The 72089-nt window shown below is 44.5% G+C and overlaps 1 protein-coding gene, 1 long non-coding RNA gene and 2 pseudogenes across 5 annotated transcripts; 3 read left to right on the plus strand and 1 right to left on the minus strand.

The window, feature by feature from the left end:
* The first annotated feature begins 2188 nt into the window (after window positions 1-2188).
* Window positions 2189-8375, plus strand: LOC117853042 (E3 ubiquitin-protein ligase makorin). 2 transcript variants are annotated; one of them, XR_011898026.1, is made up of 8 exons: window positions 2189-2429; window positions 4700-4787; window positions 4886-5697; window positions 5955-6024; window positions 6996-7084; window positions 7170-7230; window positions 7573-7700; window positions 7829-8375. XR_011898026.1 is itself a non-coding variant. In XM_034735395.1 (7 exons), exons 1-6 carry the CDS (start codon window positions 2416-2418, stop codon window positions 7201-7203), a joined length of 1107 nt encoding a protein of 368 aa, XP_034591286.1. In that variant the 5' UTR covers window positions 2189-2415; the 3' UTR covers window positions 7204-7230; window positions 7829-8375. The 2 variants fall into 2 exon arrangements, 1 of the variants encoding a protein (XP_034591286.1); XM_034735395.1 differs by lacking the exon at window positions 7573-7700.
* An 11972-nt stretch (window positions 8376-20347) lies between these two features.
* LOC117853482 (4-hydroxybenzoate polyprenyltransferase, mitochondrial-like) lies at window positions 20348-23708 on the minus strand (annotated as a pseudogene).
* Window positions 23709-24478: 770 nt separating this feature from the next.
* LOC117851572 (uncharacterized) lies at window positions 24479-31055 on the plus strand. 3 transcript variants are annotated; one of them, XR_004639592.2, is made up of 6 exons: window positions 24479-24803; window positions 25428-25563; window positions 25644-25736; window positions 25830-26376; window positions 26750-26957; window positions 29480-31055. It is a non-coding gene; the product is annotated as an uncharacterized lncRNA (long non-coding RNA). The 3 variants fall into 3 exon arrangements; XR_004639595.2 differs by having other exon boundaries at window positions 26750-26945; XR_004639591.2 differs by lacking the exons at window positions 26750-26957; window positions 29480-31055 and having other exon boundaries at window positions 25830-26620.
* Window positions 31056-47523: 16468 nt separating this feature from the next.
* Window positions 47524-49778, plus strand: LOC117851863 (uncharacterized acetyltransferase At3g50280-like; annotated as a pseudogene).
* The last annotated feature ends 22311 nt before the right edge of the window (window positions 49779-72089 follow it).

Here is a 72089-nt window from a genome sequence, read left to right on the forward strand (position 1 = left end):
CTAAAGTGTGGAAGTTGGAAAGGCAAATGACAAGGGTAAAACTGATGGGATTAATTCCTCTGTTATTTATCACAGTGGCACGGTAACAAGGACACAAATGAATGAATTTTGATTTAAAGGATCCCGAAATTTCGAACACCTAATTGGCGGTTACCTTTATTTTAGGAGGAGATAAGATCTCCTTCCAGAGATGGTCACATTGATCAAAGGTTGACCCATATACCCACCAAACTAGTTAGCTAAACACTCGGGGGCTGTGTGCCACATGTCCATCGATAAAAAAAAATTCTCTACGTTTCAAGGGGAAAGTGATTCAAATTACAGATTGACCCTCAGCCTGATTCTTCGATTCAACCTAAGGCTTGGGGGCTACTCCATATGTAGTGCGACTTTCTTTGGACTTCCATATAAATTTCAATATTGAAGGATATGAGACTAAGTTAAATGAGGCTTGAGCACATTCTAGCCGTGTGGCAGTTTTTTGGTACCTTTGAAGATTTGACCAGATGAAGTACTTGAAGAGCACCAAAACTAGTCGGTGAAGTCTGCAAAAGTACTCGGAACTGCTGCATTTGACTAAAAACTACTCGGAGGCTTGTCGTACATACATATATGGGCCCACAAGAAGGTTTGGACAGTCCTAAATATGGGGCTGGACACTGAGACACATCTGACATGGAGACCATGGCGCAGAACGATATAGTCTACATGAAACAACAGGAACTGATTGAGGATTAGGAAAGTACTTGTTGTAATAAGAGTAGAACTCCTCTAGTCGTATGCACTTGTATTCTTGTAACCAACCGACCTGTAACCCTACCCCAATAATATAAGGCGAGACAAGGACCCCTTCAAAGCAATTCAATCCAACTAACACACAAGACGTTAGGTATTACGCAATCTAGTGGTCCGAATCTGTCTAAATCATGTGTCTCTGTTTATCTTCGAGTTCTTGATCTCGACAAGCCTCACTAGCCAAAACACTACCTCGGGTACCCCTCGGTAAGTTGCCAGGTTTAAACACCGATAGTGTCATTGTTGTAGCTTCGCCGGCTCGGTGTCATCCTCGTGGCTCATCGTCGCTGACAGCGCTTTGGCGTGCGGTAGCCGCAGACCACGCCGCCGCTGCTGGCCGCCTGCCTGCGCGCGCCCGTCGCGAGAGTATGCCACCATAGTCGCCCAAGGCCCTGTACCCTAACGCTGAGGCCCCAGGACCGTCACTACCGCAGGCCGTCCCACACGCGACTGACGCTGTGACCGCCGCTACGCGCGGGCCCGAGACGCCACCGTCGCTGTGCCCAACCCCGCAGCACAGAGCAGCAGCATCAACGCCCGCCGTTCGTTGCCACCTAGCTGGTGTAGGGGCGACACACCGCCCGCACGCAGCGTGCGTCGGAGTCCGACAGCAACGGCATGAGGTGCTGGGGAGCCGTGCCGCCGCCGCGGCGCGTGGCCACCCGCCGGGGTCAGTAGCCCGCAGATTCGGTTAGCCCACACCTGGATCCAGTCGCCCCCACCGTGGATCTAGCCGAACCCCAGCTCGCCGGCCATAGCCACCACATTGGAGCAAAAAGAGAAGAGGGTAAGAAGGAAGAGGTTGGCAGATGGGTAAAAAAGACAGGAATAGAGAAAGATGGCCCCGCCACCGCCCTCCTCGCTACTCGTCGAACTTCCGGCGTACAGCTCCAGTAGCGGCAGAGGCTGGGAGAGACGACGGTGGGTCCACACGAGTCGCTCAGATCGGGCGACACGGGCCCTGATCTGTAAAAGAATAAAATAAAAATTCTTCCATGATACTTTTCTTTTGTTCTAAAGGTCAATGAAGAAAAAAAGTTTCCAAAGGAATCGAAATATCAAACCATACAAAATGTTACTATAGTTTTTTTCTTTGATACAATCTTGGTATTAATATTCTTATTACCAACCATGAATAAATGGTTTCCAAACTAATCGTCCAAGTTACTCGTCCTATTTAAAAGCACCTACATAATATACGCGTGAAGCATAGCAAAAAGCCTAGCTAAACTTGGTCAAACAGTCTACGCAGGTCGACCCGTTTCCCAAAACCGCTCATCCAAATTACTCTCGTGCCCATTCCTCCTATCCTCCTCTAGATTCCACGTTAGGGGCAAACCAGTCATTTCCTGTCCTCCTGTTTCCCGGAATCATTCCCCGAATACGATACCGGCAAAGCCAACGCCCCCCCACAACAGGCGACGCGACGAGGCACGAGGGCGAGGGAGGGAGCGGAGGAAGGCGCCACCGGTTTCAAGCAAGTCCTAGCCCTAGGCGACCCCTCGGTGAAGGATTCGATCGGTGGTGAAGCCCGAGGTGCTTCCCCTGTTGCTCTCCTCGGCGGGCTGTGCCGCGCGGACCCGGGTTGATCCGATCGACTCGGCCCGGCTCGGCCCCGCCATGTCGACGAATAGGTAATTTGCTCTTTCGCTTTGGTTGAATTCGATTCCCTTTCTCAGCTGCGCGCGGGTCCAGGCTCGATCCATGTTTGCGTGCGTGAAGTCGCGTCGGGTGTTTCAATGAGGGCGGTGGTGAGAGCTAGATTGAGGCGGATTGGGCTTCGTCTGGACGTAGGAGGGTTGGATGTCGGAGCTGAGAAAAATTCGTGTCTACTGTCTAGTTAGGAATTTGGATTTGGGATTGAGTTGGAGGCCAGCTCAAGCTGACCCACTGCTTGTCTATGGTAGTATGCTCATATGTAGGTACCTGAGTGATGTAGTCTTGTTGCAATGCCAGATTTTAGCTGTTGGAGAGTCCTGTGCTTTGTGAATCAGATGGGAGTTCGATCTAGGTTGAATCGTCATGGACATTTGGTTGTGCGTGGATTGGTTTGGGCTTTCTGCGCTGACAATTGCCTTATAGGGAAAGACTCAAGGTGGTCTGCATATGTTCTGCGATCATTTTTTGTTTGTGAATCGAGTGTTGGTGTTCATTTGTGCCCTGTTGCCTATTCTTTGTACTAAATACATATGGTATGGGTGGTCCGAGACGTTATGGGTGGTTCCATAGATTGTTTTAGATTAATTATGGCACATGTGTTGTTTATTTGGCTAGCAACATGTGGGGCGAGTTATGTGGATCTCCCAATGATAAGTGAAAATTTGGTTAGCATGGCTGCATTCTAAACAAAACAAATGGAAAGTAAGGGTGTTTAATTGTTTATGTATCTGATGAAACAATGAACTTCTCATTTTGTGAATATTTTTAAAGTGGTTAGCAAGAGAAATAGCATTAAAACGAAATTCTGTTGGAACCAGTATTATGTTTGTATAAGTAGAACATACTGTGATGATAATTTAATCCTCTACCATGCATTCATACTCTGTATCTAGTTTGTAAGAGTATTCTCCCAAAACCGAGTCTGTTGTCCTGGTATAGCGAGAGCTTATTGCTGTTATCCATAGAAAATAATCATAAATATGTGAGGCGCTAAGTAAATATAGAATGTTTCACCTTGCCAGCATTCGTCATGACCAAAACTGGGGCATGACTGGAATCAGGGAGAATGAAGGTGTTTTTCTTACTGAACAGCAGGGGAGGCCCCTACTGGATTATATATATATATATATATATATATATATATATATATATATATATATTATCAGAGCAAATTCTTCTTTGAACACCATCTTCCATCTATCAAGAGAGGGATCCCCCATCAAAAACAATCCTATTTCTATGCAGCCAAGTACACCAGCAGGCAACAATAGTGATTTCTCTAAAGACTTTAGACCCAATCCAGACTTGGAACACCATCTTCCATCTATCGAGCATTGATGATCATATCAGATGTAAGTAGTGACAAGTCCCAGGTTATTCCAATCCAGCGCCAGCATTGCACACAGAAGGGACAGGTGAAGAAGATGTGAAATAAGGTCTCTTCCAATCCCATCGAGCACAAGACAGAGGAGCAATCATCCAGGACCATATGTTTACGGCACAAAAGGTTGCGAGTATTCAGACGGTCTCTAAGAAGCAGCCAAAAAAAGAATCTGTGCTTGCCTTGAACACAGTCTCCACATCCATTTGAAAAACGGTGAGACAGGGAAATTTCCCTTGAGCGCAGCATAGGCCATCTTAGAAGAGAATGTATCATTCCCTCAAATATATGTCCATGCATCCAAACCACCTTGGTGGACATTGATTTCCAGAACCCTAAGGCTAAGTTCCTGAAGCTGTACTGATGCTATGGCAGAGAGAGGTGTGTAGAAATTTTTATAAGCATCCTGAGAATGAAGGTGTTCGGTTTGTTACTGGTTTGGTACAAGAGTTAAGTAGTATTTTTTTTGAGGTCCTAGGTAATTTATCAATTATCTTGTTTTTGAATTTACATTATTTCTACTCCACTAGCAAAAGTAACATAATTTTGATCGAAATTTTTTTGCACCCTCAAATATGTACACGTGTTGGCAAGAAAGGAATGGAGGTGCCAAACTTTGTAGTATTCCAAACAATAGCCAAATTTCAAATGCATTAACAGAAAAAGTTAGCAAGGCTAGCCAGGATGTGAACCAAACACATCTGTACAATTCCTTCAGATTGTTTGCTTAAATTGTCTAAGTATGAATCCTTTAGAGACTTGCATTTTTCATCTTGTTTACTTGGTAAACGGTATTTTGCACTGATATCAGTGAAATTATTTCTGTCATAGATGAAACCAACAATATTTTGCTCATTGTTCCAGGGTTCTTTGCAAGTTCTTCATGCATGGAGCTTGCTTGAAAGGAGAGTACTGTGAGTTCTCCCACGACTGGAAAGACCAAGCGAATAACGTAATGCATTGACAGCTGTTACATGCATTTTTAGTCTTATATCTGGAGCTACAGTTCATATCCTTTGGGGTTTCTTACTGTGATAGTTTCGTACTCAGGTTTGCACATTCTACCAGAAAGGTGCATGCTCATATGGTAGCCGTTGCAGATATGACCATGTCAAAGTTTCTCGTAACCCTACAGTGCCGCCGCCACCACCATCGTCAAGTACTGCAAGACTTGCATCTACATCTCGTCAACTTTTAAGTTCCAGTCATCTTCCTCACACAGGACACCAAACAGATTCAAGCAACCAAAGAAATCAGATATCTGTGGATATGCTGGCACATTCTACCAGTAAGCCTGCATGGAGTAATGATTTTCAACATGTTGTTTCAGAGGATGAAATTGACTGGTCCTCTAACCAAACTTTGCAAAACCAGACAAAATTGAAACCTTCTGATCTGCCTATTTGTTCGTTTGCTGCTGCTGGTAATTGTCCTTATGGGGAAGGGTGCCCTCAAATGCATGGAGATCTTTGCACAACCTGTGGAAAGATGTGCTTGCATCCTTATCGTTCTGATGAGAGGGAGGAGCATATCAAGTTATGTGCGAAAAATCACAAACGCCTTGAAGCTCTGAAACGCAGCCAAGAGATAGAATGCAGTGTCTGTTTGGATCGTGTGCTATCAAAGCCTACTGCTGCTGAAAGAAAGTTTGGACTGCTATCTGAATGTGATCATCCTTTCTGTATCGCATGCATTAGAAATTGGCGTAGCAATTCTCCTGCCTCTGGTATGGATGTGAACTCAGCACTGAGGGCTTGTCCAATATGTCGCAAACTTTCGTACTATGTCATTCCAAGTGTTCTTTGGTACTTCTCGAAGGAAGAGAAAGAGGAAATCACTGAAAGCTACAAATCCAAGCTCAAGTAAGATTTATGTTCCCCATCTTTAGTCACTCTTGTGGCATGCCCCTAATTTTATCTGTGTCATATTAATCAAAACTAGAAAAATGTGTCAAATATTTCAAGTATTCATACCTTAACTCAGTTGATTGAGCTGTAGCTGTAAGATACTACAAGATAGTGTCCAACATATGTTTCGTGAGAAGCAATTTATGTGAATACTAGTTCACCTTATTACTTAACTTATTTCTTAGTATCTAATGTAGAATATAATGTTGCAGGTCTATTGATTGCAAGTACTTCGATTTTGGGACTGGCTCATGCCCCTTTGGTACAAGTTGTTTCTACAGGGTAAGGAATAGTATCTTTTACGTGCTATGAATGTTTGAACTGAATGCAGCTGATATGTAATCAAATTTCTTTGTGGCTATCCAGAGAGTTGTAGAGCTCAGTACCAGTCTACCAGAAAGATTCCTTGCTACCTATGTGCAGTAACTTAGTAATGTACAGAACTCTAGCTAAAGCTGGTGCCCAACTTTCATGTTTGCTATGATCTTCTGAACAGTTTTAACATTGTGATATAAGTAATTGTATGATCTATTATCCTCGAGTCCTTAAACCAGCTGGGTTTTGCATTTTTTTCCTGGTAGGAGGCACCTGACTTGGGGTGTCTGGAACCTTGGTTACTCCTTTTTATTGATTTCCTTCATTAAGCTACCTGAGCACCCTAGAATAGTGATGGGCAGACAAGGTATTGGATCAAATGAATTCATACACCTCTGACTTATATGGGTGGCTGAAATCACACTGGCTTGTCCAAAATGTAATGCGTTATCTACATTACAGCTTACTGAAGGTTTTTTTTTTCAATATATTATATCAGTGACCCTTGGATGGATTCTGACAACAGTGAGCCAAATTTTGGCTTAAGTTATCTGTTCATCATCATCATTTCTGTGAGATATTTTGAGTTATGACTCATGCATCATGTTCTCAACAATTGTAGTCTTAAAAATGGTCCAAGTTTACTGGCAATATAAAAAATTCTCATACATGGAGTGGTGAAACTTAAATAGTTCGCAGATAAAAGATTCATTTGTATGAGACAATTCTTAATTCTTTTTGGTGTGAATAGCGTGTATTGTGCTCCCTGATAGATTTTCTGGGCAGCTGTTTTAAGGTGCAGGGAACTTGAGTTTTTTATGATTATTTCCCTGTGTGACTCACCTTGATTTATGTTAAACTGTGATGTTACCTGCTCAGTAAAACCCATCATTTTCATTCAACGTTGAACTAACTCTTGTAGCCTCCATGTTTTGCAGCATGCCTACAGAGATGGACGCTTGGAAGAGGTTGTACTGCGGCATCTTGATGCTGATGACGGAAGTACAGTAATTGCAAAAAATATCAGGTATATGTTCTCTATCAAGTTTCTATGCACACTTGTATTTTTTGCCCTCATCTTAGCCTCTCTCACCTTCATGTTTGTCTTCCAGGTTGTCGGACTTCCTCAGTCGGATGCATCTTTAGGGACCACCAGCTGTATATATATCTAATGTAAGAATATGCAAAATCTGTGTTTAGTACCCAGTTCACATTAATATTCTAGTTCTAGACAAATAATCCATTATGCAATACATGCCTAGAAATGCCATTTTATCTTCTGATGTAGAAATTTTGCAGTAGTTATGTGTCACCATTGAACAATTCGAATTGGATATAGGTGTACAAGGGGACTTCTGCAATCATTTTCTTTTCTCTATTCATCAATATATGAATCGTCTTGCACTTATTTTCCTTTTTGTCTCGGTTTTTCATTCTTTTATTTCAGTGTTTTATTCTTGCAAAAATCATTTTCTTCATTATTTGACCAAGTGAACTGAAACATTTGCGAACCAGGCATTCTGGGATATCATTATCCACCAATTATTTGCAATATTTGAAGAGCAGTTTAACTTGAGGCATCTTCGGAAACCACAGCTTTCTCTCCATTTAGTGGTGGTTGCTTTGTCGCCAGTTGAACAAAGGCAATCCTTGCGCACTAAAGATTTGCTGTTCCTTTATCTTTTCAAGGCCATGCATAAATTCACTTTCTTAATCTTTTATGTTAGCCACGTGCCTGATATTGAAGTTTTGAACACTCACTTTAATGCAGAAATTTTGAAGTTCTCCTGGTCCGGCTAGACACCTGGATGACTTCTTGAAAGAAGCACAGTTGACCTAAGGGCAATGGGGAAAAAAGTCCCATAAGAATTGTGCTGGAATGTTGAAGTAAAATAATTTATAAAATTCACTGTATGCGGCTCATGTGTTGATTGCTGGTCTTCTGGGCTACCAATGATTCAGTAGAACATTTCCTGGCCGTCCAGTAACAGGGCAGGTTTGTAAAATACTTCGTTCTACCTTGGTGCTCTTATCTTGTTAAATGTCCTGCACCAACTAGTCAACTGAGGTCATTTGGTTGTAATACTTATTATACAAGGGGGAAAAAGAGCAAACGAAACACAGAATGGTCGTTGTCCTGCAGCAGGCTCGAAGGTGACTCGTACTTCCCAGCTGGAAGTGCCTTGCGACAGGTCAATTGAGGTTATTTGGACATACTTCTTAAAATGTATGAGAATAACAAATGAACACATGATCACTATACTGCACTGGTTGTGCAAAGTACTCCAGTAAACTGTAGACAAGCCGTTGACCGCTTATGCCTGAGAATAGCAACATCTCTGGAGCTCAAATGCTGTTTCTGATTTGCGGCAGCATCCGTTCGTAATTAAACAGCGCTCATGCGCTGCAATTGATTTGTGGTGTTGGCGCCCTATGCATAAACTTGCAAGCCATTCTTCAAGACATTTTGCTTTTATTTCTATTTCAACGGTCTTTTGCAATAATCAAGTTGATAGATGCTCGGTGCCTGGGTGGACTGAGAGGGTAGCTACTCAAACCCAGAGTAGAGAGGCATCCAAATTCACCCTACCAGCCCCTTCTACGGGTGACTAAGGAGACCCTTATTTTACATTTGTGGCCGTTTTCCCCTCCACGGCATGGCAGCATGCGCCACCACTTGGACTGATGCCTCCGCATCTTGTACTAGCTAGCGCCCGTCACCTCCCTACCCGTCCTTCCTCACCAGATCCCGAGCGGGAGGGCCACCTTCTAAACCGCTAGTGCCATCTTCCCAAGGTTCGAGCGCGAGGAGTGCCAGATGCTTATAATAAAACATATTGCAGAAATAAGGCATCGACGATTACGTACCGGAACATTGCCGTTCTTTTTAATAGGGTGTCGATTAATGAAAATGGGGCAATGTTTTGAAGATGGTGACCTTAACGTGTGGGTTTCTCATGCAAGTGCGCAACTAGGCAAATGCCTGGTGTTTTTAATTTAAAGTTATATATTAGCTAGCATAGCAAACGGAACAGTCACAAGAACTGAGTGTAGCTCAATTATTTAGATTTCTCGGCCTGTTTGTCTCATCGGAAATGGATGGAGTTTAAATGGATGGAATTAGAAACACATTCCGCTAAACTTATTTGGCAATTCATGGCAATTGGAAAAGGAGATTCTACACCTTTCCACCTCCTAAAATATTGGTCTAGGTCAAATTCACGGCCTGACGAGAGGAGCTACGTGTGGCTAGAACACAACGGTTAATAAAAAGGGATGAGATAAAGCTTTGTGCTTGTTTAGTGAGACCATGGATCCAAGGGACACGGGGTGCCTTGATCAAACCGGCTTTGAGCCAATGCTCCAGAAGGTACTTATGTGTGTTTCTTTGTGTGTGTGTGTGAAGTTGGGTTTGAACAGGGTCAGCTAGGTTTGGCGGGACCTTGGGGTGTCGGTTGAACCTGGGCCGATCCCATTTCTCCCCAGATTTGGTCCATTTGTTACTTGCATCGAATAGCCACCAAAACTCATGGAACTTTATTATTTTAGATAAAATATGCATGAATCATATTATATACTCCTTTCGTTAACAACCGGTGAATAATAGAGAAACTATCAATCCAGTTATGTAACCAAAAGGGGGGAATCATTAACGCTGCCCACCTGAATCAATATTGAGGTGTCAAAGATGGTCTTTGCAATTGATGTTGAAGTGGAACCCAACCCAAGTTGTTTGTGATCTGTTCGCACTAACCAGCAGCACCGCATTCTCAACACCAACCCTAAAATGTTGAGGTTGGATATACCAAGGCCCCCAAGATCAAGTTGCATTGACCCAAGCATGGTGTAGCGCCAGCGGAAGCTGCCTCAAAGCCACACCACAAGAAACCCTAAAAAATCGAGGTGTCACCTAGAGGGGGGCGGGGTGGTTTGTGAATAAGTGAATCCTACGATTAACAAAAACTTGAACCCACTACCAGTTCAAAATTGGTCAGGCTGGTTTTCTACAGGAAAGCTCAACAACTTGTGCACAAGCCTCTCTACAAAGTTCTAGGACAAACAAACTTGAAGATATTCTTCTACACATGATTTCTAGCAGGTTTAATGAGTCCCTAAACATAGAATAAGCACACCCAAGTAGAATGAAGTGGAAGTACAAATATATGCTAGAACTGAACAAGTGAGGCAAACTGAATCAGATATACCTTGTAGCATTTGACCCGTTGGTATTTGGGTATCGTTATTTATTTTATCCTAGAGGAAGGCGATAGTCAAAAGAGTTATTATATTCATAAATGTATCATAATTGAGCAACCAAGGTACAAACAGGGGTAAGAGATAATATGGAGGTAGTGTGACACACAAGAGAATCAAACTCAAATAAATAAGACTAGGGAGAAAGACACATGAGGAAACTCTAGGTTCATATGTACTTCCTATATACTACACAGATCATACACATACATATACAAGATACACATCTAGTACTTAGTTCTAAGCACCCAGGCACTACCGAGGGGCCGTCCCCTACTGGTCTGCCAGCAGTTATGGAAATTTAAGAACTCTTACACGTGGAGGATTATGAAGGATGAACATGGGTTGTCACCACCTGCTGCCTTCCTCTGCATTCCATGGGGCACACACGCATCCAAAGATACCCATTTAACCCCGTGCTTACATTCAAAGAATACTACAAACCAGCCCCCCATGGACTCCCACCCTTCGGATGGATGAGTTAAGGTTGGAGCAACCATAAAGATCATTAGAACCGATGTTGTGGCATAGATCGACTAGACTAAACATGCTTTTGCATACGAAATGAATACAAACTATGGTAAGGACCTATGACTATAAACACAGTATAAGAGCCAAGCATAACACTATATAAGAAAAATAATTTCATTGATAAGCATAAAGTCAAATAAGTTAGGAGATACAAAAGCCATACCCTTAGCTTCCAAGAGGACTTGGGAATCAAAGTAGAGCTACTCTAGCTAACTCTACTAGCTTAGAAACTAAATGAGGGAGAGAGTGATTCTTTATGGTGTGTGTTGGAATGGAGGTCACACCCCTCTATTTATAGGTGCTAGGAGGCGGTTCTGAGGCGACATCTATAGGGAATTAGTCACCACCAACATCTGGAAGGTGGTTGAGGGTGACACATGGTGGCTAGAGACATGCTGAGCCCGTGGCGGTTTGGCTGACCCCCTGTGCCCGCCCTCGTAACTGCCTTTGGAAGGATGGCTGCTAGGTGGGTCCCTAAGGTGGTGCCTGGTGTTCCCCATGAAGTTGAGGCAGCTTGGCCCTAGTTGTGGGTCCCTCAATCCATGTGCTTTCCTCTGATTGGTTGGAGTTGTGTTTCTTTGCCACCTATGGTGTGTTTTCTCCTCCTTTTGTGTATAACTTACCCGCAATCAAATAATCTCCAAGTACAAGTGGAACTACATTATTTAAAATAAATATGCATGTTAAGAAATGCTAGTTCTCCTTTATTTTCTAGCATAGTTGATGGTCATTTTTGGTACTTAACAACCATCAACGTACACAACTTAGGTAGTATACGATTCTCATCAATGTTGAAATGTAAGCTAGAGAGGAAAGCATGCATCTCTTGTTAGAATTTCTTAGCACGACTAGGCGTAACTGGCCCTTCACAATCTTGGGTGTGCATATCCGATACTTTTTTTTGTGTAACCAATATTGCACTTATTTCTTGAGATGTAATTGGTGACATAACGTTGCTGCAGGCATAATCAATGTAACCGATGCATGATATGAACCCGCTAGGGTTTGTTCTTGATCTTTCGATGAGAGAAGGTGGATAACTCAATTTGGGGATGGAGACGACATTCATGGCCCGACTACAACCATCCAAGGATGCTGCGCCTTAGCAAATGATACACCACCTCCAATGGTCGTCGCAATCTTGTGGTGCACGATCAACCAAACCACTAGGGTAATTCCTGCAAGCAATCGAGTAACAAGAAAGAACAAGAAACTCAATTGCAAATATAGAACTGAAAACCAATCTGAAATAACCAAGTTGGGGTTCTAAATCGAGTAGAATGGATGTTTAGTCGACACACGCTTCTATAAGGAAGTAGCAATGGCTAAACTTTTAAGAAAACAAAAATCAATCTGTTTGTGGTGGCTCTAATTCTTATTAATACCTAGGAGGATGACTGGGGGGTCCTTGTGTCATGCTCCAACCCTAGGACACTCCTTATTGGACCCGACTTGATACAAGGCCCATCGAGCCAAAATAAGGCGACGCAACACCATTGATAGAAAAACCTGTCAGTAGTAATTTGATCATTGCAGCCGTCTCAGGAAAGATATAGATATGAGTCTAGATCCATATGAAAATAGACTTCATAAGGATTCCAAAGAGTACTTGAACACCCAAAACAGAGTCCGGATGAGTTTGTGGCGGCCGTCGCAAGTTGGCAAAGTGCTACAGTTTGAATCCAGCCCCAAAACATGTTGGATTTGATTTCTTTCTTTCCTTGAGCCAAAAGTGATGTGGTGGCCTGGTGGAGGACGATTGGGAATACTTGGACTTAGCCTCCAATCAACTTCTTTGGTCCTACATGCCTTCCATGTATATTTAACACTCTTTTTGATCCACATATATATTTCTGAAAATGACAATGAGCACACATCATGGTGAAGCATCAATTCATCAAATGTATCAATTACAATCTTGATAAAGAATTGTTTCACCTTTGAATCAAAATCTACCAATATGGTTGTATCCGAGCAGGTGATGTCCTCATCATTCTACCTTTCTTGGCTGCAAGTCGTCCTCGACTTGCTCCAATGGCATTCAAAGGTACTTGCGTTGATGATGGAACATGGAGCGATGGCTATGCTGCATTGCCACAACCAGAAATACTTCCCTTCTTCAGGCTCACCTTGTTGCATATGGGAAAAGCTAGGAAAACTTTGCAAGACATTATTAGTGTTAGTGCAGCTCCCTATTTTATCATGGTATTGTAACCCAAAAGGATATTTTAGATTAGAGCAAATATAAACTTTATGCACCAAATATTCTCCTTTGCTTTCATATTTGTCAATTGCATGAAGCGAACAATAATTAAAACTTGGCAAGCTAGAATCAAATTTAAGTTTCTCTTGTAGACAATTTAGATTACACAGAATATCAAATTCAATGTAACCCAGAGTATTTAAAGAGGACAACAAATTGATGAAAAAGCTTATCTTCAGTACATTTGCATGGTTCTAGACCAAAAGTATTGCACTTATTCGCTACTTGTGACATAGGAGTAAAAGAATCATCAGCATACAAATTCTCTTTATCACAAGGAACAACAAGTAATTCATTTTGTGATAAAGGAAAATTAGCAATGGGTTCCCCTATTTGTTGCTCTTCATAAGCATGCAGAGTGTACAAATTTTGGATATAATGGGTCACATCATTGTTGCAGGTATTCATAGATAAAATAATCTCCTTTCCAACATTAAGAGCAAGATAAAACAATTGACCAATATGGCTATAAGAATTTCTAATTAACAAGGTTCAAATTTCAGAATTGAGCCTTCTCATGAACCTACTCATAACATCTTCCATGTATTCATGTAATTCACCATACATGATACAATTTTAAAATCGTGGAAGTATTCTTTCACAGTCCTACTACCTTGCTTCAAGTTGTCTAATTTTACAAGCAAATAATTAGCATAATATGCAGGAATGAATGCATCTCTAAAAAAAAATTTTGAAGCCTTCCCAAGATTCTGGAACTTTGTTGTGTCTACAAATGTGTTATCATTCTAGCAAAGCATATTCAGTTAAAACATTAGAGGCAATATAAATCTTTTGTTTCTCGAATAGGTCATGCTCATCAAATTCATTATCTACTTTTAGCGTCCAATCAATGTAATATTTAGGATTAAACTTACTATCATATAACAACAAGTGTTGAATGACATTTTGAATATGAGGGTCTAGTCTCAACAGCTCAAAAATTTCCGTATAACCTGCCATGATTAGTAGAAAATAAGAAACACAAAAATAATATGTATCCCCCTATCAACTACTAGGATGTGTCGGTTGTAATTCTCTCAAACTCAACTTGTTTAAAACAAGCCCTTACAAGTTCTTACCAAGCCAAACAAGAGGTGGCGGTAACCAACAAGTCTACAATCGTGGAGTGAAGTGTATCAGTGCCGTAGCAACAAAAATCTATCAAGCTGTAGTCGAATTGTAGAGAAGTAGATGGGAAACACCATACACCCAAATGAGGGGGTTGACCACTATATATATGGCCAATATGGCTTGGAGTACAAGGAATACATCAAGTGTACAAGGAAAGGATATATACATCGTAATATACAGATACTTCCAAATACGAATATGTGGAGCTGTAGGTGGGTTTAAGCAAGGGAAAATACTAGCACCACGTTAATCACAAAAGCAAGCTAAGTAATCTGTTCAACGGTGGTATTGTGCTGGCCCTAGGATAAACCATGCTAGAGATGTGAGCCTAGGCACAAAGGTAGTCATAAAAAAGAGCAACTAGCACAGCACAAAGAAAAACAACAGATTCACAGATTCAGCCCCTTCTTTCTTCTCCTTCTCTTGTCTTTTTTTCTTCTTCTTTCTTTTTGTTTTTTTTGTAGGAGCCTAAATCTTTTGTTTTGTACTATGACAACCCAAACAATAAGGCTATTGCACATAGCCCCATCGAATTCAGATTTAACAACTCTTGTTAATACAGTAGATGCGAAAATCTCTTGGAATATTGTGGAGCGCTCCAAATGAATTTTTCTGCAAGGTTAGATCCGCTAGAAACAAGACAACTTCATCTTTATAGATTGTATTTAAACTCTAAAATCGGACATCATATGGATCTGTGGTGGCAAAAATGCAGCAAAGATGTATATTGTGATGGTGGATCTCGTGGTGACCAAAACGTGATAGAACTCAAAACTCTAAAGGAATAGACACTAAGACCAGCAACTCGACACAACCGATGCAACCAAAAACTCAAAAAGCTCTAACTAAGCAGTACTAGTAAAAGGCTCAAAGGGTCTTTAGGAATAAGGGAAACTAATCTAGTAATTTTTTTTGGCTTTTCTAGACTATAGGAAAATTAAAACAGCAAAAAACTGAAAGTCTTTCACCACTGAACCTTGCTCTCATTACCAACTGATAGGAACCTACTAGGTTGATTCCCAAACTTTCGATGAGAGAAGGTGGATAACTCAATTTGGGGATAGAGACGACGTTCACGGCCCGACTACAACCATCCAAGGATGTTGCGCCTTAGCAATCGATACACCACCTCCAATGGTCTTCACAATCTTGTGGTGCACGATCAACCAAACCACTAGGGTAATTCCTGCAAGCAATCGAGTAACAAGCAAGAACAAGTAACTCAATTGCAAATATGGAGATGAAAACCAATCTGAAATCACCAAGTTGGGGTTCTGAATCGAATAGAATGGATGGTCTAGTCGACACACGCTTCTACAAGGAAGTAGCAATGGCTAAACTTTTAACAAAACAAAAACCAAGCTGTTTGTGGTGGCTCTAATCCTTATTAATACCTAGGAGGATGACCGGGGGGGTCCTAGTGTCGTGCTCCAACCCTAGGACATGTCCTTATTGGACCCGACTTGATACAAGGCCCATCGGGCCAAAATAAGGTGATCTAGCACCTTTGACAGAAAAATCTCTTGGTAGTAATTTGATCATTACATCCGCCTCAGGAAAGATATGGACATCAATCGAAATTCATATGAAAATAGACTTCATAAGGATTCCAAAGAGTAATTGAACATCCAAAAAGGAGTCCGGATGAGGTTGTGGCAGTCGTCGCAAGTTGGCACAGTGCTGCAGTCCGAATTCAGCCCCAAAACATGTTGGATTTGATCTCTTTCTTTCCTTGGGCCAAAAGTGACGTGATGGCCTGGTGAAGGACATTGGTAATTCTTGGCCCCCAATCAAATTCTTTGGTCCTCCATGCCTTTCATGTATGTTTAACACTTTTTTGATCCATGTATGTGTTTCTGAAAATGACAATGATCACACATCATGGTGCTGCATCGATTCATCAAATGTATCAAATGTATCAAATATAATCTTCATAAAGAATTATTTCACCTTTGAATCAAAATTTGTCAAATGTGGTTGTATCCGAGCAGGTGATGTCCTCATCAAGGCACCTGGGTTACGTGCGTGGCTATGATGTCCTCATCAGTTTCCTAAACCGATTAAACCAAATTAGGTAGGTTTAGCGCACTTTTGGGTTTTTACTCAAGGCTATCTCATATAGGACAACTTTGAACACTTTTGGTGTTGTCATTCTTTAACGTTGCGTCCCTCTTGATAGTATGGTATACATATACTCAAGATTTAAATATGAGCATCATTTCATCCACTTGAGCTTGTTTGTCTTCATCCATGACATACTTGATAATTGTCAACTTGAGAGGTTTTAACATTGCATAATAGCCAAGAAAATCTATCTTAAGCTAGTGACTTAGGATTTTCCATTATATATGATCAAAGTTATATTCTCTTATCCATAAGTCGGTCCATCATATGATCCAACAAATACTTGATTAATTGCATTGCTTCATCCTTGAAGACTTGATTTGATACCTTGAAATACGCCAAGTACTAACCCCTTCACCCTAGTAAAGATTCCATGGACCAAGCAATCACTTGTCCTATCTTCGCTTTGTACCTTGGTGCCAATCCCTTGCTTGACTTCTTCACCCGATCTTGCCAATTTTAAGTTTATATTTTCTTTTACATCAACAATGAATACCCACTTGAAATCCATGTCTTCAAATTAAATACTTGATCTTTGATTCACATTTGAATAATCCATTAACTTGTTCACAAGCTTTCAGTTAATGAGTCCAAAGATACCACATACAACCTTGTCTTCTTGATCGTTGATACTATCTTGTCCTTTCATCTTCATTTTAACTTCTACAAGTCAAAACCTTTGACTTAGAGATCAAAGCTAGCACATAAAACCATGTTTGTTGCTCTGCATACTAGCTTGCCATTTCTTTTACATAAGTCATTTCGATCAATTTTTGCATCCCATTTTGCCAACAAGCCTCCATATTGTTTAAAGGCCAACTCATGCATATATCAACACAATCTACTGATTTAATAAAAAATTTTATGAAGTCACAATATAGTCATAAGAATAAATTCCTACTCAAAGCTTTTAGCAAACAAGTTATTCCTTGTCATTTATAATGTTATTCCCATGTGAATAATATTAATGTGAATCTATTTAGCAAACAAATTAATCTATTTCTTAATGTGATTCAGATGGGAATAATATTATAAGAATATTTCTTAATGTTTACAAATAAATTAATAAATAGCTTTTGAATTTCTTAGATATATCATGAGCTTCCCTTTAATATGCATATCATGAGCTCCCACGTAATATGTGCTTTAAAGAAAATTTCAAAGATTTGGGATCACATGCCAAATGCACATATGCAAGAATCCATGATAGCTATCGCTCTCTCAGGTGCAAACCTTAGTGGGAGGCTGTGTATGCTGGGACTCGGTAGTCACCGGTAGAAAAAGGGGGTACTCTTACTCTCTCTGGTGCAAACCCCAATGTAAAGAAGAAGAAATTATCACCATGTGCACTGTACGCAACTATATGTATACAATTGACTTCTTATAGTCCCTAGAACTCAAATATTTCTTAATGTGATTCACATGGGAATAACATTATAAATGACATGGGATCAGTCTCGCGCCAGTTTTGTAGAAGTTTCTTCACCATCATGGAGATTTTATTGCACGTCGAGACTTCACACAGCCTACGGGGAAGTCCAACCATGAATCACAGGTGTATGGGTCTAAAATGAAGCCATGGTTCTAGGCATTATTATTGATAAGTTGTTTATATGAAGAACCCTTGAGGGATGACATGTCCTAGTTATTGAGAGATAATAAAGCCCTAGATCTTGATGGTTTTCGGCATAAAATCTGTCAAGTATTCAAATATGTTTTTAAGATAGATTTAATGATTGCATTTCAAGATCCACAATGAAGCTCAACAATTAATGTGGCATAGCCTTTTAACTTTGGATAATCACTCTCCTGCCAAAGATACATGCACAATGACTAAAAAATAAATTGAACGTTAGCTTGATATTCACAAAAGTTGTAACCAATATAATTAGCATTTAAGTTAGATTAAAATACAATGGAAGAACCACTCACGAGACCATATATGAACTGGATATGAAGAAACTTGATGGGGTTATTTTGAAATTTGGTTTTGAAAATATATGACAATGTCAAATTAAATGGTTATTTTTACAATAAACCTGAGGATGAATGGTTTCTCTGAGAAATGGTGTAGGTCAGTTTTGTAACATATGTGGGAAGGTTGGAATCAAGGCCAATGATACTACTCGTTACCTCCAAACCTACTCATAAGAGGTCTAATACAAGGCAACTCGTTATCACCAATCATGTTCAATATTATAACTAATTTTCTCAACATTATAACATTTGAAAAACAACTGTGCATAAATTTCACTGATAGTGCCTCATTAGATGATGCATTGTCAATTATATATACAATTTGCAAATGATACCACTCTCTTCACCAAACACAGTGTTGAGCAACTAATTAATATGAAGCTTTGTGCTTTTGAGAAACTCTTTGGTGTTAAAGATTAATTTCTACAAAATTGTGATTTTGTTTTTTATGAATTGGCCAAGGTTTTTTTTATGAACAGTTAATTATTTTATGTGATATTGGTGCATATCCTGTTATCCATTCAGATATCTTTGCATCCCTACATGTCAAACAGATGAGAAGTTAGAAAGGCAAACATTATCTGTTGGGTGATGAAAATCCTTAGAAAATACATTATTAAAATATTCTTCCTCAATAAGACATGTTATGAAGCTTCTAAGTTCTAAACATTTCCTTCTTCCATCAAATTCCACAATGTGTTCAAGTTAATTGTGAACACTTTTCTTTGAAGACATCTTTTATGGACGCACTTCACAGCCCCAACATTCTTCATGCAGTTGGATGTAGCTGCATATTTGTCTTACAACTTTGTATCAACAGGTCCCATACATTCTCGTTGAATACACACGTTTTACATTTTCGTTAGCGTTTCTCACCCTAACCTACTAGATCCCTTTGTTAGCACATACAATGCATTGTGAGTAATGCTACACCTGCAAATAAATTCTTAAGAAACTCCACTTACATGTAGATGTGGCATGTGGGCAACAACAGCATGTAATTAGAGTTTTTGTAGAACTTTCTGTATATATAGCATTAATCATGCAATGCTCTCTCATGTTCCTTGCTTGAACCCAAGGACTTAGTTGCTCGGGTGACTGTTACAACTTCAACGACCAATATTCAGATTCACATGTTCTTTAGTTTCATATATGGATTTACATTTAAAGTACATATGGACAACAATTTACCTAAGAAAAATTTGGATCCTTAAAAGAAAATTAAGACCCTCCTATCCATACATATATGTTCATATGTGGTTCTGTTAAGACTGATAATTTTCAAATAGAGGCTAGGTGCGGTTGGCTCCACCTTGTTGCATCTCTCTAACACAAAGCAAGAAGTCATCAAAGGCTGAGTGAACTTCACTTTGGCTCAGCAGTTTTATGAGATTTGTGCAACTCCAATTTGGGTAAACTGGCAGTAGTTTCTGATCAGTTTGATGACCACTAAATACGCAGGCAGGTTGACAAATCATTAATTCAAGGTTACTGTTTAATTAATTTGAATTGTACACCTCGATTTCAAATTGAATTTGGTTTATTACAAGCACAACGTAACATAAAATGCATATGATGACTTCCGTGGAACTTCTAAATTTATGTTTGACTGTTGTACAAAAAATGCAAAATATTGATTGTTCTTACTGGAATACACAAAATCACACAGTACAATATACAAAGCTGACTATCACTGTGCTGTATTTCAACTGAACGTTTCAAATATATTTATGGTTTTTGGCATTCTCTGCAATAAAGGTTTTCAACATTTCTAGGTTGTGGGTCCAAGTATATTCGTTTGCAAGCTGATCTCTCTACCTTCCACGTTCAATGAGCAGTTTAGATCTGGAAAAACAGAGGATCAAAACACAGGTTAGAAGAAAAGAGTTCTTTCTCAGAATAATGCATTTACTATGAGTGAAGTTTGTATGTATGCTTCAAAATATAACTACAAGCTTGTTTTTAGTTTCAACAGAGGTACTATTAGATTGCAGAGACATGCCTCATTTATCATGATGTAAGAATCCCACATAAAATTCAACCAAATACAAATGCCCCAAACCACTTATTCGACATGAACCTACAAAGTAGGAATTCAGAGAATAAGGTTTAAGCACCCCGCTGCAATCTGAATATAACTAAACAAGATTCAGTGTAAGGACATATACTTCCTGTTGCAATCTGATTCGTCAGATAAGTCGACAGTTGAAACCTGCCATGCTAAATGTCCAGCTGCAGCTGCCAGAAAAGGATAGTAGGGCGATGCTGTTCCACATGATTAAGGTAAGTATTCAATAATCTAATGTGAAATTATAAGGATTTTACTAAATATGATATAGCAATTGTGATGCTTAGCACCAACCAAGGTGAGCATTGTAGCCAGTTAATACTAAGCTGCTAATGCATGCAGCTCCAAAACCACTGAGCCAGTACTTGGTATTGTCTCCAAACGTTATGGCTGTGCTCTTAACTCCTGCTTTGAAGTCATCCTTTTGGTCCTGAAATGCATGCATGTACATTGTAAAAGAACCTAACAAGACGGTTTCCAATGGGAAAACTACAAATATAAAAATAGAACGATCAATAAATACCTGATGCGCGTATATTGTGTCATATACCAGTGCCCAACATACGACAGCAAAATACATTGGAAGGAGGACAGCATGATCGAAGCTTTCTTTAACAGCAGATGATCCTAGGAGAACGCCGTAGCTGACGGTGAAGCCAAGATAGGCTTGAGGCTGTTATAAGTGGATTAATGGGCAAGTATGTGAACTCTGCATAAACAATAATGCATTTAATTCAACCCTCATTGTGTTCCATGCGTACCCAGTTTGTGAGCCTCTTCATCAGGGGATAAGAGAAAGCCAGAATAAGCCAAGAAGCTCCCATAATAATGCTATAACAAGAACACAGCAAATAATTACAGGTGAATATATTAGTATACGTATATTATTAAAAATAATAAATATATGATACAACCACCATAGAGAGATTATTAAGGGAAATGATGTAGCAACTAAAATATAGATTAACACACATCTGGACTGTAAATATTCTTTTCAGTGTTCCACCCTGTCCACCAAATGGATTTTCGTACTGTGAATCATGCAACTCCATGTAGGGATTCCTGCCAGTTCGTAATGTTCGAATCTGGATAATTTTTAGTCAAATTTGATATTTTGTTATGTTATGGTCAACTTTTGCAAATTATTTTGTCATACGTCCAGTTTCATTTAAAAGGTCGGTAACTAGCCACCTGTTGTATCCATAGTGTTTTTCCTACTTCACCTCCTTCTTTCACTACATTCTCCCATAGTACTAAGCATACCGTTTGTTGTTTCGCCTCATCCATCATGCTTAATGTATCATCTACTACTGTGTATATTCTATTTTAGTGTTCAGTTTTTTCTCTCTTTTATTTCTTTCCTTATATACTTTTTTCCTTCTTCATACAGAAACACTAAATATTTACGGTTTTCAGTTATGACAAAATATATTTTAGTTTGTCCATGAATTACAAAACTACAAAAATTAGTTGGATGAATGCAATTTTGAGATCATATCACTTGTACACTAAACTTGTAGATTTAGGATATAAATTTCAGATATGTAGTTTTATGATACATTAACACATGAAATCGATATGTAGTTTTATGAAGTTTATTCTATTCATAATTTTTATGTAGCTTACATATTGGTATCCTGCTAGTCCTTTTTTAAGGTATAGCCTTATAGTCCCAATGGCACCCAAACATAGTAAAAAAAAATGCAGTTCAGTGACACTCTTGGAATGAAGGTTATGTCTAACATACCTACGGTTATTCAGTTGAAGAAGAAAACCGAGCCACAGTAGAACCTGAAATACAAGGAAGTAAAATCCTTGAGCAGGGGTTAGAGCACGTGATGCAAGAGGCCTGCTTTTTGTCCGCTCAACCTACAAGAGAAACATGCTCGTTAGATGCCATGCAGCTTCCTAGGAAAATTCATTGAGTAACAATAACTTTGTGCATTAGCTTTTTTTTTGGCTTAAATTAACTTCATGCATAAGCTTGATCTAAATGTTGGTGTTACTTGACAGGGGCAAAAACAACAATTAACCTAAGATCATTATTTGCACACCTTAGATTTATATGACAGAAGGTATATATATGCAAATATAACAATTTCTAGAGTACCTCTTAAATCTTATTTCAGTTTGATGGTTGCAAACAATCTTTTAGGCTCTTTTGACTCGTAGGTAAAGTAAGGAAACTTTTAAGTGACACCAACTAAAAACATCACTCTAAAATGAAATGAAAAGGAAAGAAAAATCACCTTCTTATCAATGTCCCTATCGAGAAGATCATTCGCTGCGCAAGCAGCACACCTCAAGAAAACCGAGCCAAGTCCAAAGAGTGCCAGCATTTTCATGTCTGGGAACTCCCCTTTTGTTCGATGCTATTGCAATTGACCTGTATAAAGCATAAGGATGCAGCCTCTCTTCATCACTAAGACAACATACGGTGGAACCTGTCCACCAGGATTTGAGTTCTCAACTCATCACATGTACTCATATTTTTCTGAATTTATTTCAAAATTTAATTGGCGTTGTTCTTTCAATGATAGGTGATGTACCCATGGACAATGAGGTGTTTGTGATGACTTGGGGAATCTTAAGATTTGCCGGCCCAGTTTCTCGGAAGTGCTTATTCCGGCAAGGTTGCGGGCGTGTATTCATGGAGTGAGTATGTATATGTGTATGTGGATATCTGCGTCTATAGATATTGTGATTCGAAATATATATATATATATATATATATATATATATATATATATATATATATATATATATATATATTTGGGTAGAGCATAGCAGGCAGGTGCGTAGAGCCAGGCGGTGATCTTCAACCCTAGGCCGATGAAATCGTGGGGGCACTGCCTGTGGCAAGCAGCTTTGCGACGACCCTAGTAACAAGTCCACTTGTGCTATGTTGATATAGCAGAACAAAAATACACACTAGTACGTACACTCAAAGGTTGAGAGTAGTTTGTGTAATTTGTATCATACTTATACATACATTTCATGATTAGGACGGAAGGCCACCTCGTAAAATAGGCTAAACAACGTATTGATATTTTTTTTTGAAACGAGTCAGCAGGAGAGCTGCTGCTATATTAATAAAGAGGAATGCCCGACGGGCAGAAACAATGACAGGTCAAAACACTCGGAACTCGGCTAGCACCCGGAAAAGAAAAAAGGTGCCCATATGTAAACTCAATTACACCACGTGGTATCAAGAAACCGCTCTAGGTGCTTAGCACCTACCGCCACCCATGCGGCTGCCTTATCTTTTATCTTGGTCACTAAGCGAAGGAGAGGTTGTTCCATCACCTGCCCACCTATGTCCTACGCGGCTACGCCCCTGCCGCCATCTCCGAGCCCCTACAAACGCCAGTGCTATATCTGCCCTCAAGGCAGGTATGTATCGTTTCAGTGAGCCCCTCCAAACGCCAATGCTAGCTGCTACAGTTGGTGGTTTTTTTTTATTCACGTGTGAATCTCATCTCCGAAATTTTCCTCAAGAACTGATTTAGATAATCATCGGTCAGATTTGATTTCATTTGAACCGGTTCTACATGTGCTAATTTTGCATTGACCACCGATCTTTATCCGACAAACCCCCCTAACCGACGGTGATGGGGGGTTTTGGGCCAGCTGTGATGAGACTCCCTGTAGTAGTGACAACTTTAATGACCATATTCAGATTCACGTGTTCTTTAGTTTCATATATGCACTTACATTTAAGTACATATGGAGAACAGTTCACCTAAGAAAATCTTGGATCCATAAAAGAAAGATAAGACCCTCCTATCCATACATATATGTTCATATGTGGTTCTATTAAGACTGATAACTTTCAAATAAACGCTGGTACGGTTGGCTCCACCCTTTTGTTTCATATCTCAAACACAAAGCAAGAAGTCATCAAAGACTAAGTCACTACTTAAAAAAAGATTTGTAGGGATGCTCCAATTTTTTTCTATGAGCGGCTGAAAAGATCACTCGCTCCTGCAAAATGAGAGGGGTTACTGTAGTATCTGATATGTCCCTGGAGAAGCATGTGCAGGGACGGGTCACAGGGGATAAGATAAAAATCTTATCCTCCCCGTGGCTGGCCACCCGCGGCCGCAAAAGGGATAGCAACACTAGGCCGCAGTGGCCGCCCACGGCCGCAGACACATGCGTGCGCGGGACAGCTAGCTAGCTAGCTCCGGCCGGCCGGCATGCGGCCGCTAGCAGCTTTCTAGCTAGCTAACTGGCCGCGCACGCGCGGCAGGCAGGCCTTGAGTTGCAAGCCGGCCACTGCAATGTATGGTGCGGCTACACTTGGCCATGGCTGGCCACGGCTGCTCACAAGGCAACGCCAGGCAGCGGCAGGACCTCTCAGCCTCGGCTGAGCGAGCGCACGTAGCACGTAGCAAGGTACAAATTTTGACAAATGATGTATTTGTTACCTTATGATAAGAAAAAATAGTGCAGGATTAAATTTTGGAGTATAAAGGATGTATTTGTTGCTTTACTTTGGAGTTGTTTTAATACAAAATAATTTTTGCAATATTTTATATAAATTTGATATACGTGCATATGATGATGAAGTGCGCCTATATTAACTTTAATGTAGGATTACACAACTATATTGGAAAGGTAGTAAAACAATGAATTAATCATTGCATCTGCTCTTCCAGTAGAGTTGTGTAATCTTGCAGAAATAGGCATTAATCTGATGCATGAACTAATTTTTAAGCAAAACATACTTGTATAAATTTCAAAAATGTGCAGATGATGATGAATTGGCCTACTATTCCTATTGCATGATGACACAGCTTGATTGGGAAGGTAGTAAAGCACTGAAATAATCATTGCATCTGCTCTCCCAATTGAGTTGTGTCATCTTGCAGGAGAAGGCATTATTCTGATGCATTCATCTTAGCATTGAAATTTAAATGAAATTATCCATATCCATATCCTTATCCATATATATGTCTCCCAAATACACTGTATGTTATGCTCCAATAACTTTATTATGTATTTGATAAAATTTTGAAGGACAAAATGCCGGTACGTCACCTACCATGAACGTATTATGTTTCCCCCGAATCCCCCAACGCGGCCTGCCTGCGCTTCCTTCCCCGACGGTCACATCCCCGATCCCATTACACAACCGCACTTATATCAGAATGTGGTACTTACACCCTTTGTATTCTAATACTGAAATTATTACTAATTATCCATACTAATGATTTTTTATAATTTGTAATGAAGTTTGTTTCACCAATCAAGTAGTTACGACAAGTAATAACTAACGTGACTAAAAAGCTCCTATGGTGGTACATAAACAAACGAGTCTGACACAAGGTAGATACGTGGTTTCTCTAGCCATTAATTCTGCAAGCATGCAAGAGCAAAAACTTGATCAAATAATTATTATCCATGTCCATTCTATTGCAGGCATGCAAGAGCAAGTGCTATGAGGCGGGCACTGAGCCAAATACAATGTTAGACAAATCACGTATTTCCATACTACATTTATTTCAAGATTAAAACTTACGAATACAATGAGTCAGACATCACACAAATGTCTAAATGCATATCACCATTGTATCAAAAGTCTGTTATATGTAACTAACAGATAGTCAGTATTTTTTAAATTTCTTTTGTAATGATTTGCCAATATGTCTACTAACACTTTTGTTAGTTGCCATTTGTCTCAAGGATGCACCCTATAATAGCTTCATGCACACTGACTTATGAGGATATCACCATGATGGATACGCACAAGCTTTCGTCTTCTCCAAGTTACAAGTCATCACCAACTTAGTCTTTGCGTTCAGTTCGGATTCAGCTGACCACCCTAGACGGAAACAGCGATATCTCCTTCATACAACATCGAACTGAAGAGTTCTTTGATGGTTGGAAAGAAGATGATGAAGGCTTTCATTTGGTTCTGGACCTAGCTTCAGAAATGTTGTGGATCATTCTGTGTGACTACGATAAGGTGTTGTGTCACCAGTTTTGGACCACGTTGGCTTTGTATCGTGTCGGGCCTTAAGCCCATGTTGTGGGTGCCCCCCTGGTTGCCCCCAACCCTAGCTCGCTCTTTTTGATATAAACTCAGTAGCTGCCGCTTTAGAAACTCGGGTTTTTTTAGTTCTAGTTTTTTATTGAGAAACTGAGATTTATTCATTGTAACTGTGCGACAAGTCCTTTTACTATGATCCAAGGCCCCTGTTCTTGTTCTCCTCGACCGTGTCGATTAGTCCTTTCAAATTGAGAGCTCAAACCTCTTACTTAGATCTTTTTCATATACATTTGCAATTTCAGATTGTGTGTTTATACTTTCTTGCTTGTGTTTTTCGATTTGCTTGCAGGGAAAAGCCTTCTTGGTGAGGTCAATCAAGTTGTGCTTGGTTGATAACCAACGGAGTAGCGCTATAGTGGTTGCAGGGGTTCAAATCGTATTTGATTGAAACCTGGATCGTCAACATCGAGTTCTCCACCAATCGAATTACCCATATCTATCGGAAGATCGGACCAGTGCTACATCAAGTGGTATCAAAATTTCAGGTTGTCTGTGAGGTATATTATCATGTGTATTTTAGATTCATCTTGTTTTCATCACCTATAGTCCAAAAAAAGCCCTAAAACACATACACTTTCTTCTATCCTCTCTCCTTTTTTAGCCTTTATAATTTCGTGTCAGATTTGCTTTGTTGAGTTTGTGTTCGTGGTTGAGTCTTCTTGCTGGTTTAGTGTGTTTGTTGTCGTAGTTCAATCGCCCGATGTTGTTTTGTTACCGCCGCTATCCCATCCACCTTTATCCATACAACAAGTTGATCCATTGCATTACTTGACTTGCCCCGGTACCCACCTTGTGTGAATTCTCACCGCGCAAGCCCTAGATAGGTTGCAAGCTGCCTTGTGCCTTTCACCTTGCATCGCAATCCTTCTGGATTCATTTGGCGACACCTATTGCTGCACATACCAGGGAAGCTTTGTGTAACGACCTAGATTAAATCAGCCGAGTTTTAATCTTAAGACAAGTTCCCTAATCTGATCGACTCAGACTCCTTCAGCCATTTTTGACTAAGTCTGGAAAATCAGCCCAACCTAGCGCCTTAGGGAAGGTTTATCTTTGGAAAGTTGTGCTGAACATCAAGAAATCCCTTTATAGAATTTGGAGAACAAAGTCCCTACAACAACTTTGTTAATTGGACCTTGGACCAATTCACCTTCGAAGCTTTCCAAATCTGCAGCTCAAATCAGCCCCGACCCCTGAACACCAGCCAATTCGCCGTTTTTCTCTAAGTCCCGAAAACCAGTGTTCCTCCAAACTTTGGAGCTTTGGATTTCTAAGTCCACCACGATTTTGGACTTGGTCCAATTACAAAAATTGGACTTTAGTCTGTGTGCTACAACTCTTGTTAAGGGAGTCAAAGTGGCGCATTTGACAATCGGGAGAACCAGAGGCTGGAAGATGGACCCGGTAGAGGATCTCGCGGATCCGTCAGCCAGATCCGCGCCAGAGCGCGCGTGCGCCGCGCCCAGAGCGCCGCCACCACATGGCGCAACCTCACCAGCGAGCGTCGCCTCGCCCAGTTGCCGGCCACGACAAGATGGATCAGCGCGCCTCTTTCCCAATCGCGCGCAGAAGCGCCCTGCAGACTTTTCCGCCCCGTCTCGTCTCACCCGAGACCTCACCGGCCGCGCCAGGCGCACTGCCCTCCGCCGCGACCGAAGATTGGCCGCTGCCGCGCCGGTATCGCCTCACCTCCCGCGCACATCCGTCTCACCTCAGTCGCGCTGCCCGCGCGCGCGCCCCGCAACGCTGCCGTCTTCACCAATAGCCGCGCAGGCAATGACAACTCCTTTCCCCCACCTCACCAGTAGTGTGCCCTAGCAGAGCCACTAGTTCTGCATATGCTCGCATCACACCGCTCGCCCTGTCACCTCACCTGCAGCGCCTTCGCCCGCTCGCCCAACCGGCGCCCGCGTCTTCCTTTCCCTCGCAAGCGACGCCAGTGCCACACACCGGCCGAGCTGCCGCACCCAATCTTGGGTTTGACGTGACCAGGCACGTGCTCAACCCTGCCAATCCTTCCGCCCGGCAAAACCACGCTTGCCTAGCACTGTCTTCCTTGCCCAATGACAGAAGAATCCTATCCCCGAAGCTCCACTTCTTCGGCCAATGGAGACGCCGGCCAATCGCCGCTGATACAGAGCACTCCTCTTCTCCCTCGATCTTATCCTCACGCCGCTCAAGCTCGTTTTCTTCTGCGCAGCTATAAAAAGGGTACTGCAACCTCTTACCAGAGTTCCCTCCACCACTACCGCCCTTGCCGCTTTGCTTGCTTGTTCTTCTCCATCGCACTCGCCGCTGTACACTCCTCTGCTTCGCGCGCTAGTGCCGCCGCCTGAGCTCTAGGAGGAGCTCCCCCTTCTACCCAACACCGCGCCTTGCCAACCCCGCCTGCCGCTTCGCCTTCTTCCGCGCAGCGCTAGAGCTTGTTTGTTGTCCACAGGAAGCACCACCGCCGCCGGAGCACCGCCGGATCTCGCCGCCGCCCGAAAGTTTAACGCCTTTCGTCGTTCCGCCTGAGCTTGCTTTTTCCTGACCCCAAGACTTCATCAGTAGGACCAAAGGTGAGTTGCCAACCCCTTCCAGCTCGCCTGACCCGTGTCCGTCTCGCCCGACCCTGTCTGTTTCGCCCGACCCCTGTCCGCCTCGCCTGAGGGTTTGGTTGTGCCTTTTTCTTTGGACCAAGGGTATCTGTGTAAAATTTCGAGAACTTCTCTGTGTTAAATCTGAGGACCCCAGCACAGTTATTCCTTAGATCTAAGGGTCAGATCGCAAGTTTTTCCCGACCCGACTCTTTTATCTTGTTCCAAATCAACGGAAGCTTGAGAAATTCATCTTAAATTGAGGAAAAATCAGAAAAATGTGAAATCACTTGGGATGGAATCCTCTTTCTGAGTAGAATCCAATAAAGTGGACTTCACACTTTTCTTGTAGGTTTGCTATAGTTTTTGGGCTAAATCTTGCAAGTGTTGTTGAAATAACCGTTTGAGTGTCTAACTCCTTGCATTTGCATTTCGTGTAGAGCTAAACCTTGCCAACGGAACGTACGAGCTGCATCCGGTGCCCAAGGATGGAGTTGTAGCTGAGCTGCTGCCTGCAGGAGCTGAAGCCGAGTACATCGAAGATCAGTTTGCTTCTGCCTCGCTCGAAGGCAAGCCCCGGAGCATAACGAGTTTTTCTAAACTTGCGCATGCCTTTTGTTGTATGACTGTGCATTTATGTTACAGGAGTTGTTTGAAACCATAGATGCATGACTTAGTTCCCTTTGATCTGAACACTAGTGTGATAGGCCGAGTAGCTGCAATGCTTAAACAAAACTCGGTAAAAGTCGAGTGATTTCCTGTCACTCGCGAGTTATAGGAGTTGTTTGTTCTCCTTTTTGCTACAACTATAAGGATGATGGACGGGGTAGGGCTCTGTGAACTATTTTGGTGGTCGGTGGATTGCCCCGTCTGTCTACTTGAAATTGGACTAAGGTCAAGATGTGATAGTGTTCATGATCAAGTGTTTGAAAGTACTAATCTCATACCTAGTATGGGATAGGGAAGCCTAGTACCTGATTGAACCAGGACGTGAGCGGTTCAATCCACTGTCTCTGGAATAGAGTTTCCCTTGCGGCCGCATGTGGTGACAAGTGCGGTCATAGAATGGCAGAGGCTGGGTCTGTGGAGCCTTATACCAAGAGAAGTGGGCCCGACACGGGTCATGGGATTGATGGGGACGGCCGACAAGGGAAGCGACCCTTTGTGGTGCGCGGATGTCGTGAGATTAGGTTCACCATGCATGGTTAAGAAATTCTAATCGATTCGTCTGTCTCTCACAGTTTGGGACTGCTTGATCACTATGCTACACTAAGCAAGAAGGGAACTTGATGGTGATGATCATATGAATGCTTGTCATAAATTGCTTGGAACTTTTGCTTGTTTAGTATAGCTGCTAACTTAGGTTGGTAACTGAACATAGAACTTGTGGCTAAAATATTAAAAGTAAGGACCTACTATAGTCGCTTTTGGCAAAACAAACCCCTCAGCCAGAAAGCTTGCATGTCTAGAAGTTGGTGGATCAGTACCACCGGTCAGTTAAGTCTTGTTGAGCGTAGTCGCTCAGCCTTGTTGTGGCAATCTTTTTAGGTGATGTTGAAGCCCCTGAGTTTGCTGCTTGTGGCACTTGGCCTCCCCAGCTCCCTCCTGGGTGGATGGTCGAGTGGGATCCCTCCTCGGACGGCGAGGACAGGGACTGGTGATGTCAGGGTTGGCCTCATGGTGACATCCGACCCTCGCGTTAGCTTCGATTTATTCTTTTTCCGCTGCTCAAGAACTCCGCAAGCTTGTTTGAATTTCGAACCTGAGTTGTAAGAACTAATGTACTGTTTAATGTTGGATGATCTGTTGTATTCTCTAGAACCAATCACCTTCATGTGAGCTCCGCTTTCTCAGTCCTATGTAGTGGTTTATCGGAGGAAATCCGACGGACTGCCTAGTTTACTTGATTAAAGCATAAGATCGCGTGTCAGGCGACTCAATTTTGCTTTAGCTAAGTTAATTAGGGCGGTTCCGCCACACTTTGCCCGTGGATACTTGCTGAGAAGCTTTTCTCAACCGTGATTGGTGTTGGAAGGATAGGGAAGCTTTGCCCTAGCCGCCGCCGATGTGTGTGCCTTGTTGTGCCTTCCAAAAACTCTGATTCGGAGCCCCTTTCTTAAAATAGGCATTACTTCTTGCTGGTAACTCAGATTGAGGCAATTTTTTTTAAATCAGCTGAAATTAAATTTTGCATCCGGATTTGCCATTCTCAGGTTTGCCAAATTCTTCTTGGAAGTGGGAGTACTTGTCGGGCATACATCCCATGCCCACGAGTAGGCCCTGTGCGGCCCACTAAGGGGTGTACTCGGACATAATCAATACTAGGGGGCTACGCGGCAAGAAGCTTATCCCACTCGGACTAGTTAAGTGTGCATATGGAAACTACTCGGTCTACATCGAGTAGAACTCTGTAATCGTACGCGACTAGAATTCAAATTTGTAACCCTGCCCTCCCGAGTATATAAGGGCGGGCAGGGACCCCCTCAAAGACAACTCTCTCAACACATCTAAGTTCAATACAATCAACTCACAGGACGTAGGGTATTACGCGATCTAGCGGTCCGAACCTATCTAAATCATGTCCCTTGCGTCACCATTGACTCCTTGATTCTTGACGACACCCATCGCACAAAAGACCACCTAGGGTACCCCCTAGGCAGTTTGCCGGTCTAAAACACCGACAGCTGGCGCGCCAGGTAAGGGTGGTCGCTGAGTTTTTCCGCGCGAGTTCAATGGCACCTATCATTATCAAGCCTGCTTTCACCTTCGACGCAGGCACAACTTTCGTTTTTGGATCCTGGCTCTGCATCACCGACGGCGCTGGATCGTTTCAGCGCCAAATCATCGACATCCAGGAGAAGAAACCTCTCGATGAAAGCTTTTCTCAGCCGAAAACAGAGGATTTGGTCAGGAAAAACCACAACATCAAAATCAGCAACACCGAGTTCGACTACGCTTCGGACTTGACCCGACTTTGGACTAGTCGATCCCAGTACAAGTTGACTTTGACTCCAAAACGGTTCCCATACGGACTCCGCTATACAACCGAAGTCTACCAAGGTCTTCTCACTCGAACTCAACTCGAACACGGGGAAGACAAGGACTGTGACTACAACTCGGACTATGCCCAAGAGATCCCGCTATCAGGACCAGCCCAAGGTCTGGTAATAACTTCAACACCACAAGGCAGATTCATTCACTGGCCAGAAATGAGACCATCTCTCCTCACCCACGACTACGAGTCACACCTCGTCGCTCACATAGACAACCTTCGGTACCAGGAAGGCGTCCCACTCACTTCAAGCCGCGAGGAAAGTTCCACAGAAATCGCAACATCAAGCTCTGGAAGCTACTACCCAGACAGAGAAGTCTTCGTCATTACTCAAAATAACAACATGGGTACTAGCCAACAGAGAACCCCTCGACGGATAGCACAACTCGACAACGTCTCAGAGGAGAAGTCATCAGCTGACGCCCCACAAGAGGAAACTTCCGATCAAAGAAACCAAAGAAGGATGCAAAATATTACTCGGGCTGAACGCCGACAAATGCTGGCTACAAACATTCCCATCACAAACCTGGAAAGAGCATTTGACGCAGTACAAGCTCAAGAGCACAACACTCCACTCGTAGCAATTGCCTCAATCAACCTTATATCAACTCTCATACCTCGAGATAGAGACAATGAAATGATAGCTCAACTTGCGCAGCGAGGCAATGGACTAATTGCACAACTTGCGGAACAAGCTTACAAGTTACTCGATAAAGAATCACCAATCCCATCTGTTCCTCGCAATTCAGCTCATCGAGAGGGTAGTAGGGGTGCTGCAGTCAACAATGGTTTCCACGAAGCACAATGAAATAACAATGAGGTAGTCAACCAACCAAGGCAACATAGCCAAGGACTGAGCAAACGCGAAGCCCTAGTATGACACAAGGACGTTGGAGAGGTCAGCTGCACCAATTCCGCAAAAAGTCCTCACCATATCAAGAAAAATCATGAAGTATCAAATTTCAGCGACCTATGGGAAATAATCAATAGTCGACGCGAGCGAGAAGTCGACAATTACAACCACTTTCCTACCTTCACAACTCGAGTAATGAGGACAAGACTAGCCGAAAAATTCAAGCCTACAGGAATCACTAAGTATGATGGCAAGCAAGACCCAATTCAATGACTCTGATGTTACTCGTTGGCAGTCCAGGCAGCGGGAGGCAATAACGACACCAAAGTCATCCATTTTCCCATATGCATGGAACCCGTGCCTCTAACATGGCTTGAGTCACTCAAGCCCAGAACAATTGACTCTTGGGAGGACTTGACAAAAGCTTTCACCAACAACTATGCCGGCTCCATGACTAGACCAGGCAACAAGATCGACCTAAGTTAAGTAAAACAAAAAGAAGGCGAAACACTACGCGACTACTTACGAAGATTCTTCGAAAAGAAGGCCACTATAGTCGACATTTCAGAAACAGACGTCATCGAGTGCTTCCAAAATGGCCTCTATGATCGATGAACATACCAAGACTTCGGCAGACGACGACCAACCACTATCAAAGATCTCAAAGTCATGGTGCAACAATGGGCAGATGAAGAAGATAAAGAGCGAGAACGGTTCAACTCTCATCACAACTGTGGCCGCGACAATAACAACCATGACCAGGATAGGAACCGACACAGCGATACTCGAAACAACTTTTCGAGTAACCAAAATCGCAAATGGAAACTTGACAACACCATTCCTTTCATGAATAACTCACAGAAGAAGGGATCCCGCAAAATTGATGACGGACCAAGCTTCACCGAACTACTCAAAAAACAGTGCCCATGGCACCCAACTAGCAAACACTCAGCAATAGACTGCTACAGCATGCGCCGAGTAATGCAAGATTTGTCCGCACCACCACCTCCCGAGGAGTACAACAAGAAAAAATATAAAGGCAAAAACAAAGTCCATAAAGATGAAGAAGGAGAAGGCGACTTGCAGACCGCCTCCAAAACAGTCAACGTCATCTTTGGCGGAATCCCGGGTACCACATCCAAGCGATCTAGTAAACTGGTACTCAGGGAAATCATGGCCATTGAACCAACAGATCCAACATTGATCAGCGGTACCCATAACCTTTAGCAAAAGGGACCAATGGACAAACTTTTCAGAACCAGGCCAATTTCCCCTAGTACTCGATCCTGTCGTTGCAGGCTCAAAACTGACAAAAGTACTCATCGATGGCGGAAGCGGACTCAACGTCATTTTCGCCAAAACACTAAGGAAAATGTGTCTTGACATCACGGACATGCTCCCTCCAACAGACTCACCCTTCTACAGAATCGTACCAGGAAACGCAGCCATACCACTAAGACAAGTCGTCCTGCCAGTTACTTTTGGAACCAAGGAACACTACCGAACCGAGTACATTATATTTGAAGTCACCAACTTCGAGACCTCTTACCACACCATACTCGAGAGACCAGCTCTGGCTAAGTTCATGGCGATACCACACTATGTTTACTTGGTACTCAAAATGCCAAGGCCCAAGGGGGAACTAACGGTACGAGGAGATTTACGGCGATCCTACGAGTGCGACACCGAAGCCATGGAGATTGCCGCAACCTCTCAAGCACCCAGCCCTATGCAACAAGTTTTCTCAGCTTCAAAGAAACTTCACCCAACAGAACTCGAAATACTAGAAAACAAGTTGGGTTCAGCAAAGGTGAAGCCAACAAATGAGAAAGACTTCAAAATAGTTGATCTCCAGACCAGCGACTCTTCTAAGACACCTCTGATTGGAACAGGGCTAGCCCTAAATAGGAAACTGCGCTCATAAGTTTTTTTCGGGCTAACCATGATATCTTCACCTGGAAACCAGCTGACATGCCTGGTGTGCCCAAGGAACTGATTGAGTACTCTCTAAATGTTGACCCCAAAGCTACCCCAAAGCGACAGCGCCTCTGCAGGTTTGCCCAAGATAGACGAGAAGCAATAAAAAAAGAGCTAGCCAAACTACTCGCAGCAGGGTTCATCAAAGAAGTCTTTCACTCTGACTGGCTAGCCAATCCTGTACTCGTTCGCAAGAAAAACAGCGAATGGAGAATGTGCGTCTATTACACGGACCTCAACAAACATTGTCCAAAGGACCCTTTTGGACTACCCAGGATCGACCAAGTAGTCGACTCTACTGCTGGGTGCGATTTGCTATGCTTTCTCGACTGTTACTCGGGTTACCATTAGCCTCAAAGAAGAAGATCAAGCTAAGACAGCCTTCATCACTCCATTTGGAGCCTTTTGCTACAAAACAGTGTCATTTGGATTAAAAAACGCGTGAGCAACTTACCAACGCGATATATAGATGTGCTTCGAAAAGCAATTGCATCGCAACATAGAAGCTTACGTGGATGACGTAATCGTCAAAACAAGAAATCAGGAGGATCTAATCGTCGATTTAGAGGAAATCTTTTTAGGCCTACGAGCTTTTCCGATGGAAGCTTAACCCTACCAAATGCGTTTTTGGAGTACCTTCCGGCAAACTACTCGAGTTCATCATTAGCCATCACGGCATTGAGGCCAACCCACAGAAAATATCTGCCATCACAAATATGCACGCACCAGCTAGCATCAAGGATGTGCAGAAACTCATAGGCTGCATGGCAGCCCTTAATTGATTCATCTCAAGACTTGGAGAACGAGTACTACCCTTCTTAAAGCTTCTCAAACGACAGGACAAGTTTAAATGGACAGAAGAGGCAGACAAAGCATTGACGCAACTCAAAGACTTTCTGTCAAAACCACCAATCCTCATTGCTCCATCTCCAAACGAGGACTTGCTCCTATACATAGCAGCTACTACTCACGTCATCAGCACCACAGTAGTAGTCAAACGGTCTAAACCAGGCCACGTTTATAAAGTCCAGAGACCCGTGTACTTCATCAGAGAAGTACTCTCCAACTCCAAAATTTGGTACCCGCCAATACAGAAGCTGCTCTACGCAATCCTGCTCACTTCACGGAAACTGCGACAGTCATCACCGACTTCCCGCTCGACGAAATCCTCCACAATAGAGATGCCACAGGTAGAATTTCCAAATGTGCAGTAGAGCTCGGAGCCCTATCCTTGGACTTCAAACCAAGGACAGCAATCAAATCTCAGACTTTGGTCGATTTCATGGCTGAATGGATAGAGAACCAAGTGCCAACACCAGTCGAGAGGCCAGAGCACTGGGTAATGTACTTCGACAGTTCCCTCAAACTCAAAGGAGCTGGCGCAGACGTACTCCTCATTTCCCCAAAAGGAGACCAACTCAAATACGTACTACAAATCTTTTGGGAAGTCTAAAACAACGAAGCTGAGTACGAAGCACTGCTACACGGCCTTCGTCTTGAAATCTCCCTCGGAATCAAAAGACTACTCGTATACGGCGAATCACTAGTCGTTATAAACCAAGTCAATGATGAATGGGATTGAAACAAGGACAACATGGACGCCTACTGCAAAGAAGTCCGTAAACTGGAAAACAAGTTCTCAAGCTTGGAATTTCATCATATCATCCACAACAACAACGTAGCCAATGACGTATTATCAAAAATGGGCTCGACTCGTGCAGAAGTTCCAGCAGGAATTTTTGTAAACGAACTCCATAAACCGTCCATACCAGAACAAGTTACACCATCAGTGGTTAAGACTACAGAAACTAATCAGGAAATCATGATGATAGAAGTCGACTAGAGGACACCCTTCATCGACTACATCTGACAGAAGTCAAGCTGAGCAAATCTCCCGACGAGAAAAAATTACATTCTAGTTGGAGACAAACTCTACAGAAAAAGCGCATCATCAGGGGTACTCATGAAATGTGTCACCCGAGAAGACGGTCAAGAAATCCTAGAAGAAATTCACAAAGGGATCTATGGCAACCATGCATCTTCACAAACAATCGTAGCCAAAGCTTTCCAAGCAGGCTTCTACTGGCCCATGCGTTGGCCGATGCAGAACAAATAGTCCAAAAATGGCAATCTGTCAATTCTTCACTAAACAGCAACACGTCCCTACCTACAAACTAGTCACAATCCCTCCAACATGGCCTTTCGCTTGCTGGGGGCTAGACATGATAGGACCACTGCCAACTACGCTAGGAGGTTTCAACCGAGTACTCGTGGCCATCGACAAATTCACCAAATGGATCGAGGTCAAACCAGTCACTTGCCCCAAGGCAGACCGAGTCCTCGACTTCTTAGACAAAATCGTACACCATTACGGTTTTCCAAACAGAATCATCACACACCTGGGATCCAACTTCAACAACCACGACTTCTGGGAATACTGCGAGAATAGCGGAATTGATGTCCGCTACGTCTCAGTTGCTCACCCACGAGCCAACGGACAAGTCGAGCGTGCCAACGGCATGATACTCGAAGCTCTCAAGAAAAGGCTACACAATATCGGCAATACAAAAGGAGGCAAATGGCTCAAAGAGCTAACTAATGCTCTGTGGCGACTACGAACCCAACCATGCAATACTACCGGGTTCTCCCCCTATTTTCTGGTATATGGCTCAGAAGCTATCTTACCCGCGGACGTCATGTGGCAGTCTCCTCCAGCCGAACAATACGACGAAGGAATGGTAGAAGAAACAAGACGCACGGATCTGAACAGTCTAGAAGAAATGAGATGCGCAACATTAGTTCAATCAGTCAAATACCTCGACGGGTTAAGACGATACCACGACTGCAATGTTAAGGAGCGATCCTTCAACCTAGGCGACATAGTCCTCAAAAGAATCCAGGACACATCAGGGCTACATAAACTCAATTCACCATGAGAAGGTCCCTACATCGTATCCAAGGTCATAGGACCCAGATCTTACAGACTACAAGAACTTTCAGAAGAACAAGTACCAAATTCCTAGAATATAGAACATCTCTGTCGCTACTACCCATAGTAGACAAATGTACTCGAGCCTTTGCCCCAAGCATCTCAAAACAAACTAATTTCAACTACTGGGAGCCGACAGCCCGACTACCGACTACAAATGCTCTACTCTTAACACAAGACATTATCAAAGGTTAGCAGGCACCCCAGCCTCAGTACGAGTTCCAAAACTTCAAAGGGCAAAGCAATTTTTTACTCGAGACTGATTCAAGCAGAAAATTTTGAAGTTACATGCGATTACTCATAATAGAGTATGGGTACTCAAAATACAACATAACAGCACAACAAAGACTACAAGCAATTGCTTACTGGCGGTCTGCATTTAAGCCTCAGGCTTTTACAATATTACAAGGCCACATAGGCCTATCGACTACTACAAAGGGAAGGGCCCACACGCAAGGAAGCTGCGCAAAACGCAGCCATATCCAGGTCCTCCTCCTATACAACACTAGGAACTCCTACACCGCCGCTACCTTGACAGTGGCAACGATGAATCCCGAGTGCTGCATAACGGAGAGAAAAAAAAGGCTGCTCTCTTGCTAGCCTTGGCGAGCCGTCCCACACTGCATACCACACCTCCACCTCTAAGAGAGCCAGATAAAGACCGCGGCACTCATCACCCATCACTCGCAAGTTCCAGCACGGACTTAGCTGGATCACGAGCTGCAAGATGAGGCATGCGACAAACCCTCCTACGAGGATTCTTCTAGCATCGCGGCTATCCCTACAAGCGCTAGAGTCTGTGGAGGGAAGGTGGCTCTAATCTACGAGGAATCTTCTAGCACCGGAGTACTCTTTGAAGGCTCTCTACAATCAAATAACAGCAACTGAAAGCAATCCATCACTACTCAAGCCTGATCCTGATCGACCTCCATGGCAGTCTATTTATAGCCGAACGTCACAACTACCAACCACTCGGGAGTTACTATTCGCTCATGACAACAAAAGTACTGATGAGTCAAGATGCTCTCTAACTCCATTCACGTGAAAGCATTCATGCCACAAAAGACAAAAGAGTACAGTACACCCGTGCACCCCTCCCCCCTCCAAGAATAAAGGGACAGAGTACTTGACAACCGCGTGACTACTCGACTAAGTACTCGGATTTGCTCCCAATGACAAGGATTGACAATCATTCATTTCAAACAAAATTCAAAACATTGTCTCAAGTACTCAGCAGATTACAAGGCTACACAAGCCTATGGCTCCTCCAAAGAAACAAACTCAGACATCTTCGAAGCAATTGGCTCAGCCTCCTCTAGATACTGCGCATAAGCATCCTCCGTACGGTTCCGAGCCACACCATCACCAGCCGTCATTAAATCTGCCCTCGGGTAATAAGACTTGACCACCACAAGGACTTGTTTACAAACAGCCTTACAGAGGCCAGCAACCTTACACGGAGAAGTCTTCAACCGCTCGACTAGTGAACGGGGCTCCGCATCATCCTCAAGAGGAGCAATGACATTTACCACATCCCACGCAGCATCAGTTAACTCTTGGAGCTCACCTCGAAGTCTTCCTATGGTCTGGCCATGATCTGTACAAGCCACCATGGCCATAGCGAGTATAGCTCCATTCTGATTCTTCCTGTCCCTCTGATGCTCACATGCAGCCTGAGCTTCAGCTAGCGATGCGCGGAGATGATCAGCTTCGTCAACTACTCGGTCATGGGCATTCCTCCAATCAAGAAGCTGACTACTCGCAACAGCCTCTTTCCTCTTGAGATCTGCAACAAGGCAATAGTTCAAAAAAAACCCTCGACTATAGTCGAAAATACTCAAAAATCATGAGTACTCACCTTGATACTTCTTATTCAAAGACTTATAGCGGCTCTCCAACTTCTCTTGCAATACCTCATGATCCCTCTGCTCAACGGCAAAAGACTTCGCAGCCTCCTCATGAACCTTCAAGGACTCAGGGAGACGGATGCACTCTTGCTCCAATTGCGCTAGCCGCTGCACAAAATCATTTCGCTCCTGGAGGGCCCGGGCATTCCTTTGAGCTCTATCATATAGATCCTGCAAATAAAAGCAAATCGTCAAGTTTTCAGCAAAAAACAGTCAGACAAAAGAGACAACACACTTGAAAGCTCTGGATAGCTCTCCGAAACTCCGACTCCGACGGAAGCTTGAGTACTAGACCTTCATCATTCTTTGCAACATCAGGCTCTGGAGCTGCACCCAAGGTTGTACCTGAAACGACACACATTAGTCATTTCAGGACACAATACAACGACTACAACACCTGTATCTTGACTACATACCTGGTGCACCTGCCTCATTGGCCTTAGCCACATCACCTAAAGCTAGAATACCACCAGTAGACATCGAGGAGGGTACACCACCAGAACCTAAAGGAACCGCAGGGTTCTCCACCGAGCGGAGTACTTCTTGAAGCATGGACATGGTGGCACCAAGACGACTAGTGCCAACCTCGGATACATCATCAACGGACAAATCAACCAAGGGAGTAGAAAGAGTAGTCGAAGGACAAGACTCCACTCCTGTGTCCACAGGGATAGTGTCCTCCGCATCCCTGCATCAAAATACAAAGTCATCACACGCCTTTCAGAGAATTTGAAGATACGTTACAAAGAAATATTCAAAAACTTACCGAGATGACCGTGGCGGTAATCGCACGTGCTTCTTCTCAGCAACGGGCGGTCGAGTACTCGGCACCCCAGGGTCAGCCGAGGGTACAACATTTTCGCCAAGTCTTGGAAAAATCAGAGATAAGACTACAATAATTTCGGACTAACAAAAATAGCTAGAAAAAACTCACCACTAGCGATAACATTGGACAACAAGGAGCTAGTGGTGATCACCGGCGATTCTACCTTCACAGCATCCGCCACCCCAACAGGCAAACCTAAAACTGCCTAGTCAGGGACCAGCAACTCGGTAGCCGATGGGGTCGGGACTGCTGGCTCGGGGGCTGCTCCAGAGTCTGCAAGTGGCACCCCCACCGGCAATTCTTCAACAGACGCAACACTAACATCATCCTTGGCGGTAGCAACTACCTCATCAGAAGTAGCCTCATCACCACCAAGGGTCACGTCGACAACCTTCTCAGTCAACTAAAATCATCAAAGGATTACAGGACAACTCTACCAAAAGTTACCAATGAATGCACGACTACGTACCTTGGTTCTCTACAACCTCTCAGGGGTCAGACTCGAGGTTGAAACAGACTTCGCAGCAGGCCTCTTCGGAACTACTCACCGTTTTTTCGCAGGAGGAGAAGGCTCATCTTCTGAGTCATCAACGACTAACTCCTGCTCAGAATGTGCCAGATAGCCGAAGAGAACTCAGGACTGCAAACGAGTTGTTACTCAAAGATGTCCCAACATCTCAAAAAATACAAGTCAAGCAAAAGAACATACCTCTTCTGGCCCATACCAACTGTCAAATTGGCGAAGGACTCCAGGAATAACCGGAACTCCCTGATAATTCCTAAAAAACTTTGTTAGCAGTGCCTCCACATCATCATCAGATATATCATCAGGAGACATACGCGATGGGTCATCAAAGCTCGAGTACTCTGAACCCAAGTGAGCCTGCTGCTGCAAAGGCTGAACTCTCCTCTTGAGAAAACTGGCAGCCACATTAATGCCAGTCAAACCCAACGACTTCAATTCAGCAATCTGGCTCAGTAGGTTGGAAATCTCAGGAGTATCCTTAGGCTCGCTCACCCAGTTCTCCGCATGCTTCAGGGCATGACCGGTGACTACCGGCAAACGAGGGTCATGATTCCCAATATAAAACCACCACCTCTTCCAGTCACCGTGCGAGTCAGACAAGTTGTAGTCAAGATAAGCACCCGAGTTCCTAAGTTGGAACCAAGCACCTCCAAAAACTTCTATCCTAATCGCACTAGGATGAGGCTTACAACGAAATAGTTTCCTAAAGAGCTCAAGACTAGGAGGAACACCCAGGTATACTTCGCACAGGTGTACAAAGATGGACATATGAAGCACACCATTGGGGTTCAAGTGAACCAACTGAAGCTTATAGTACTCGAGGATTTCTCTAAAGAAGTCGGAAGCAGGCACTGCCAATCCTCTCTCGACAAAGTGCGCAAGCATGACAGTCTCGTTTGGATGCTCCTCAAACTGCCACGCATTGCCAAAGGCAGGCCTCCACTCGAGTTGAAGCCTAGGTTGTAGAAGTTTAGCATCAACCAAAGCTTGAACAGCCGCCTCCCTCATCACAGAATTCTGCCAGGTGATCCCAGGCGGCAGCAGTGCAGTTTGGTTAGTCAGACCGCACTTCGGTGCTAGCAGCACTAGCTCCTTCCCCTACTTGGATTTAGACCTCAACTTACCCGCCGCCGTAGCCTGGCCTTGAGTCTTCTTGGGTTTCTTCCCCATCTTCTTGGTGCACATCAGACGATCTCGGAGACAGCAAAGAAGAGAGGAGTCAACCTCTGATCTCTCTCAAAAAGCAAAAATGGTGTTGGTGGCATTGGAAACTGCGACGGCACAACGAGGAACAGGAAAAAGGGGGGAAGGGACAAAACAGATCTGCTAAAAAAGAAACGTAACCCCAACCATAAGGGGGCTCTCCTGTTATATCTCCATCACCTCCGAATTTCAAGCGTCATTTACGCAACGGTCAGATATAAACTAGATTTATTGCCATAATATCCAACAGCTACTCAAATCAATGGGTTTGATCACTTCATTGACAACGAAGAAATCGCCTAAGTGCTCAGGGGTTGCGGATACTGTACCCGCTGGACAAAGTTTTCTTTTTCAGACTACTGAAAGAGAAACAGCCAGAATGCAGGATTGATCCTAAGCCTAACTCTTCGACTCAAACTAAGGCTCGGGGGCTACTCCATATGGAGTGCGATTGTCATCGCACTACCATATAATTTCTCAAGACAGAAGCAACTCGAAGGAAAAGAAGAGTACTTTCAAGCCATGTGACAGTACTCAAGTACTTAAAGACACTACAACCACTGTTGAGAACTACTTGGATGGTGGTCTCAAAGTACTCGGAACTATGACGCTCGACTACAAAGTACTCGAGGGCTTGTCGGGCATACATTCCAGGCCCACGAGTAGGCCCTGTGCGGCCCACTAAGGGGCGTACTCGAACATAATCAAGACTAGGGGGCTACGCAACAAAAAGTGTATCCCACTTGGACTAGTTAAGTGTGCATATGGAAACTACTCAGTCTACACCGAGTAGAACTCTATAATCGTACCCAACTAGGATTCAAACTTGTAACCCTACCCTCCCGAGTATATAAGGGTGGGTAGGGACCCCCTCAAAGACAACTCTCTCAACACATCTAAGTTCAATAGAATCAACTCACAGGACGTAGGGTATTACGCGATCTAGTGGCCCGAACCTTCTAAATCGTGTCCCTTGCATCACCATTGACTCCTTGATTCTCAACGACACTCACCGCACAAAAGACCACCTAGGATACCCCCTAGGCGGGTTGCCGATCTAAAACACCGACAGTACTCAAGCTCCAAAGTTGCAACACGCTTTTCAGAGAGCATGTCTGAATTTCTATGGAACACATCCTAACTCTATTTGAGCTGAAACTTTTTATGGTTCCATCTCATGTGATCCTGTTTGCATAAAAATATAAAAAATTAATTTAAAAAAATAAAATAAGTTGCAGAAAACAACAATTGGATGAAAAAACAAGGAAAAGATATGAATTATCAATGTATTATTGTAGCCGATGGAGATCCAGTCCGTGGGGGTGTGCTTGATGAGGCCAAGGTCTTCCTTTTCTTCTTGCTCAATGCTTAGATGGTAGCTTACGCTTACCCATTGAAGAACCTTTGGGCAAATCAGAGACTTGGGGTGTATCAGATCCTAGGACTGGGCGTGGTGTAGGAGGAGCATAGGCAATCGGATCGCCACTCAAACTCATGAGAGGAGCTTCAGCATCACCTTCCTGGAAGGATATGAAGTGTTATAACAGACTAAAAAGGGGGGATAAAAATTGTGTGTGAAGTGATTACCTCTCCATCGGATGGTGCATAGTCGGGAAAAAACCTTTTGCAGTAGTATGCTACTGCCCGGTTCATCAAGTGAATTTTCCATTCATTCCATCATCGATCATAAGATTCAGATGACACTTCAGTGCCAGTCCAATTTTGCAACTCAAAAGGAGGCAGTTATAAAGTTAAAGCAGTCAAGCGATCATATTTCGAACTGGTGGTTACTGTGTCCCTTGCCTTCACTTTATCGACAAAGAATAAGCTGATTGGGACTTGGCCAAATCCAAACTGGCAGGCAAAGGCCGAAGGGTGGTAAAACTCATAAGAAGGCTTATGAGATCGGCCATTGGCAAAACCGTCTGGGAGGATATAGGGAACCGCAGATGATTCAAAGACTGATTTGCTCGGCTCCTTTGTGTCAACCTTTGAAAAGATGAAATCCTTTGGGAATTCAAACCGATCCACATATACGTAAGCACACCAAGTTATGGCGTTCTCTCCAAAGCCGCAATAAAAAAGTTTGAAAAATTAGGATGTTTTTGGTGCTGATAGAGAGCAGTCGGCTACACTGGATGATGCTTCTCCATAAGATTTACATCAGCGTCTGGATTCTTCTTCTCCTTCAGCGTAGTCATTGGGGAAGGTTCATATAAGAAGATTTATTCCCTAGCCCTTGGCGATATGGATGGTGAGCTAGAGTTGGACAAACCACCATGGGCCTTCGGTGTCGATAGTTTCACCAGCTCACAGTTTGATTGATGTGTGATGCATCAAACGATATACATATCCAAGTAGAAATTTTCCAAGAGGAAGTTTATGGCTCTGGGATAACTGTTCCGCAACGACCAACATATTTGCTATAGGGCTTGCAGTGGATCCGTAGAATACAAACCGCTCCAGCCACATATTCAAGAAAAGAGCATGCTCTTCATCAATGATTATACCAACTATTTTACCTTATAAGAAGGTTTGGCCTTCAGAGTGAAGGGGTCGATTGAAGTGGTGATGTCCAGGCCCGTTAGCATAGAGACATCTAGTAGGCATAGGGACATTGGTCCATGACCAAACAAAAATGCATTCAAAGCATCGGATCAGAAGTATGAGCGGCAACTAAAAGGGGCTCATTTTTATCCATTTCGGCCAAAGAGAGTCTGATACAGTGGCCGATTCTAGAGTCCTCCCAATTAATTCCTTTTTCGTCTCACATATGAAGATACTAGGATCTCCAGCCAGAAATTTTACTTGGCCATGAGTGGAAGGTACCTTTCCAATCTGACAGATTCATTGTGGCATGCTTATAAGGAACTCTTTGGGTCTCGGTGTTTATGAACTCTATCAGATTGTTTCTACCCATGGCCCCCAAAAAGTATTGTGCTTGCGTATCGGCTATGGGAATCAAGAGATCATTTCTAAGCTCCCACAAGGGGGGGCTGGGATTGATTAAAAATGAGGGTTCGGTGTGCAATGGCTAGATCAGATCTAAGATTAGGAAAAGAAAAGAATGATGAATATACATGGTACCTGCGGAATGGAGGATAGTGTCACCATTGACAATTAGAAGACTGTTGACGGTCGGAGCTTGATGATGACGACGAGCAGTGGAATCGCCAGGCGTGTGAAGTGAATAGTTGGTTTTTTAACTATGGCGGTTACTGTTGGCTTAGTGAAAAAGACGATAGGGGTAGAACAGTTATATAACAATTTCCGGAGGGTGAATCTCAAAAAATGGGGAGGATACTATCACAAAATTTGGGGAAAGAGATCATGATTAAGGCAACGACTCCTTTTGCTTCGGGAGGATATCGCTTCAGAACCAATGAAGATGCTGATGAGAGAAGATAATTTTGGAACATAATATTATATTCCAAAACTAGGGGGCATGTGTTGATGCTGGTTTTTGACCAGAGTCAACCGATGAAGGTAAGGTTCTCACAACCGATGGATTTGCAGAAGAAAAGGTCTGTTGACGTTGATCAAAACTAGCTACGGACGATCGAATTCTAGAAGCCGTTAGAAGACCAAGAGGGGACCTGTCCGAAGCGAAATCGACTCCACCAAATAAGGAAAAGCGTGGAGATTTATCTTTAGTAGTTCTTAGGTTCATTGTAACGGTTCGCGTCGTAACTGGTTAGGACTTTAGCTTGCTCTAGGGTACAAATATAAATCCACGAGTATTGTACCAAAAATCACAATCAATCAATACAACCTTTTGGCACCACGCCGTCAAACACTAGGAGTAGGAGTAGAGTAGAAACCGATGAGTTTCTTCTTGCGTGCAGGGCTGCATCAGTTTTGATCTCGAGCGACCTTGTAAGTACTTTCACCCGGTTATTACGTTACCTGTATCAGAACTTTCTAGGTTTTGTACAATATTCTAATCTCTCAGCGTAAGGCTAGTTATCAAGTTACTTAGATGCAAATAGAACTTTCTAGGCTTTGTCCAATATTCTATTTATTTTCGAGGTTTCTTACAGTTATCGAGTTGTTTGGTTTGATTAAGTTGCATCGTATCGGCCTCTTAGTTTTATCAAACGCTCAAAGTTATCGAACGACTTAGATCTAATTAGGTTGTTTTCATCGGCTTCTTGATCTTGTTTAAGCGTTCATCAGTTATCTGATCATATTGGCTGGTTAGATCTTGCATGCTTTATTTGTTTTACATATACTAGGTCCGATAGATCTTTGCCTTTGGGCCTCGTATTGCTAGCCCTCAGATCTTTAATGTCAAAACTCTACCGCTGAGAGCCGATGCCTCGGTTGGGTATTATCCATCCCTCTTGGTAGCAGGATGATGTCATCGAGCCGATGGCCGTGTAATGTGAGGCCTTGCTGTCGCATACTAGTCTTTTGAATTAGCTCTCTCAGCCATACTATCTTGGTTAAGTCCAATCTATCGGCTCATGACATTGATCAGATCTGTTAGCTTTATCTTGTAAGTGGTAGGTAAGTCATCCTTGTTGCCATGTTCTAGTATTTTAGGTTAACAGATCAACGTTAATGCCCTCTCAGCTATACGTTTTGGTTAAGTCCAATCTATCAACTCATGATATTAATTAGATCTGTTAGTTTATTTGACATGCGTGTGGTGAACAAGGAATCTTTTAATGGTTGTTGTTTTATCTTGCATCTATCTTAGTCCGTCGGCTCATGTAGCCGATGGCATATGCCATAAATGTTTCTGTTTATTTACATCATATGATTACACTGAAAATCTAACTTTTATGTTGTTTATTCAAAATAACACCTAGCCATGAGCTCGAAGGTTTTGCTGCCTATCGGCTCAGGAATTTAACGTTTCCCTTATCAATTATAGGTCAAATTGATTGACACACCTTGCACCTTTCGCGTACCGATTTGGAGCATGTACTAGAGTTAAGCAGATCTCTCAGGTCCTTCGTGTTATTAACGCAGAAGCTTGAAGCTCAAATTTTACGTCAACGATTGCTTGCTAGGTACGCATGAGCTCACACACACAAAAAAAAGTTATACGTGGAATATTGAATCTCACCATGCCATACCATCTTTACTCGGCTTACAACAAAAGCTGAAACTTCCGGCCACCTCGAGGCGATCATCAATGGAATTATGGAAGGCTCAACCGGCGGGGTCCAGATCGTGTCCAGGCGTATCGTCCGGCCGGAGCCGGCAACCTCGCCATCGGCGCCCGAGGGTCATGCACCTGACGCCATGCGACCTCCGTGTAATCAATTTTGAGTACATCCTGAAGGGAGTCCTCCTGCCGAATCACCGGACGCGACCCGCAAGCGCCGTCGCGGACGGCCTCGCTTCGTCCCTGGCGCGTGCCCTGGCCCGCTCTACCCTCTTGCTGGCCGCCTCACCGCCGCGGAGGTCACCGGCAGTGTGTCCAGTGGCCTTGTCATCTCGCTCCGCTGCAACGGCGAGGGCGCCGAGTTCGTCCACGCTGTGGCGCCCGGGGTCTCCGTGAGTGACATCGCGACCCCGCTGTACGTGCCGCCGGTGGTGCGGTCGTTCTTCCCGTTCAACGGGGTGCGGGGCGTGGACGCGGTTCTGGAATCCCGGCCTCTTCTCGCCGGCGAAGACACCGAGCTCGCCGACGGCATCTTCATCGCCATGTCCCTCAACCACGGCGTCGCTGACGGGACCACGCTCTGGCACTTTTTCAACACCTGGTCGGAGATCAGCCGGAGCAGCAGCGGCGGCGGCGAAGGGTACAAGCTCTCCACGGCACCGCCGGTGCTCGACACATGGTTCCTCGACACTTGCCCCGCGCCTATCCCTCTACCCTTCGCCAAGGTGGAAGACATGGTCCAGCGGCCCGAGTACACGCCGGTCCAGGAGTGCTTCTTCCATTTCTCTGCGGAGAGTGTAAAGAAGCTCAAGGCAACGGCCAACTCGGAGATGGCCGGAACGGCGGCGACGGCGACCATCTCGTCGCTGCAGTCTCTTCTCGCGCACACGTGGCGAGCGGTGTGCCGCGCCCGAGGCCTCGCGCCACACCGGGGGACAACGTACTTCCTTGCCATCGGGCTCCGGGCACGGGTGAAGGAGCCACGAGATTACGCCGGCAACGCCGTGACGGGCGTGGTCGCGCGGTCCGCCGCCGGCGATGTCCTCGAGACCTCGACAGGGGCCTAGGATGGCCGGCGTGGCTCCTGAACCGCGCCGTGGCGTCGTTCGACGAGGCCAGGGAGGGGGATGATCTCGCCTCGTGGGCTCGGAACCCCAGCTTACTCTACCTGACGCCGCTCAGGGACCCGGCGAACGTCATGACCGGGAGCTCGCCGCGGTTCGACATGTACGGCAACGACTTCGGGTGGGGCAGGCCGGTCGCTGTCCGTAGCGGCGCCGAGAACAAGGTGGACGGGAAGGTGATAGTGTACGAGGGCCGCGACGGCGGCGGCATGGCGCTGGAGGTGTACCTGTCTCCCGAGGCGATGTCCAGGCTCGTCGCCGACGAGGAGTTCATGGAGGCTGTGAGCCTGTGAGCGTCGCGTGTAGTGGTGGTGCTTGTTTGTGGGCGATGGTTGGCAGCTGCCTGATGCTGATTAGGCTGCAATAGACAACGGGGCTGCCTACCAGGCACCCGAGCATTACCAAGTGCCTCAGCACTCGATTTTTTCGACGCTCGGACAGCCGACGCTTTCTCTTCCTCCTCCCGACGGGTTCATCTTCCTCGCGCCCACCCGCCCCCCCGCCGCCGCCCCACGCACCGCCGCCCTGCCTCGGCGGGCTAGGTTCTCGGCGGAGGATGGCTCCCACCTCCGCTTCCATCATCTCGTCGCCCCCGCCCGAGCCCTGCCCAACCGCCATCCTCCACTGCCCAGGCCAGCGGCGCCACCGCCGCCTCGCCTCGCCGCCCCTGCGCCCACCACCACTGCCGTGCCGGCCTGCCGCCGACGGCCTTCCCTCTAAGGCCGGCAATGGAGAGCTCGCCGGAGCCCAAACCCTCCAAACCCAAACCCCGAACCCTAATGTCGCCGGAGACCTCACCGGAGGCGGAGAAGAAGCTAGAGTTGTCTTGATTGGTAAGAGGAGGAGGAAGCAGAAAATTTGAGGAGGCTTGGAAATGCTCGGGTGTGTTTTAGCATTCCCTTAGACAATAGTGGGCCGTTTGCTCAGCCCGAGCACGAGCCAGGGAGGAGGGACGGCCCTGTGCGCTAAGGCCGTGGCAATATTGCTTTCGTCCTTGTCCAGTCGGAGCCATGTTTTAATTCTCTTATGATCTTCTTTTTCTATTTTCTATTTCCTTTTTGGCTGTGACTTCAGAATACTTGAAGTCCCTTGCCACCATTTTCTTCTCCTAATGCTGTTACGTTTTCTTTTCTATTGTACATGCGGCTGTGTGCCTGTGTCGCCATCTATCCCATCCTTCTTCCTTTTGTTTTTATGGAGTAAAAAAAATCCTTGAACAAGCAGAAGTAAGTAGAAAAAACTTCTGGACCGATGACAAGGTCATCCAACTTTATTCATATATATATGCATAAGGCACGGAGTATACATGCAAAGTACAAGCATACGTAAGTATATATGGTACAAAAAGAATAACGAATACGACTCGATGAAACCGCCGCTCAAATCTCCAAGAGAAAGCTACGCATATGCAGTATGTATAAGCATGGCACACATGCTTCTACTGCATAATCTTCGCCACGAGCAGGGATACCAGCGCGGACGACACCACGGCCACGGCGGACGCCGCCGGAGCGGAGGCCGCCCCGGCGATCGGAGAGGGCGCGGGCGCGGACGACGGCGCCGTGGTGAACTCCTGCGCCGACGCGGAGGCGACGAGCACGGCCGCGGCGAGGAGCAGCACGGAGGCGAAGCGTGAAGCCATCTCGGGACGATCGACTTGCTGGAAGGCTTTGAACTTGCTTGCTAGCTCTCGAAGACTCTGCTGCGGCGGTGGCGGTGGCGGTGGCGGTGTGCGTGTACTCTGCTGCGGATTGCGATGCTGCGATGGGGGGAGGAGGTTTATATAGGCCGCCCAAGCGGAGGGCTGCGCCGTGGGATCGGCGGGTCGCAGTCGTGGGTTTAATTTCTCTCCGTGTCCGCGCGCGTCTGCGTTCCTTCCGCGGGGGGCACGGCACGGCACGGCACCGAGAGACGCGTCTGCTGGTGTCGCGCGCGCGCGGCGTGGGAACGCGGGCGCGCGAAAGGCGGGCGGCTCGGCAACTTTCCGCGTGGGGACGGCCGGTTTGACGCGGGGGGCGCCCACGGCTCTCGCGCGCCGCCTGGACTCTGCGGGGTCCGGATCCCGTTCACGCGACGCGGTACGGCCGTTGGCCCGACGCCACCGACCCGGGCGACGTGCGGGGGAAAAGGCCGTGTCGTGTCCTACTCCTGAGCTCGTGGCTCGTGGGGATTCAGGCCTGTAGGGTCTGTGCTGGACTGGTGGTGGTGGCGGCTCGCCGAACTGCGTTGCATTATAACCGCACTAGCAACCTCACTTTCTTTGCGAAAGGGAGGGTTAAAAGTCTAAAGACGCTGAATCCACCAGAGAAAAAGGATAAAACAAGTCCAAAGAAGCTTACCTTGGGTGGAAAGAGGGCGCACTTCAGCACACGTCACTTGTCGTGAAAGTTAAGGCGCGTGCAATTGGTATGATCCGTGGAAGGTACGTGTACTGTGTGCAGAACAAAATATTCTCGCTAGTTCAGGTGCGTGATATTGGTTTGATCCGTGGAAGGGACGTGTACTGTCTACTGTGTGCGCAACAAAATATTCTCGTTAGCACGGCGCAAGTTTCAGGCTACGTTGCGGGTCATCATTATGAGCCAACTATCAATTTACCAGGACCAGGACCAGGAGTGTTTTACTCCATGACTTCCCTTTTTGTTTCCTTTTTTCTTTAGGAAGAACACACTCACCCTGTTGCGCACTCAACAGACAATGGTTTGGAAAGAGACGTCACGACTCGTGAGGTTTCAATTCTCAAGGAGCATACCACTGGTAGACAACTCATCTTCTATCCAACCTGGGACTAAAGCCACTCTAGTCCCATTGTGGGTTGAAAAAATGCACCAACAGGGGAAGCTTTTAACCTAGTTGGAAACACCTTCTTCCTCCCTAAATTGAGAGCTTCAGGCTCTTTCTCCATGGTGAGCAAGCAACTTTAGGGAGGTGCTGTCCGATTTTTTTTCTCATTTTTGTGGGGATTTCACTCATCCAAAGTGTTGTAAAGGTTAGCTACTTCATCCTCCTTTTGTTTATTGTTATTATGCTTTGTTTTATGCTTTAGAGACATAGAAAAATGAGTTTTTTAAATGAATGAGAATGGAGAGGATTTTTATTCATACATGTTTTTGAGCTAGAATTTGATGGATAGCTTGCTTGTTATATGTGATTCGTATTAGGTAAAGAACTTGATCAATATTAGGTATGGGAAAAAATAGAGTAAATGTGTTTTTAGTATTTAGTCATTATAATAAAGTTAAGATAAATAAATTGTAGGTGTAAGAAATAAAATTTGGTCATTGCTACAATTTTTCATATCATTGTAATTTAACAATAATTCTATTTCTTTGACCAATAATTTATTTATCTCATGTTTATTGTAAGGACTAAATATTATAAACATATTTACTCTATTTTCTCCCTACCTAATATTGACCAATAGTTCTTTATCTAATATGATGCCCTATGTTCATTTTTCACGTACGATGCAGATGGACCGACAATGGATGTACCACCTCCACTCCTCCAATCCCAAAGAACAGTGTCTGCACATGGTATGAATGTGCTTACACTATTCTCTAGTATTGGAGGAGCGGAGGTGGCTTTCCATAGATTTGGAGGAACATTCTAAAGAGTTGGTTCCTCTGCTCCTCCAATACCAGAGAACAGTGTCTGCACATGGCATGAATATGCTTACACTATTCTCTGGTACTGGAGGAGCGAAGGTGACTCCCCATACACTTCGTAGAAGATTGAGTCATGTGCAGAAATAGCTTGTAGGGCGAACATTCTGCTACGTTATACCATTATTTTAGGATAATTGACTACGTGAAGTCCACTATGGAGTGTCTATAATCTTTAATGTATATGTATCTTTATTATCTTGTTCTAGAATTCTAGCATTTTTTTGTCGACCTAGTGAATGTTATGAATGTTGATTGGTGTAATTTTCATGTGAATTGTTTTTATCTTTATGAAGGTTGATCGGTGTAAATTATCAATATTGGTCAAGTTCTTTATCTAATACAAAGACCTATGTCCATTTCTCACGTAATACAATGCAGATGAACTGGCAATGGATGTATAACACAGACAGACGGACCAAAGAGTTTGTTGATGGCTTGCATTATTTTCTCGAAGTGGCCAAAACCAACAAGTCAGAGAAGGGATTCATATGTCGTCCATGCTTCCAATGCAGTAACAAGAATGACTAATCTTGCTAAGGGACTGTTCACAGCCACTTGTTTAGATACGGGTTTATGTCTAACTATTTGGTTTGGACCAAGCACGGTGAAAGAGGGGTCATAATGGAAGACAACAAAGAAGAGGAGGAAGATAACAACATTCCGGATTGGGCTGTAGGCCAAGCTTTTGCAGATACTACAATGGGCGAGGCTGATGAAGAAGAGTTTGCAGAAGATGACCCTATTGATGATCTTGGTCAGGTGCTTCAGGATGCACAAACAAACTGCAAAACTGAGAAGGAATTAGAAATGTTGCAGCGCACGATAGATGATCACAAAAAATTGTTGTAGCCAGATTGCAAGCAAGGGTATAAAAAACTGGGTACCACACTGGAAATGCTGCATGGAAGGCAAAAAATGGTGTGTCCGATAAGGCGTTTCAGGGGATATTGAAAATTGTAAAGAACATGCTTCATGAGATAATGAATTGCCGTCCACAATATATGAAACTAAATAGGTTGTTTGCCCTCTGGGATTGGAGATTCAGAAGATTGGAGGCTTCCTGTGAAAATTTATCCTTCCTCATTAATGGGTCTCAAGTATCTCATGTGTATATTTCACAAGTTTCTTTTATACATTCTATGATTTCATGTTTATACATTAATTGTACTACTTGATACAATTTTTAATTTAATGTATCTATGATTACATGTGTGTTTAACTAATGTCATTATTAGTTGAGATGGAAGACGAAGAGGATGCAAGGTATACAATGGAGCAGATTATTGCTGGCAGTAGTGGTTCCAACGTTCCAAGAACCTACACCGAGGATGAGGGTAGCCAGGCAGACATGTTCCTCAACATGTCCGGTGATGGCAATGATGAGCCCGAGCATGGCGTTGATGACAATGCGGAACAAAACCTTACCGTGATCGAAGGTGCCGGCGAGGTATATATCATTTTTATTGTTTTACCCTATCTATAATTTTATATTCATTATTACTATGTACTAATTAACGAATCTTGAACTGTTACCCCTCTGGATTGATGAAGCGAAATAAGCCGCGAGGTCATACAAAGACAATGGAGGGAAGGCTTCACATCATCAAAGTGACAGAAGAGGGCAAGCCAATTGCTCCTGAAAATGTGGCTAGAAAGTTCATGAGTCAATGTAGGGCTATTGTAAGGGACAACGTGCCCATCAGCATTAGAGAATGGAAGGGTAAAAAAGATGATCCATACGTGCTTCCGCACATACAGAAGGATATGTTGTGGGCAGATGTCAAGAAACACTTCACACTTCTTGATAGTGTAGAAGAAAAAGTTGTGAAAGACTGGATGCTGAAGAAGATGGCAACCCAATTCTAGACATTCAAGAAGAATCTGGATGCCAATTTTATCAAGAAGGGTCGAACTTCAGATTTTAATGACTAGCCAAAGTTAAGGGATCACTTGAACTCATTTCTGAAATACAAGATGAGTGAAGGTAGTGCGAACAAGGTTTGTGTCAACTCAACCAATGCCCAGAACAAAGAGTACCATCATCGTTTAGGGCGAGGTGGTTACATCAGTGCAATTTCTAAAAGGAGAAATATGGAACAATACATATTCGATCGAGGTATCTTACCGGCGACTATGGATTGGCCCAATCGATCGAATAATTGGTATTACGCTCATGGAGGCAACCTAAGCCAAGAGGATGGGACACTTATATTCAACGAAATAATACATTAGAAGACCCTTAGGCTTATCTAAAACATTGAAGATGCTAAAGCGGGAAAGTTGAAGGTTAATAAAGGGAACGATGAACTCACTTTGGTGCTCGGGAATCCCAAACACCCACGACGTTGTGGAGGCTATGGGATCATTCCGTGGAAGTTTACTTTCTATAGGGACATCAACACGTACAGAAGCCGGAAAAGAAGAAAGGAGGCGCAAGAGGAGAGCTGGCGGTGCATGTTAGAAGCTAAAGTGCAATCGCAAGAAGTAGGAATGCAGGAAGAAATTAATCGGCGAATGGCCCTAGTAGTTACTAAGATGGCCCAATCTGGAGCACTACTGGATCCCAACGTCGTTGTCAGCCTTTCTCAAAGCCGAAGCAGTTGTGCTTCCACAGAGGTCCCCAATGAGAACATGCCAAGATTACCCATGGTTGCATAGGACAACCAATGGTACCCTGTGGATGACATCATTCAGCGCACCTCATGTGAGCTGTACAGACCATTTGGCAACCTCACTATTAAGGTATACATATATATAATTTATGCAATTATCTCAATTGATCCACGCCTCAGGAGTTTAATAACTTCTTTATTTCTTCTATATGAACAGGTGGTGTATGGAAGTGCTTTACCAATCCTGTCAGGGTAGACAAGCCATGGCATGGAGATTCCACCTAGCTGCTGAGAGCTCGACCTCCCGGGAGGTGATGGGGAAAGGACACTAGAAGATGCACTTCACGGTATGATTCTATGGCGCAAATGCTACATCATCATCCCCGGTAAGGAGGCACCATTGCTTCCCATAGATCCCCCACAGCTACCATCTCCTCAGAACTCAAAACCGTCATCTCCAGCACATCCACCTTCAGGATCGTCGTCACCATGAGGACCATTGCATCCTTCTCGATCATCATCTCCATCTCCATCGAATCCAGGTGGTGCGAGCGACGTCGACCAAAACACCCCTCCCCGATCACCGTTGTCGGGACTAAACTCTAGTGCGAGCAAAGAACCTGCAATACCTCTCAAGAAGTTGCAACCACCGCCTTCCAAGCCAAGGCAGCCAAAGGTGAAAGAACCTAATCAGAAACTAGCAGGCAATATGACTCCTAAGGAATTGCAGGAGGCATCGTAAGCATATGTAAGGGAGTCGTTTGGCAAAAAAAAGCTGCAGAAAGAAAAGCAAAGGAGATGGAGCCTAAGCCAGTAGATCCAGTGAAATTAAAGTTTTTTATTAGTATAAAAAAAGAAGTAAAGAAGACTTTACAATCGAACTACAAGCGTTCATTAGTTAAGTGTTATCAGAAGAAAAAACAAGGAGAGTCATCTTCCAGTCGTACTGTCCCCCAGCTCGGGCAGCAAGCAGATAAAGACGCTCAAGTTTTAGCAGCAATGCCCTTAGAACAAATCCAAGTCATTACGTTTATGAGAGATATAGGTCTGTCGCTTGATGAAGTTCTAGGCCAAGCTAAACTCCCAGCTCCAGAAAAGATTGTACCTAAATGGCCCTTTGAGGTAGGCAAGCCTCTAGTAAGGCCTGAATTGGTACGAAAGCTCTCAACGAAGATGTATGAATTCCATCAATGGTACATGGAGTAGTCGGCCAAGGAAAGGCTCATATTTGCTCTTCGTGTTAAACCGATTGATTTTTCAGTTAAGGTGAGAAACTCCTATGGTTGCAATTCAAGGATATGTATAATGTGTACCATCAGGATGGCCTTGACGTCTCTCTCATCAGCACCTGATTCTGTAAGTGTATGGTTATCAAGATGTAAATTTTAGCTCAGATCATTATTTTGTGTGTGCATGTCAGCCTACTAACTTCTCTTTCATTTTATGTAGGATGCTAATTCAGAGGTGCCGCAGAGAATTCTACTTCAACATTAGCTTCATGGATCCATCGCTCATTAACCAAGATCAGATACGGGATCAACCAAAGCTTACATTGGACACAATATACAATTTCTTGGAGCAATAAAATTACAAGCAATATATATTATTGCCATGCAACTTTAAGTAAGTGTGGGTACCGTCTATTTTCCTTTTCCTTACCTAATTAATGTTAGTTAGTTCTAATATGAACATTTATATATGTAGTTTCCACTGGATTCTCCTTGTAATTATGATTGATAAAAGCAACGTTATTGTGTTCGATTCATTGAGGAAACCACTGGTGGAGTACAAAGACATTCAAGACATACTAAACTTGTAATAATTTTGGACCTTTATTTCTGTGCAAAAGTTTGTTTCTTAAATTTTCATGTAACACTGTATCATTCTGTTGGTGCTAGAAATCGGCCAATCGAATCTCCAGCGTCGGACACACGACCCGGGAGAATCTGCTTAACTCCTGTTCGGGTGATCGCCCTAGTGCGGTTCGCGAGGCGTGCCAGCCAATCTGACCTGTTGATTGGCAAGGAAAGAAATGTGTCAGATCCCAGAGGTTGCGATCGGCTAAGGTTCCGATCTCGAGAAAGCTTATCAGCGAATCGACCGATTTGCTGTAATAAAGAAATCGGCTATAATGTAGCCCATTGCTGAGCGGCGATAATAAAGAAAACTGCTAGAATAATATAAACAACGCTACAGTAACAAAACTAGGAATAGATCTGAACCGGCTATGCAGAAAGCAATAGATTAAGTAATATAGTACAAGAAAGGCGAAAGTTCCAATTCCTAGCTGGATAACCGGTGATAAAACTAGAACAACAGGCAAAACCTAGAATTCTAGTAAATATCGATAACTAGAGAATAAATCTAAATGAAATGACAGCGATGCGCCCGAAGTTAAAGCTCAGATATTATTCTATAGACAGAACTTACAGGATCGGCTGGAGGTCAAGCTGATGCAGCCCTGCCAACCCGTACGAACTCGTGGAAAGGAGAAAAGTCGCCTGCTCGAAAGTAAGTACGAGGAAATAGTAGTTTGTTGTATTGATTTGGTGATGATTATAGATCTTATGAAGGTGGCTATTTATAGCCTGTTACAACCAATTTCTTAACCGACTAGGACTCTATCTCTAACTTTAAACGAAAACAAATATTTACAAGTAGGATTCGCATCGGAGTTGATCATCGCGTTTTCATGGGCCGACTCCTCCTTTGTCTTCATAGTTCACTTTAAGCCCATACTGGCCCAATTGCTCCAGCCAATCGGCCGATTTCCACCAACCCCACCCGCGGAAACACTGCAGCACCAATCGGCCGATCCTTAACTGTAGCACCAATCGGCCAATTCCCACTCGTGACCCCTGTATCTTGCTGTATCTCTCGATTTCTTCCTTTTCTGACGCCGATTTCACATGTGTCAAAATCTGCCGTCAACACATGCCCCCCAGTTTCGGAGTAAAACATAGTCTTTACTTCGAAATTCTTTTCAACTTCCCTTCCAAAACAAACGTATTGAAAACATCCTTCTGTTTCACGGTCTCCAGCCTGATGATTGCAATCTTTTCAAAATGGGCGCCCATGACAACCACTCCTCCCGAAAAAATCAAAACGCCGGCGCGGTAAAAATTCCACTTTTACCCCTTCTCAGACCACCTTTAAATATCAGCACGTCCCGTACTCCTCCTCACGAGCTCACGTCTTTCTTCTTTAGCGCACTAACCTTCTTCTACCTGCGGCGCCTTCCTTAACCTCTAGTTTTTCCTCGACATCTCCTTCCATCTACACTCCTCCCTACTTTTCTAATGGCAGCACCCTCAAGCACCTCACCAACGCTCGAAACTTTAGAGATGGCTTCACCGGCAGAAGTTCCAGTGGCAACGGTGGCGGCTCCATCGACGGGAGAAGGAGCTCCATCGGCGGGAGTTGAGGCTTCAACCGAAGTCCCATCAGTGGCTTCAGCATCCGCAGCTCTACCGGCGATCCCGCCAACTACGATGAGCTTCATCCCGGAGGTCATTACCGAAACTTTCCTTAATAATAATGCATTTACTTTAGATCCATTCTTACTTCCGCACCCCCTTTTTTCCTTTTTTAGGCCGTTAGGCACCAGATTACCATTCGTCTCACAGAAACTCCCGGCCTTATCTGTCTCGGTCCCATGAGAAACCCGGATCCAACTGACCTAATCAATTTGGAAACCCATAGGATCCCTTTTAAGCAATCAACCATGAACCTAGATCACTGGTCAGGTACCTTCAGGTCATGGCTGAATGAAATCCCCGACTGGAGAGAATGGTACCAACGGATAGCCGCCTCCAAGAGAGTCCAATGGGACGAGCACAAAATCGGCCAATGCATTGATCTATCTTTATCCCAAATGGAAAGAAACGAGCCCTTAGTGATAGCAGCCTCCTATTTCTGGTCCGATGCTCTCAACGCATTCCTCTTCGGAAACGGACCTATGACTCCCACCTTGGCCGATGTGGTCATGTTGACCGGCCTTGACATCTCCTCTCCAGATACCCCTTTTCACCTTCTGGCTAAGACGTCTCATCGGCTGGATACAAAGGGAATCGGCGGATGGAAGGGATTCATCAGATGCAACAGAAGGGTCGGAACAGTCGAGAACAGAGAGCACACGGCCTTCCTGATGATGTGGCTAGAGAAACATTTTTTCTGTGGGAGAGCAGCTGGTCCATCCACCAACACGCAGGCTCTGGCTGAGGCATTATTGATAGGGGCCTCTGTTCCCCTCGGAAAGCACTTATTGGGAGCAGCCTATCATATGCTGCACCAAATCGGCGTCAAACTATCCCAAGGGGAGCCGATTGGAAACCCCGATGGACCCTGGTGGTTCATCAACTTGTGGCTTAATCTGTATATGAGCAAGATCTCCCAGCAACGAGTGGAGTACATGACATTTCCCAACATCGAATCGGCAAAAAATCCCACTGTCCGACGCCGATGTACGTCCTTCGGTGAAGCAGCATCGGCCTTTTCTGGTTGTTCATATTCTGCTACCAAAGTGGCCGAATACATCAGGTGCTTCTATAATGGCTTTAGCGAAGATGCAACCAGCTGGTTCCCTTATCAGAGGGAGGACCCAATCTTCGAACTCCCTTCTTGTTTCGACTCAACCACTAGCCGATTCGATGAAAACCTCACAGATGAATTAATCAAACCAGGGATCTTACCGGCAAACTTCTTCTCGGGGAAAGATGCCCCTACTTATGAGTTCTACAACCCCTCTGTCGCAGCACGGCAATTCGACCTAGGTCAATTGCTGATTTACGCATACTTCGTCGGCCGAGCAAAGTTCAGAGATGAACTTACCAAGGGTCTCGACTATAGCCGGCTGCGTGATCGGATCCCAGACTCCAGCACCATAGATCTGACCGGTTGGATAGTAGCTCCTTTCGCCGTTCAGCAGTTCAAGCTATGGTGGGCCGAATGGAAACAGTACCTGTTCTGCGCTTCTGCGGCAGTATACTGCAATCTCCTGGATCCAGCCAACATCGACCCGAACGCCGAGGTACCTCTCTTTTTCCTGGCCGATTTTCATCCCCCTCCATTTTTTACACATATATACTGACTCTTGATGTTGCTTCAGTCTGAAAGCCATGCTCCCCCAAAACGCAGCCGGAGTGGTCGGCCGATAGAGGACCGCTATCCGTACACAGCATTCCCCCTCATCGGCTATCATGCCCCTTCTGTAGATGACATCGCCGGCCGAGCGAAACAGGCGCAGAAGAAAGTCATCAAGAAGACCAGTCGCCGAGTGCGTGCTCGTACAGAATCGGCTGATCCACCCATGATCGCATCGGCGGGAACTTCGGTCGTGCCAACCCTTCCGACTGCTGAAGAGGTCGACGTTCAAGTCGCCACAGAAGCCGGAGCAGCCACCGCGTCATTATTGGTGGAGGCTATACAGGTAAACTCACTGTCCGATTTTCCCGATCGCTATTTCAATACTGACTCTTCCTATATTAGGCTGCACAGACTGCCCTAGCAAATCCTCAGCAATCAGCGGCGTCCCAAGCAGCTGTTGAAATGCCAGCGCCCCCTCCTGTTGAGGTATATGATCCTTCAACCCAATCCTCTAATATTTGGATGATGCTCTTACGAACTTCGACGCAGGTTACTGGTACGCTAAGCACATTACCCGATCAACCATCGGTCACCCTTCAAGGGGCCGGGCCGGCCCGAGTAGAGCGCTGATTGTCGTTGAGTCCTCTTCTTCCGACGAGCCAATGGTGCCAGTCCCAGAGTCGAGAGTGGCGGTCTCGCAGATGCCGACGGAAGAAATCCGTTTTAAAGAAGTAAGAAATTTCCCAACCTTTATTGGCCGATTTGCTACCACCATCGATTGACTTGTTTTCTTTTCATCTACCATTTCAAAGGAACAGGACACCCCCAATAACAGCCTCTTCTCATTTGTGGTCACGCTTTCCGATGACGAGGAAGTTGCTTCCCGTCAGGTTACTTTGAGCTCCATCCCTGATGACGTCCGCGCCAAGCTCGAAAGCATACGATCCCTTCTCCAAGAGGACATTGGCCGATTAGTAGAGGATGCTTCGCCGATTCGGTAGCTCTTTGGTGACGTCAACGAGCGAGTCCCAGAGGAAGCAGAAGAAGCCTTGGCGCCGGCTGCTTACATTGAGTCAATGCGGATTCTGGTCTTCAGGGCTCTGCGTCACATGGCCGATCGCGCCAAACTGACCAAGAGTCGTGAAGAAGAAGATTCGTACAAGCATCAGGCTCAGGAGGTACATCAACGAGTTCACTTTCTGGAGGACTCCTGCCCTGGACTCGTCGGCACGATAGATCGCCTCAAACAATGAAGAGCAGAACTTGCCAAGGAGATGGAGAAAGTGACCAAGGAAATAGCCACCGAAGAGAAAAGACTTCAGGAGCTCCCCTCCGTCATCGCCGATTTAAAGCGGGAGAGGCAGCATTTGGCCCATGAAGCTCTTAGACTCCACCGCCACATGTCAGAAGTCCCGGGGTCGGCAAAGGATGACCAACGGGTTCTGGATTCGGCCGATCAGATCCGTCGTCGAGCGATTGCGGCCATCAACGCCCTTTTGGGCAATCTGTAAAAGTATTGGTCGTTTTGTAGGAACATTAATGCCCTTTTGACCGTCCTTCGCGACGCCCTCTTATTTATTGCCCTTTTTACTTTTGATGGGACGCGTCTTACCAAACATCCACGCTTTCTCTACTTATAAATGCCAGCCTTGGTCTCGCTCTTGAGAGCGCCTGTTCTACTTGACTCCTTTTTCCCTGACTTGTTTCCGTCGGAGCGTTCTGCGGTCATGTCTTCTTCATCTTCTTCTTTTTCCTCTGTTGACCAGGTAAGAGATCTGCCTCCGCCTTCTTTTAGTTCGATTCCCCTAAAACACTTCATCTTAGGAGGTTATATGTTGTCTCTTTTCCAAGCCGTGGCGCCTTAGTCCTGAACTCGAACGAGCCATCGGGCTCATGTATTCTGACGAACCATTATCGCAAGAAGACAAGGACCTGATTAGGGCTCATCGTGAAGAACTCAAAGATCACGTCCCCGCCGACATCCAACGGATCTAGGACTTCATCAACGGCAATGACTACAGGCGACCTTAAGTTGACAGGAGCCACCCGCTCCCTCGTCCGGTTGCCCTTGGAGATGCCGCGGCGGGGACATCACGCCTGGCGATGGACCGGAGTCATCCTCTTCCTCGTCAAGTTGAAGCGGAGGCCGCGATGAAAGACTTAGAAGAACGAAGTATCCGTCTTCTGATAGAACTAGGCCGGATTGAGAGAGAACTCAAGAAGAAGCATGGTTGATTATTTTTGTTCTAAGGGCGACTTGTACTCTATCGGCCGTGTAATCTATCGTCCGTACCGAATGATAAATCGGCCGATTTGGACGATTATATTTTTTCTTTAGGTGATTTTTCTTCCGTATCGGCTGCGTGTTTGTTTATCATATTCTGCGATCGATTCTTATGCTCCGACCTATATACTAGGGTAATACCTTTTCAAGTATCTCCCGTTCAAAGTCCTAGTAAATTCTTCTCCTTCGATCGTTTCCAAAATGTAAGCATTTCCCGGGGCACATCGGCCGATTTTATACTGCCCTTCCCAAGTGGGAGACCACTAACCGAATTTAGGATCCTTTGACCCGATCGGCAGCACTAACTTCCATACCAGGTCCCCCGGAGAGAACTGCTTGACTTTGACCTTCTTGTCATACCATCTGGCCACTTTCTTCTTGTTTTCCTCGATACTGATCAAAGCTCTTAATCGTTGATCTGCCAAGTCATCAAGCTCTCTTTTCATGAGTGAGGAGTAATCATCGGCCGTCAGCTGATCTTGGAGCGACGTGCGTCTCGATCCTGTCCTCAATTCCCACGGCAGTACTGCCTCATGACCGTACACCAACTGATAAGGAGACACTTTGGTGGCCCCGTGGCAGGCCATCCTGTATGCCCACAGAGCTTCGGTCAGACATAAATGCCATTTTTTGGGCTGTTCTTCTATCTTCCTCTTGATTAACTTAATTATCCCTTTATTGGAAGATTCGGCCTGACCATTAGCTTGGGCATAGTACGGAGAGGAGTTTAGCAATTTGATTCCCATATTAGCCGTGAACTCTTCGAATTCTCCTGATGTAAACATTGTTCCTTGATCGGTTGTGATAGTCTGGGGAATGCCGAAGCGATAGACGATATGGTGCCTTACGAAATCAACCATGGCAGCCGATGTTATGGCTTTCAACGGAATCGCCTCCACCCATTTGGTGAAATAGTCTGTGGCTACTAGAATGAATTTATGTCCATTACTCAATGGAGGATAAATTTGTCCAATGAGGTCTATTCCCCATCCTCTGAACGGCCACGGCTTGATAATTGGATTCATAGCCGATGCGGGCGTGCGCTACACATTCCCATATTTCTGACAATCTTGGCATCCTTTATAATATTTGAAGCAGTCTTTGAGGATTGTCGGCCAGTAGTATCCATTATTCCTAATCATCCACTTCATCTTATGTGCTGATTGGTGGGCTCCACACACTCCTTCGTGGATTTCTCCCATCAGAGTCTTCGCCTCCTCTGTTCCTAGGCATTTGAGTAGAACACCATCAATCGTCCGGTAGAACAAGTCATCTTCTAGTAACACATATTTTGTGGCCTGAAATCGTATCCGCCGATCTACTTTCTTAGACGGATCTTTCAAATAATCGGCGATCTCTTTTTGCTAGTTGTCGGCCGCGAGCTCTAGAGCCATAGCGCCCTGAATCGGCCGATATCCGGATGCGTGCTGGGCAAGCCTGTTGGCATCCTCGTTATGATCCCTAGGGATGTGCTAAATAACCGCGGACTTGAATTCTTTCAGGAGTTGGAGGCAATCCTCATAATAAATCCTTAATACGTCATCCTTGCATTCGGACCTTCCTGTCAATTGGTCCACGATAAGCATGGAATCCCCAAAAATCTCGACGGCGTTGGCCTTGATCTCCCTCAACAATTGTAATCCTTTCAACACGGCTCGGTACTCTGCTTGGTTATTAGTGGCGGATGCTTCTATCGGCAGAGAGAAATCATAGCTTGCCCCCCGAGGCGATATGAGAACGATACCGATTCCTGATCCGGCCCCACATGACGAACCATCAAAATATAAGGTCCACGGCACTGGTTCCACGATGGCGATTTCTGGTCCGCAGTGCTGGGCAACAAAATCGGCCATAACCTGACCTTTGATGGCTTTTGCCGATTCATATCGTAGATCGAACTCTGATAAAGCCAAGATCCATATTCTGATTCGTCCTTTCAAGATCGGCAATGACAGCATGTATTTTACCACGTCGTCGCTGCATACGACCACACATTCTGCCGATAACAAATAATGCCTGAGCTTGGTGCATGAGAAGTAAAGGCATAGGCATAGCCGCTCTACCGGGGGATATCTTGTCTCGGCGTCCAGAAGTCTTCTGCTAACATAATATATTACCCGTTCCTTTCCTTCAAACTCCTGGACCAGAGCCGACCCAATAGCTCGTTCATCGGCTGACAAATACAGCTTAAACGGCTTACCAGTCTGAGGTGGGACCAATACTGGTGGCGAGACCAAGTACTACTTGATGTCTTCTAGTGCTTTGCGTTGCTCTTCTCCCCATACAAACTCTTGGTCGGGTTTTAACTTTAACTATGGTGTGAAGGCCTGGATATGCCCGGATAGATTAGATATGAATCTCCTGATGAAATTGACCTTGCCGATTAGGGACTGCAACTCAGTCTTATTCTGCGGGGCCATGACTTTATTGATGGCTGCTATGGTCTTCCGGTTGATTTCTATCCCACGTTCGTGAACCATGAATCCCAAGAATTGTCCGGCGGATACGCCGAAAGCACACTTGTTCGGTTTCATTTTCAACCCGTGTTTCCTCGTGCATTCCAGTACCTGCCGCAAATCGGTCAAATGTTCCTGGTGTCCCTTTGATTTGACTACGACATCGTTGATGTAAATTTCCACCAGAATGCCGATAAGTTTGTGAAATATGTAATTCATGGCTCGTTGATACGTAGCGCCGGCGTTCTTCAAACTGAAAGTCATTACCACCCACTCGAATAAACCAAGGTGGCCCGGGCACCTGAAGGCCGTTTTGGATATGTCTTCTTCGGCCATTAGTATCTGATTATATCCAACGTTTCCATCCATGAAACTAATAACTTTATGTCCCGCGGCGGCATCTATTAGCACATCGACCGTCGGTATTGGGTATCCGTCCATAGGCGTGGCCTGATTGAGATTCCTGAAATCGATGCATACGCGGAGCTTTCCATTCTTTTTGTATACGGGTACAATGTTGGAGATCCATTCGGCATAACGGCATTGCCGAATAAATTTTGCTTCGATTAGCCTTGTTATTTCGGCCTTTATATTGGGTAGGATTTTAGGATTACACCGCCATGCGGGTTGCTGATATGGCCGATATCCCGGCTTTATGGATAACCGGTGTTCGACAATAGATCGGTCTAATCCGGGCATCTCATGGTATTCCCAAGCAAAGCAATCCTTAAACTCTCTTAATAAATTTGTCAATTTACATTTGTATTCCGGATCCAAATTCGCACTAATGTACGTCGGCCTTGGCTTGGTGCCATCACCCAACTCTATTATCTCTAATGAATCGGCCAACGTGAACCCGTGCCCTAGCTTTCCATCTTCCCGGACGAACTGATCCATTTAATCTAAATCTTCGGAGCCGACTGCTCGGATCGGCTGTAGACCAAAATTGGACACCTTCAGGAAATCAGTGTCCCATATCCTCCCGGATATGCACTTGACATTCTCGCAGCTCCATTGCTGTGTATCGGCTGCCGCGACGCTGTATGCGGAATCGGCGGTGACCACTTCGATGTTGTCGCCGACCCACTGTACGAGGCATTGGTGCATTGTAGACGGGATGCAGCAATTTGCATGTATCCAATCTCAGCCGAGTAGCATGTTGTAGGACCCTTTGCAATTAATAATAAAGAAGGTAGTGGGAAGGGTCTTACTGCCGATGGTGAGGTCGACGCAGAGTGCGCCGCAGGCGAGAGACACGTTGCCTTCGAAGTCCTTGAGCATCATGTCTGTCCTAGTCAGGTCGTCATCACTCTTTCCTAGCTCGTGGAACATGGCGTATGGCATGATGTTAACAGCAGCTCCTCCGTCTACTAGTAATCTGGTGATGGGTCGGCCGTTGACATGCCCCTTGAGGAACAGTGCCTTTAGGTGTTGTCGTTTGTCGTCCTCGGGTTTCTCGAACGTGGCTGTCATTGGCTCTAAAGCCAATTGTGCCATCTGCTCTTCTATTGCCGACATGTTTTGTCGGTCGGCAGGAGTCATGAATTCCATCGGCAGAATGAAAACCATGCCGACGTCGGCTGCCGATTCCTGGTTGTCGTCGTCTTCCCTGTTATTTCTTTTGGGGCGCCAGACCTGAGGCCTGCCATTTTTCTCGTCCATCATATGTTGTTGCTCTTCTTCCTGTTGTTCCCATTGGCAGAGACGTTGGATTCTTCGTTTTTGAGACTTAGTCAACCCGTCAGGGCACCACCTGGGGTTCACAGGTTTAGTCAGTGGCCTGGCACGTTCCCATTCTGGTTCGCGTCCTAAGGGGTTCTCATCTGATACCCGAGCATCAGCCATCTCTTCCAGCCGATCATGAGCGCTGACCTTGTTTTCTGGTTGGCTGCGCCGATCAAATCTGCCCCCCGGCCTATCGTTTCGCTCACGCCTGTCTTCCGACCGGTCATATTAGTCACTTCTGCCTCCCAGCCGATCACGCACTGAAGGGCGCCGGTCTTTTTGTTCGCAGCGGTTCCTGCTGATCGGCTCTGGCCTTCCATCTCTGGAACGAGACCTCCTGAATGGCCGATTGTTATGATACGGGCCGTTGCACTCAGGGCAATTATCGGCCGACGGCAACCTAAGGTTGCTCTCCTAGTAGTGGATGAAGAATGGGCATCGCTAGTGATCTTCATGTCACCGCATCGCTTCCTCCCGGAATCTTGAGCTTTCTTGTTGCCGTTGATATTTGTTGAGCAGAAATTGGGAGGTGACGGGCCTACGTGGTTCTCCCGATCCGTCGCCTTCATCCTCCATCCGCCGTTTCCCCTTGATGTCTTCGGGTGTTGCTTGATTTCTGGGGTCCACGGCACCGCTCTTTTTAGCCGATTCAGATGTTAGCACCTTGATCTGGAGTGAATTCTTTCCCGCGTCAACCATGTTGGTGGGGAAGGGGTGCTGGTCGATCTTCATCGGCTTGGCCGGCTTTGTTGGTACTTCAAATTTGAGCCTGCCTTGTTCGATGGCTGATTGTATCTGCTGTCGGAAGATTTTGCATTCATTTGTATCGTGAGAGGTGGCATTATGCCACTTGCAATATTTCATCCTCTTTAGTTGTTCGGTCGATGGGATCATATGGTATGGCGAGAGCTTGATCTGTCCTTCCTGGAGGAGAAGATCGAAAATTTTATCGGCCTTTGATGTGTCGAAACCAAATGCTTCCGGATCCTTTTTCCCGAACGGACATGATATCGGCTTTTTTCCTTTAACCCACTCTGCCAGGCCGATTTTTTGTTTCTTCTTCGGAGTCAGCCTCCTCTAAGTACGCCACCTTCTTCTGAAAATTCCTTCGCGGATCAAAGGGGCGTACTTCCTGACTAGACAATCGATGCACGATTTGGCTCAGGCTCTCAAACTCCTGTGAAGCATATTTCTCTTTGATATGAGGCAGGAGACCCTGGAAGGCTATGTCGGCTAATTGTGCGTCAGTCAGGGCTAGGATTTAGCATTTGTTCCTGATCTCCCTGAACCTCTGCACGTACGAGGATACCGGTTCATCACTTCTCTGTCTGAGGCTGGTTAAATCTGAGAGCTTCATCTCATGTACCCCCGCGTAGAAGTATTTGTGAAACTGTCTCTCCAGGTCAGCCCATGTAATTATTGAGTTGGGTGGCAGTGTAGTGAACCATTGGAAGGCCGACCTGGACAGGGATGACGAGAAAAGGCGCACCCGTAGAGCATCTTACGCCGCTGCCTCTCCGCATTGGATGATGAATCTATTCACATGCTCTACAGTTGAGGTATCATCTAGCCTATAAAACTTGGTGAAATTAGGAACTTTGTACCGATGGGGAAACGGCAGTAAGTCATAAGTAGGTGGGTATGGCGTCTTGTATGTGTAGGTTTGCATCTTCGGTTTTAAACCGAATTGCTCTTGAATCACCTCCGCTATCGGCTGGGGAACCGGCACGTGTTGGTAGACCAGCGGCGGGATGACCGGGTGGTGGGCGAGAACGTGTGGCGCTTGATGTGACGTGGCCGGCTGCGTAATCGGGATTGGCTGTCTGAGTGAACCGGCCATTTCGTCATATAGTACGATCGGCGCAGCGCCCCGAAGTGCTTCCGTTGCTTCTGCCCCCCTGCTCATCTCCGGTACGATGGGCTGATATTGTGGCATCATCGGCCGCGCAGCCGATTGGAAAGGTGCCTGGATTGGAGCGCTTCCATGGCTGGTCGATTGATTTTGGATGGCCGTCGCCGATGGTGCCCCCCAAGGCATTGAATTCAAAGGAGACAACTGCATGGAGGATGACTGAATGGATTGCGGCTGGAGATATGGCGTGCAGTTAGGGCCCAGAGGGATTGATGATGAGGAGGCGCCGGGACCTCCAATTGGAGCCTAGATCGGCTAAGGAGCCGAGTAGGGTATATTTGAATAACTCCTGGTCGGGGCCGTAATAGGTGGGGCATACGCCGGCCCCTGGTACCCTTGGGACACACTGTTGGCCAAGGAGCTGATGACGGCATTGTATACCGTATTAGAAATCACCGGGGATTGATCAATGAAAGCTTGATAGACAGATTGTTGAACCATCTCGGACATCTTGCCCGAGTCCTCGGTGATTGTTATCTGGCGAGGAGTTGGAAATGGAGTCTTTTTGACAGTTTCCCCGCTCCTAGTACGACTGAAGGATTGCAGACACGTCTTCCGGTAGCACGCCGTCTGCATTTCCAATTCTTCCTTCTGGTCATCCTTGAGGTCTGCTTCCGTCACCTCGATGACGTTGTCTTCCGAGATTTCAGCAGCTTTCGACATAGTCGCGGTTGTATTGGTCCCACCGGGTGTGCCAAAAGTGTGTTGGCGCTAGAAATCGGCCAATCGAATCTCCAGCGTCGGACACACGACCCGGGAGAATCTGCTTAACTCTTGTTCGGGTGATCGCCCTAGTGCGGTTCGCGAGGCGTGCCAGCCAATCTGACCTGTTGATTGGCAAGGAAAAAAACGTGTCAGATCCCAGAGATTGCGATCGGCTAAGGTTCCGATCTCGAGAAAGCTTATCAGGGAATCGACCGATTTGCTGTAATAAAGAAATCGACTATAATGTAGCCGATTGCTGAGCGGCGATAATAAAGAAAACTGCTAGAATAATCTAAACAACGCTACAGTAACAAAACTAGGAATAGATCTGAATCGGCTATGCAGAAAGCAATAGATTAAGTAATAAAGTATGAGAAAGCCGAAAGTTCCAATTCCTAGCTGGATAACCAGTGATAAAACTAGAACAACAGGCAAAACCTAGAATTCTAGTAAATATCGATAACTAGAGAATAAATCTAAATGAAATGACAGCGATGCGCCCGAAGTTAAAGCTCAGATATTATTCTATAGACAGAACTTACAGGATCGGCTGGAGGTCAAGCTGATGCAGCCCTGCCAACCCGTACGAACTTGTGGAAAGGAGAAAAGTCGCCTGCTCGAAAGTAAGTACGAGAAAATAGTAGTTTGTTGTATTGATTTGGTGATGATTACAGATCTTATGAAGGTGGCTATTTATAGCCTGTTACAACCAATTTCTTAACCGACTAGGACTCTATCTCTAACTTTAAACGAAAACAAATATTTACAACTACGATTCGCATCGGAGTTGATCATCGTGTTTTCATGGGCCGACTCCTCCTTTGTCTTCATAGTTCACTTTAAGCCCATACTGGCCCAATTGCTCCAGCCAATCGGCCGATTTCCACCAACCCCACCCGCGGAAACACTGCAGCACCAATCGGCCGATCCTTAACTGTAGCACCAATCAGCCGATTCCCTCTCGTGACCCCTGTATCTCACCGTATCTCTCGATTTCTTCCTTTTCTGACGCCGATTTCACATGTGTCAAAATCTGGTGTCAACACATTCATTATTTTAATTTGTAGCGCATGGAAATGATTCCGTAAGAATCACTGTGTTGAATTCAAATAAAAACTTGCATTCACTACAACGTTCCCGGTACGAATGAAGTTTGCACATTTTATACATTCTATAACACAAATATTTCATAACTTGTTTTTTCCCACTAAAGTGCTTGAGATAGGAATACAACAATAATTTATGTGGATACTATGTCTTTGAGCACATGAACAATTTTACGCGGGACAAGGTGATATCGAACAATATAGGTGTATGTAAAATAAAACTATTAATAATTAATTATTTTCTAGCTCCTTATATTTAATTGTTTTTGTAACATTTACATATTTCCAAATTACAGATGTTGCGAATTAAAGAAGAACTCTTGGAGAAGGACAGACTTTTAGCAATCCAACAAGGTCTCATAGGATTTCTGGTGGATGAGGTGATAAATCCCGAAGGAGAATTTTATTACGACGGACATTCAGTAGCCAAACGGAGCAACACCACAATGGGAGGATCCTAAGAATGAAGAGGGCAAATTATTGTATATATAGTAATTGTATAAATACTAGTTTGATGTGTATAATATACTAAGAATTGTGTGTATATATATAGCACTATCATGAAATATATATACGACTTGCATATAATACGAGCGTATACGTGTAACTAGTGTACGCTAAGGATGTATACGTGTATATATGTGAAGCAACAATTAGCATTAATATGGAAAATAATTTAAAAAGAAAAGAGATCTTTAGTCCCGGTTGGGAATACCAACCGGGACTAAAGGGGCGCGTGCTTGTGCCTGCTGGCGGCCCTTTTAGTCCTGAGTGAATGACCCGGGACTAAAGAGAACCCCTTTTGTCCCGAATAGATAGTCCCGGTTGAATTTTTGGTATCTATAAGCCTATCCAACCGAAACTAAAGGTGAGTTTTCCACTAGTGAGCGGAAAGCAAGGACAGTTTTCCCTCGGGCTGTGTCTGTGTGTTCAAACAGCGCATGCACAAAAGAAATGATGTCTGAAATCGCAAGGGAAGAAAGAACCCACAGTCCAAATCAGGTTTGTTTAATACTTCCTCCCAAGTCAGAAATAACTGATGTTTGAGTTATCTTAGATCAATTAGTCTAAACTTTGGTTGTGCATTACTTCCTTATACACTACTAGAAAACGAAACTTTTCATCCAATATGATAGTATCGGTCAAATTTGGACCCGGTACTAATCCCTCAGATGTCTTTCAGTACCAGTTGGTAACACTAACCTCAGATGTCTTTCAGTACCAGTTGGTAACACTAACCGTTATTAAAAGGTAGGATTTTTGGAAAAATGACATGAGCCAATTTGTCTTGTTTCAAAGAAATATACTTTCGCCATACTAATATTTTGTAAACAGAAAACATAGCCAAAGTTATGTTTCGGAGACGTACCGCAACGCATCGGTATTTACAACTTGCAAGTTCAAGGGCTGAATAGCATGGAAAGTTCAAAGTCATTGTGTGCATCTTTTCAAAAAATTCTAGTGCACCACATTTTTTTTAAAAAAATGGGTATTAGACAAAATAATACTTGTCCTAGTCTTCTAACACAATGAATGTAAATTTTGATGAGTACCACGGCACTCGTACTCCTTGGAAAATTGGGAATGACCTAAAAGTCCTAATACAGCCATCCGAAGTATTCCATCCGTTCAGAAATGGTAGGCATATTTTGAAATGGGGAAAAGTCTTCTATTGAAAATTTGACTCTCAATTTCTCTATAAATATAATATCAATTGCTAAAAACTCAATACTATCTCGAAATAACTTTGAGTATAAATATATTGATGCAAAATTTATACATAAGTGTAATTATAATTTAACTAATTATTGGTCAAAGTGCATAAAAATTGAATTTTTTCCTCATTAAAATATGCATATCATTTCTGACATACATAGCAGTGCATTAGAAATAAAAATCCAAAGCAAGAGGAAGGAAACATGCG

Source organism: Setaria viridis, chromosome 4 (assembly GCF_005286985.2).
Source record: "Setaria viridis chromosome 4, Setaria_viridis_v4.0, whole genome shotgun sequence".
Classification (NCBI taxonomy): Eukaryota; Viridiplantae; Streptophyta; class Magnoliopsida; order Poales; family Poaceae; genus Setaria; species Setaria viridis.

What these genes read in the sequence shown, in the direction of transcription:
- LOC117853042 (XM_034735395.1), top strand. An exon ending in GGAAAGACCAAGCGAATAAC is followed by an intron (nt 4,788 to 4,885) that starts GTAATGCATTGA and finishes TTTCGTACTCAG; the next exon opens with GTTTGCACATTCTACCAGAA. An exon ending in GTAATTGCAAAAAATATCAG is followed by an intron (nt 7,085 to 7,169) that starts GTATATGTTCTC and finishes TTTGTCTTCCAG; the next exon opens with GTTGTCGGACTTCCTCAGTC.